Genomic DNA, 72089 nt, shown 5'->3' on the forward strand with positions numbered 1-72089 from the left:
CTCCGGGCAGCCGTGCATCAGTGCATCCCATGCTGGTTGTGTAAAAGAGGAGAAATGTACAGTGGCAACCTTATCAAGGCCCTGCATGAGTCCAGTGAGGGATCAGGTATGCAGAATACCACGGGCCAGCCATACCTCTGACACTGCCACATATCCATGTGTGTGCCCACGTGCCTGCTGAACTAGTTTACTGCCCGTGGTACTGTGGCTGCCGGGCGTTTGTCCTAACCGCATAATAGAGCACCATACTGTGCTGCTGGGTATTACAGTAGCAGCGCAGCGCCAGTCTCATGTGGGCTGACTGGAGTGGTGTGCAGGCATGGACAGCATGAGGATCCAACATTGTCACCTTCCTGCGCAATTTGTACTCATGGTAAAGGAATAACATGCCCAGCAGCGCAGGCATGGCTAACAATCTGGTTCACAGGTAAAAACGATCCAGTCTGAGAGGGAGAGGCACATTGTGCATGCACAATGTTGTTGCGAGTTTTGGGACTGCAAGTGATTAACAGTTAAAATAACAAAGTTGTTGAAACACTGCATCCTGTTCAAGCTGACTCTCAAACAACCTGTTCCGGTGCCCAGAAATAAGTGCCCGGTGTTCAGTCCTGGCAAACACCCCAGCCAATGAATCACTGTGCTGCAAGTGCTAGTGGTTATGAAGAACTCAACCCTATGTCTTCACTGCAATGTGCCTGAATGAAGAGACTTTAATAAATGAATCCTTCAGAGCGTCTTCACTGAACAGAAAGGTCCATCTTTTTGTGCGCAGCACTTACACCTGTTTGCGAGGTTCGAGGAAATGGCACCATTTGCAAAGAGTCATGCATTTTTGGTAATGTGGCGAAGCAAGGACTTGATTTCAGATTTCCCATTTTAAAGTGGGCAAACTTGACCGATATATTAATACAAGTTCATTTTTGTAGGATTCACATTTAGAGGATTTAAAAATGCACATTCATTTTTACACAAAATTATTCTTAGGAGTGGCCTAACAACTGAGGTCGAAAAGACAGTTGAACCAGGAAAATAAACGTTGTTTGCTTTCTTATTAATAACAAAAATGTATGATAATGTCTGTTAAGATGATTTCTGAACTCTGTCCTGGAGAAGCAGAGGTTCAGAAGGCCAGCCTAGTTTCTTGGAACAGGGTAACCTCTGGACAAGCCAGACCAATCAGGGTAGCGGTGGCGGCGGTCAAGACTAGGTCTCAAGAGGGGTGAGGGTGACTGAAAGCCCGCAATGAGCACACAAAGCAAGGACATTTACAAATTACTCCAGACAGGTGTTATATTAAAAATATAGACACATTTATTACAAGGCCTTTGTAACATCGACCATAGTAAAGAATCACGGTAAAACGCCAATAAACCAACACATCACAAGCAATACAATGTATATACAAGACCAAGGGGTCTAAAGAGTTAGAAGCACGAAATATGCAGACCACCTGGATGGGGAGGAAAACAGGCAGTGCAAGTAATTGTTAGACCCAGTTCGACATCAGAGGCCACCTAACTAGAAGGAAGTCCGAGCCCTATGAAGAGTGGAGCCTTGTGCTCAAAAGTACCTGCACACGCGGGTGCCAACGGGCAAAGGATTGTCTCTTCAGGGAGATCAGGCAGTTCAGAGAGATGAACAAAACGATGATGAACAGTTCCCCGCTACTCAAGCGCAGCCTCCACTTGTGGGCAGAAGCAGGGCGCGAGTGCGGAAAAGGGTTGCTGTTTACGACAGTGGTGGAGAGCCACATTCTCCTGCGGGAGGGCGACCGGTTAGGGTATTGACTACTCACTGGTCCCATATTGCAGGCAGACGCAGGCTTCTCCGGTTCTGTTTCGGTAATGGCAGGTTCAGATGCGATCAGCAGGATGTCTCAACACCGTGTAGATTCCGCGACAGCAGGAGTCAGGGTCGAGGGTGTCCCAAATGCAGCAAACATGCACAGGTTTGTTACCACAGCAGGGCAACTCAGCGACCGCATGTATTCCGGTCTCAAAGCACCCGTCTCACTTCAGACCTGGGAATGCCAAGTGTACGAATCATGTGAGAGTGCCGAGGACACGGGATTAGCAGTAAGCCAGACGGCGGTGACAGAGCAAGTTTCCTGTGTAGGCTGGTCAGTCCACTGGATGGCCCAGGGACGCTTCCGAAAGCTTACGTACATGATTTGGTGAAGATGCCGAGAATAGGTGTTCACACTATCCTAAAGGGTTGAAGCACCAGTACAGGCCTTCTCGTTCGATCAGAGGCAGAGGGGTCTCACAGCACGACAGCAGTGCAGGGTGCCAAACCTTCAGCGGGTCACCAGCGATTCCTCGACTCAGCTTCTTAGTTGCAGGATACTTGGCTCCTTATCCTTTGTTCGTGAGAACTCAGGAGATCGACATGGTAGTGGTGTTTCCAGCCTCCTCTTATCCAGAGTTCCCTTCGCGCCAAAATGGAGACGACGCAATGGGAGATCTGCTCACCAAACACTCACACCATACGTGGACCTATCACGGACCACGGTGGTCCCAGGCATTCAAGACATTCTAGACTCTCTGGTACCCAGGACGTGTATTGGGAGCAGACATCCCAGCCCACATCCTGGAGGCACACACAAGGCATGCAGAAGCCCGCGAAAGTGTTGTGTTTCGCGGGGAAGTGCATGACCAAATAAGGACTGCCCCGGGTCGGCTCGACCTGGGGGAAGGTGAAGGGGCAAGACGGTCAGCGGACAGGACAAAGAACGTCGTGGCATGGCCATTTTGGAGGCCAGGCCACCCATTTGGGCCAAACGCGGGAAGCGCGGTTAACATGGCAAAAAGGGGTTCAAAACACAAAGAAACTATAGCTGCCACCAGTCCCGTCCGTGACACACTTGCACATTTCATGATAAGTCCAGCGGGAGTTTCTAGGGCCATTGGAATGGCTAGAGACCAAGAGCGTGGTAATGTAAGTTACGGTGCACTCTTGTTTTATGTTGCTCAAAAGCTGCAACATGAGGAAAGGACTAAGGGACACGAAGTCTCCCGGTACTGACTGTCTTAAGGGCATGTCAGTTTCCCCGTAAGAATGGAGCAAAAGCTCAGAGGAGTGGGGCGGAAGGCTGCGCTTCTCCGGCAAAGTCTAGATCAGGGTGTAAAACAACAGCAAAAAGTTTGGGGGTTGCCACATGGAAGGAAAATTACCTACAATCATGAAATCTTTCCTAACACTGTGGTACGAGCCAGTATTCAGAGTCTCCCGAAGGATGGACTTCACCCTCCAGCTCCTTGTTAGGATCTACTGTCGCTAACATGTCTATAATCAACCTACCTCTGTCCTTCTTGTAATGATGTAGCCTTTCATATTTCATAGGCCCAGCAACAACAGCTCTACTCATTGGTAGGATTCACATTCACTGAAATGAATGGCACCAACCTCTGTACTCCTTGCCAGGATTAACAGTTTATAAAGAGGCATGCCATCAACATCTTCTGACCTTCTTAGAACTAAGAATATGAGTGGCATTGATCCGATCCCCTCCTTATCAGGGGTTACAATCCCTAAGAGGCTTGTCATCAGCCCTGTGCTCCTTCCTATGATTTAGGTTTGGCATCAACCATCCAATTGTTAGGATTTGCAGTCACTAAGCTGTTTCGCAATAACCCACTGTACTGCTTTTTAGAATTTTGGAGTCTCTATGATGTTTGGTATAAACCTCGGAACCCCTTTTTATTAGCACATTAACACCATTATTGACCTCATCTCAGCCAACCAGAATGTTTTTAATGCAGTTAACTCCTGGCATTGACTTCTTTTAGACATTCTGACTTCAGAAGCACCAAGGTAAACAGCAGAAATACATTCTCTGCATTTAAGCAAGAGCAATGCAGTTTCCCAGCAAAATGTTTTGCAACAAGACACTACAACTTGATTTAATGCAAGGTGAACGCTAAAATATATGTAAAATTTTAACATTGCACCAAAAGCAAGCTCCTGCTAAAACCAGTACAACCAAGTTTGCAATTAAAATGCTTACCTTATAAAGACAACCAACTTATTTAAATATTACAAAATAAAACCCAATTTAATTGTGTGTACTTTCCTCCTTACTAACATAACATGTTTAACTATGCCACCACAATCCCAAAAATGTTACTGCTACTAGCACTATTTACTAATAGCCCTGCCGTCGTCAAGAGGGGTCATTATTGCTTGTGATAATGACCTTTTCCCAGTAACTTGGGAGGGGTTCATTATCCTGCAATAATGACTCCTCCACCAGTCTATAAGACTATAGGGCCTGATTCACAGAAGCATTTTATAATGGCGCAATACCATTGGAAACACTCTGTGAATCAGGCCCATCGTGTTTACAGTCTGAAATAGGATTAGCTTCACCCACTCTACACCTTGTTAGGATTTACGGGTTCTAAGAGGATTGGCGTAGGCTGCTGTACTGCTTGATACAAATCACAGTCTCTCAGATGTGTGGCTCCGACTTCTGTACTTCTTGTTGGGATTTACACATCTCCAAGAGGCTTAATGTCACTCCCAGCACTTCTTATTAGAATGCAACCAATGGGTCACCAGGACTTCTAATTTGTCAGGTTTCTGAAACATTAAGCTTCTCGATAAGCTTTCTTTAGTCTCTTCTGTGGCTTCTCAATAGGGACTAGTTATAAGTTTGGTTTCTGTTTCAGGATTTAATGGTGATTAGGGACAAGAGAAATGTCCAATTTAGGATATTGTGGATATTATGAAAAGCTCACTATCCCATTCAGAATTCAATGCAGACTATAGGCATGGCCAATCCTCCATTCAAGAGTCCATGTGCAAGTTAAGGCTCTCATTAAGGAGTCGAGGGATACTAGATGCAGGTTCAGTCTTCTATTCTGTATTTAATGGGGATTATATGTAGGTTTGGTCTCCTATTTGGTATTCAATGGAGACTGTGTACAGGTTCAGTCTATCATTCAGTTTTCGATGGGGGGATGGTTCCGGATTAGTCTCCCAAATGTGATTCCCCAGGTAGTTTGGGTCAGGAGATGTTCCGCTTCTGCATCCATAGATGGATAGTGATCTTCCTGATCTTAAAATAATGGTATTACTAAGTACAAATATCCCGCGCGTTTGAAACACTGTAAATGATACCGATTTAAGTTTATAAAATTATAATATTGAAAGCATAAGAGAGCATTATGGACCCATTCTCCACTCAACCTACAAACGTGTATTTTGACTCTTACACAAGGCTTTCTCAAGGAAGGCATTGGGCCTCATTACAAGTGTGGCGGTTCAGAGATAAGGGTGCCGGTAAGCTTACCAGCACCCTTGTTTCCGGACTGGCACTCTACGAGTCTGCATGCTGGAGCAGCTGCGTCCGACAGGTCTGACCGTGCTGGCACAGCTGCCCGGCAAGCAGAGTTGCCATGGAAGCACCTGCACCATCGGCAACAGTTCCTGTGCTTCCAAGTCCCCATTTCCATGTAGTCCTATGGGACACCATAGGAATGGGGACTTACATTTTCTGGTGCCTGACTTCCTGGGCCGTCGGGACTTGTAATGTCCCGCTGGTACTGGGAAGCTAGGTGCCCAAAACAGTGTTACGAGGTCAGCGGCAACTCGCGGGTCGCACCAGCGGGTTACTGCCGACCTCGTAATGATGCCCATTTTCTTTACTGGTGGGGATTTAGTTAGTACCAGTTAAATTGGCACTGCACATTTTATCAGTGCATGGATGCAATGGAACAAAATGATGTTCATTTCACAGTCACACATCAATGTATAATACATGAGGAGAGGGTATTGAAACATCTTAATAGTTCTACCAACATGTTGCATACCACAGGGGCACATTGGTGCATACGCACAATATTCACTGTTACAGTTCAAGAAATCCCTGGTAATACTGTTACATTTCCTAAACTTTCTCTCTGGGTTATGGTGTCTCTGCCCACAGCGTCTGCAGTGTTTTATAGATACCCTGCTGGGGCTGGGCACTCATAGTGGGCTTTACTTGACGTGAGCGGTACCTCTTGAATGTTGCACATTTTACTGTGTGCATCAGTGGATATAAAGGGAAAAGTTGCGCTCCTGTGTATGCTGTCCCACCCCTGAAAGTCTGCATACATTTTTTGCAAATTATACCTTTTGTGTGCCTCAAACCGCGAGTTCAACACTCCATTTTGCATTTATGTTTGTAATTATCTGCTCAGACTGTTGCTGGTGGTTGAGGTGCCAACAGAAATAAAATATGTTTGCTCAAGAGTACATTAATTTATTGATCCCTCCAAATAATCCCACTTGTGTAATTGGACTTGTGTTTTCGCCTGTTGACCTGCTTTGAGCTGTGATTCAAGTCTGTTCGACCCCGTCGACCCAACAGAACCCTGCAGAGCTGCCTTTGGCTCTAGACAATCTATGAGCTGTTGTACTGCACTCTCAAACCAATTCACTGCTACACCGCACCAGCTGAGTGCATTTTTATCACGCCTCGAACTTGAAGCTTATCTTTGCACCCACCCCCTGAAAACTTGGAACCATCAGCATCTTTATCATTGATCTTCATGGACAGTTAACCAGCCCTGGTGGCCTGATCAAACTGCGACCATCAAATGCTGCACTGGACCACACGACTCGAGCGCATCCAGTCACCATCATCTTCGCCATCAAACCAACGGTCGAGCCAACCATGGTCGCCCTAATTTGCACTTCTTTGCACCACTACAAACATAAGCTCAACCTCATCTTGACACCTGCTCCCCATTTGGAACAATGTGACTGCCGCATTTGAGCCTGATTCAAGCTGCGCAAACAGTACCAAGGAGACTGGTTCGATGTTGTCCAACCACAAAGACCAGCAAAAGGTATTGTTGACTGATAACTGCCCCTCTGGTCTATCATTAGGTCCTAGAGACTGGTTAGGTCACCTTAAATCCCTTTTTTCACAAGAACATATCCTTTTTGAGAACACAGTGCCTTATGATTGCCGTTCATCCCCTTTTCACTACCCAGAGAGCTGCATCTTTCTATTTTTGCATATTCTGTGTTCTTTCCAGACGGGTGGGTTTCGCGTAGTTTTTCTATTTAGTTAATATTGCAGATAGTGTGTAAAGTATATACATTTTTATAGAACCTTGATTGGACATTCCCTTTATTGGGGACTGTTGTACATTGCTGTTTGGGTTGCAACTGGATCACATTCACACCCCTCTTGAGAGTAAAACCTTCCCTCAGCCACAGTTACCACAAAAGGTGAAATCTGTTTCTCTTTCATGTTTATGACTTGGACCACTCTCATTTTGTAGCAGTGTGAGAGCTGAGTAGGCGCTTTAACCACTAGTTATCCTGCTACTTCTGCAGGGCACTAGTCATTTCGTCACAGAGTGAAATATTAAAAACCAGCAGAACCCCACACACAAACCTATAACAATCAAGAGTTCAAAACAAGAAGGCAAAAACTAAAAGCAAAGAACTCCAGCTGCACAGATAACATCATGATATGATAGGTTATTTATAACACGCTTAATACTCAGAGGTTTCTAAGCGCAGACCCAGGGATCGAACCTGTGTTGCTCCGTGTTATCTTACATTGCCCCTGAGCTATCCTGCTGAGACTACTAAAGGGCAAAAGGTGGCATACACACTTGTACGCCACCTTTTGCGCTTTACATTTGCAATCCGCAGTCCAAATTATGTGTCAGTTGTGACCCGCTTACATTACAGTGTAAATGTAACAGAACCCTGCACCCAAATGACACTTTTCAGGAGCCTGAGCTCTTGGTCTAAAGGGCTCATCACTCATATCTGTAAAGATGTTGACAGCCTGTACCCAATCAGTTACAGGGGAATCTGTATAGTAACCAAAGCAAACTATTTTGCAGCATCATGAACCAACAAATACGTGACTTGCTAATCAACAGTAATATCTTACATAAGAGTCAGAGAGGATTCTGATCCAATCATGGAATCGCAGACCGTATCCTAACCTCACAGAGCCTGATCAGCAAGTATCTAAAGAACAAAAACAGGGGGGAAATATTTGCGTGATTTATAGATTTCACAAAAACATTTGAATCAATCTGGCTCCCAACACAATACAGTAAATTACTGCAAGCTGAGATAAGTGGGTAGATGTATGTCATAATCTTTTTTTCTTTTTTTTATTGTGAATTTTATTCATACAAAAAATGTTCACACAATTAAAACAAGAAATATAAAATACAAGCAGTATCATAATAAGCAGTGTCAACGTTGTTATGAAAAGGAATAGTTATACGTACAAATTTTGTTTAAAATACAAGTTAAAACACAATTCATACACTATGCAAAAACTCACAGAATCAGGTAATATAATAATCCTTTTTCATTAAACCAACAAGTCCTTAAGAAATCGAAGGGTGGCTAAACCCCAACTCATGTTCCCAGATGTCACAATCTGTTGCCAAACAAATCCAGCAGATGTAATTTTAAAAGCATGTGTGAGAGTATCAAAGTGCAAAATACAACATTCGTTTAGAGACTCACACTCCAGAAGAACATGTACAATAGTTTCAACAGTTGAAGCAGATTGACAAAATCGAAAGTTCTGCGACTCCGCTCCACCCCCTGCCGAGCACCTAACATTTCTTTTGTTGGGAGTAGGTTAAGTCTCAAGCGTAATAATTGGGATCTCCAAATACAGCCCAGGAACTTAAACAGTTAAAATGGTAGGTCTCCCAGAGGTCTAACATCAACCAGAACACTGGAGAATAGTTTGGTTTTACGTACCTCCTCGATAGTTAGAATCCAATCCCACTCCCATATTTGTTTTGTTGCCAAGTTGGGGGAAGTCTGTAACAATGTCAAATTCACATCATACTTTTCGTTCTTACATTCCAGAATCCATCTGTTAAGTAAAACACAAGACTTCTCCTCCATTACCTGGTTCTTTTCCCACCACAATGTTGGGCTAGCTCCTGATGTAATTTTAAGGAAGAGGCAAAGTTGCTTCCAGTCCATATGGGCCCCAATAGACAAAAGCCCCAACTTGTAGCACAAAAACACGGCAGGATCCCAGGGGTGAAGAGACAGGTCCCTTCTCCAAAAACATCCTTCAATTCTAGTCCAAATTTTCTTACGGTAGAAGAGGAGTGCCTCTGCCCCATAGGCTACAACCGGTAGGATTTCTTCTTGGAGAATTCATCACAGGGGCCAAAAAAAATGTAAATAATACTTTAAAGGCCTTCACTGCCAAATCAGGTACCTTGGCCTTCTGTTGGAGAAGAATAGTCCTGTGATTATGACTCTCAAATAAATAAAACCCCAATTAAACTAAATTATAGAACTGTGCTATGATGGAGTTTTTCCAGGAACCACCTGAAACTGGTGTAATGATTTTGTTTCTCACCCTAAACTGAAAGACCTTGGTCTTTGCAATGTTTATCTTCATCTGTTGCATGACGTATACTCTGACAGGGCTACGAGTTGGTGCTGCAGACCAATCAGAGTATAGTCAATCAAAACAAGGTTGTCTACATATAAAAGATAATTGGTCTTGCTGGCAACTTATAATGGTGGGAAACAATGTGTTGTCTTAAAAACATCTGCTACATCAGAGATACAAAGATTTAAAAGGAGAGGGGCCAATACACAGCCTTGCTTAAGGCTGTGTGAACTCACAATCCTAATTGACATGGTACCCACGGTTTTCAATCTAACCCTCGCTGACGTATTAGTATGAAGGGTGACTATTATACTTAAAAACACCTTCGGACAACCCCGATTAAAAGGTTTCCACCAAAGAAGATTACGTTCCATGCTGTCAAAGGACATTGAAAAGTCTATAAATTAAAAAAGGATAGGCTTTGATTTTTCCCTTGCCTCTCATTTGAGGATACCCAAAACAAGCCTGCAGAAACACATTTTGTCCTTTACATTTGCAACCCATACTGCAAATTATCAAAATTTAAATTCGACTCCAGCTACCTGCTTATGTTACAGTGTAAATGTAACGGAACCTTGCCACCAAATTACACATTTCAGGAGCCTGAGCTCTTGGTCTAAAGGGCTCATCACTCATATCTAGAAAGACAGTCTTTACCCAATCAATTACAGGGGAATCTGTGTAAGTAACCAAAGCAAACTGTTTTGCAGCATCATGAACCAACAAATACTGAACTTGCTAATCAACAGCAATATCTTTTTTTTATTCGTATTTATTTATAGTGTAACTGATTAGTAAAAACCTTAAACACTTATACAAATTCATTACAAATACATTAGATTTTATAACATATAACCTATATATAATACAATACAATATGAATCAATCTAAAACAATTTAATACAAGTCTTATGCAAATTCATCCTATAAATCGATCCCATACAAATAAATCAACCTTAAAACATTAAAAGCATTAACATATTCAAACACAAAGCAAAGCAATGATGCATCCAAGCCTCTTACCTAGCTAAATTTCTGAAAATTTGGCAATTGTAATTGTCAAGAAAGACATCATTGATTAGGCCTCCATGATCTTTACAAAATTAAAATTAAATAATTTGTGCACAAGGTGGGAAAATAAAAATAGAGTAAATGAGATATCAGATCAAATTACACCCTAATATTCTATTCGAGACATGGAATAAGATATCTATTTAAAGTAAAGGGAGCCAACAAAATGTTTACTCTGGAGTAGCTGTTACTACCTCCCATTTCTTGATAATCTCCTTCCATATTAAGTAGGCCGCACTGACATACACAAGAGAAGAAGCCATATAAATACTAGACCAAAACTGATCTGTTACTATCATCCTTAGATCGCATATCAGATCCTTATAACCTCTATAATATAACTCTGATAATTTATCACAGTTCGTCAGCAAGTGTCTAGTAGTTTCCACCTTGTCTTGGCACAACCTGCAGACTCTTTTCTCTCTTGGTATGCCTGTCACGCCTCCCATATACTCAAGACATGGCAGAAGATTGAATCTAAGTAACATAATGAACCACATTCGCTACTTTAAGTAGATAGGTTTTGGGTTTGGAGGCTTCTAATCCTTGTAAACTATATTCTATAAATCATTTCTTATTTCTCAGAGAATCCAGGTTCTTGCACATATCCCACTGTATTTCTTTTCTTTCCAAAATTTTAAAAAGATGGGCTGTTTCAACAATTTCTCTACGAAGATTGAAATGAATATCTTTTAGGAAGCTTATTGAAGTGAGCAATAGATCTTTCATAAAGCTGTTATTATTCATCTTAGTCATACAGCTTCCAACCAATTTCAACAAACTATCTTCCTTTAATGATAACATTCTTATATAAAGCTTGAAACAATTAATCTTCCATAATGTAGTAAGGGAAGTAAGGCCCAATTCACATCTAATAGCAGCGATAGGGGTAGATCTGGGTAATCTCAGAGTAGGTCTCCACAATTTCCCTTCAATTTTATCCAAAGCCACCAGAAATATAGATTTTAGTGATTCCAGGGCATACAGAGCTCCTGGAACAATGCAGCTCGTATACATTTGCAGTAGGCCTTCAACTGAATCCCCTCCCTTAGTTGCAATATACGCTCTGATCACATTCCATTTCCTAGAGACTTTATTTACTATCATCTCATGATAATATTTGAGGGTAGGTTTTTCGCAAATTGACATTCCCAGATATGGCTTTGCCTTTACTATTTTGATGACTTGAGTGTCAATTTTCCATTGGTATTTCAGCTTCTTATACCTCCCCTTACTTTCCCCAAATATCATTATTTTAGTTTTCTCAGCATTTATATTTAAGTTGTTTTCTACAGCATACCGTTGAAGTTCGTCTAGTGACCTCTGCAGACCAACCGGAGTCCTGTCCATCAACATATTATCGTCTGTGTAAGACAACCAGATAATATGACACCCCTCAATCCTTGTAGGGAAGTTTTTTATATTATCAAATCTTTCCCCCATATCTGCTACATATAGGTTATACCGCACAGGCGAGGTGGCACATCCTTGTTTTAAACCCAGATTAGTTGATATAGGTAAGGATCTAGTGATGCCTTTGTTCAGGCAGATAGGTAGTGTTTCTCTGTACATTTCCCTCAAGAGGTGCAATACCAGTAGATTCATTTTCCAGGCAACTAACTTACTCCATAGCCTATCCCTAATAACACAATCAAAAGCTCTGGAGAAATCTATAAAGCAACCATAGAGACTTGAATCTTTTTTTTTTCTTGTTTCTCCAATTATACAATTCAGAGCTATCATGTTATCTAGGGTACTAAAAGCCGCTCTGAAGCCTGTTTGGTGGGGTGACAAGAGGTTATTGTCTTTGATACATCTGTTAATGATGATGAGTAAAAGTGAGCATAAGATCTTACAGTTGGAGTCGACCATCGCAAGTAATCGATAGTTGTTAGGGTAATTTCTATTTCCTTTTTTAAAAATGGAAATGACTAAAGCTTCTCTCCAGCTAGCAGGAATTTCTCTGCTTTTCCAAATTTGTGTGAACAAATGTAACAATATCTAAGCCCATTTGAAGGGGTTTTGCTTAATAACTATGTTAGCTAGTTTATCCGGGCCAGGGGCCCTTGACGCTTTCATCTTGTTAATAATTGCCAAGATGTAATGCAAATTGAACCGAAAGATTCTGTCCCCTCCAGATGACCCTATTTCTTGCCTAACAACCGGCCTATTTGCTACAAAATACAGATCGTTAATATACTTAATCCATATATCCAATGCTATGGTTTTTATCATCGAAATCAATTTCCTCAGTAAGATATTGCCTATAGAGATACCAAAACTTTTTCTAGTCATGGGTGCGACATAAGGACAGAATCATTTTCCAATTTGCATTTTGTATATAACTCTTATGCGCCCTGATCCAATTTTTATATTTGGTGTGCAAGTTTCTGATAGCCAACATTTTTTCAGTATTATGGGTATCAGAATCTTTCTTAATTTTATTTATATCCATCCTCAGTAACATTTTCTTACAGTCATAAAGATTCTTGTTTCTCTTTGATTTATTTCCCTTTAATTGCGAAAGTGTAATTCTACTATTTGTCTTCATCACCATGGTTAGCAGATCTCCAATCACCTTAAGGCCATTTAGAGTTATCTCCTGTCCCGCTATAGGTAAGTAACTGAACAGCTCATCAAAAATATTGAGATTTTTTTTTCCGGCCAGCATATCTGATTAGCAGCCCTATTGATTTGAATATTCAAACTTTCGCCTGCATAAAACTCATTTTAGCACACTATGATCACTTAAGAGACTAGGGACATGCTCAAACCTTTTCATTCTACTTTCCAAACCATGGTCTATGAACATGTAGTCAAGTCTGTAGCTCACAGATCCATTACTCCATGTAATATTTTACATAAGAGTCAGAGAGGATTCTGTTGCAATCACGGAATCGCAGACTATATCCTAACCTGACAGTGCCTGATCAGCAAGTATCTAAAGAACAAAAACAGGAGGGAAATATTTGCATGATTTATAGATTTCCCAAGAACATTTGAATCAATCTGGCTCCCAACACAATACCTTAAATTACTGCAAGCTGAAATAAGGGGGGGAGATGTATTTCATAATATAATCCATGTGAAACTCAATCAGCTGTAAGGTGAACATTAACCATATACGAAAACTGGGTTCTTTACACAGGAACCCGGAGGTTAAGGTTGCATTGGAGAGGTTTCTTGGTGGGTGCCAAGGAAGCACAAGTGTAAGACAAGAGTGCACCCACCTCAGTCAACCATGTTCCATCTCTGTTTCAATGACCTCCATACATTCCTTCCAAACAGCGTTTCGTCTGCAACGGAATGGCTCAGACATAAATGCCTGCTATATCCATGCTGACACCCAGCAAGAAAGAACTCCAATACACTCTTAACCACCCCCGATAATGCTGCAAGGGTTGGCCATAGAGGTTAACCTAAAACGCCCAAAACCAGGGCATTCCAGAATAAAGAAAAGAACAACAGCAACAAATTCGACCTATTCCTTAATGGCACAGAAGTTCAGCACGTTACAGACTATACTTAGCTAGAACTCAGCAAAAGTGCCTCTGGTAATTATGAACGGGCAATAACAAACACTTCAAGAAAAATGTGTCCATGCATTCTACGCCATGATAAAGCAACTATCGTGCTTCAACCCACCTGTAAAATGAATGCTAAAGCTTTTAACAGCACCACTAACTCTATCCCACTTCACTGGAGTGAAGTATGTTTTCCAACACAATAGAATAACAGAGTATGCAGAATGGGACAAATTTCCCAAGGGAATTCTCCACCTCCAGCCAAACATTCCCTTTAGCAATGTATTAAAGAAACGTGGTCGTTCAGCAGCCGTGCCCCACAGTTTGACAAATTAGAGAGAGAAAGGACTTAGAACAGGCATTAAAGAAGCAATATACAATGTACTGGAGAGCAAAACTTTGTCAGCACACCAAGCTAGAATGCTACCGGTCATTGGGGCAAAATTATAAACATACAAATTACCTAATCTTTGCAAAAAAAACAAAAGCATGTGCACAAACTCACTGAGAGGTTCGGGGAGTACAGAATCACACTTTCTCCTGTGATGTCCTGCAAACTCACACATGTATTGCACCACATTTTGCGTGACTAGTGAATTTTTTACTGGTAAAACTGGACAAGAACCTCTCGGCTCCATCCTAGGACAAACGACAGAATCGGCGGCTAGAAAAGGAAAAACACACGTATGCCTGCCCCCAGAGAAGACAACATACAAAACGGAATGGAAAAAAAAGCTGAAGAGAAAAATTCTCATGACTGAAGAGAATGTAATATGTATGCATCCCATGTATTTACCTTGGAAAGATGTGTCTAAATGTCATGCCAGAAAAGTACCTTGCATTGCATTGTATTGTCGACTCTGGGTCAAGCAAAGGGGTTTGCAGGTGCCAGATGCTGGATGGAGGTGCCAGGAGCAGGAGGGATGTTGCAGTGTGCAGGGATGAAGGGGCACAACATGTGTGGTTGCAAAAGGGGTTCACAAGGGTCAAACAGGAGTTGTCACTTGTTCAGGGAGGTGTTACTTGTCTTGCAGGGGGGTCAAGTGCCAAACATGGCGTGTCACATGCCCAGAGAGGGTCAAGGCCCCAAGAGGGGATGTCACATTTCCTGAGAGGTTTTCAGAGGCTCGACAGGAAGTGTCACTTGTCCAGCGAGGTGTCGGGGGCCAAACAGGGGGTGTTGAATGTCCAGAGAGTGTGAACGGAACAACAGGGAGTGTAACTTGTCTAAGGAGGTGTCAGGAGCAAAATAGGGAATACCACATGCCCACGGCCTCTCAGGAGCCAAACAGGGGGTGTCTCTTATCCAGGGGCATCAGGTGTCATTGGGGAAGGGGCTGGCTGAAGTCAGGGGTGGCAACCGTAGTCAGGGTGGCAGCAGTAGCGGGAGGAAGAGGAGAGGAAGCAGCCGAGGTCAAGGTGACAAGGGCCAACAGTTATCAGAGGCAGGCTGTTAAGTATTTTGTTTTGGGGGATATCAGGAATGAAACGATGCTCACAATACTTTGTCCTACTGTGGGCTCTGCTGTGAGGACCCAAAGCAGTTGTTTTAAGGGCCTTCACTTCTGGCACCACTCCTGTACTGACCTTCGGCCTTGGAAACCTGCATAAGGTGTACATTGTTGAATGGTATACAGAGGCGTTGCTAAGGGTGCGGGGGGCTGAGGGGGCTATAGCCGCGGGTCTTTTGGTTGTAGCCCTGGATAGAAGCTCAGGGGCTACACCCAAAAAGGCTAGCCAGCCCTGAGTCCTGACAGTCCCGACATTAGCTTAGCCCCAGATCTTTTCCGGACCTAGAAACACCACTGATGTTATGCCGGCGTAAGCGTAAATGCCAGTCTGGGCATATTTCTCGGCAGGATGCCCATACGCTCCAATGCCTTTTAGATGATCCAACATTAATGGCTTTGTCAATGCTTGCTTTCCATGAAACAGGAGTGAGTGAAAAGGCCGAGGGATGGACAGAGGGATGGAAGAAGCCAGGGATGAACGAGGAGGCACGGGGCGAGACAGACGGATGCATGAGAAGAACAGTTACAAAGGATTGCCATATCAGCACTGAACCTCTCTCACAAGTCCTTGCCTTGTATAGTACTTGCTTATTTCAGTTCATCAGGGATTCACTTTCAATATAGTACACTGCTGCTTTGCCAGAGCGGCAGCAGGAAGTAGAGCTAAGACTAATAAACAGAATGCCAGCAAGCGATGACGGATGCTGCTAGGTGACAAACATCCTACAACGCCTTCTTCGTTGTCTCGCCAATGAAAAATGTATTATATACTCTCTAATTGGAGCTTAGCTTTCCCGCGTGCCTGGGGAGACATTGCCTAGTGCTGATCATCTCTGTAGTGTATTTTCTTATGAGGACCATGTCTGGAGCTGGGAAATCTGAAATGTCGCCTTTGATTGATAATCCCACTATGGGTTATCAAGCCTCTGACAGCCTGATGATGCATTGCTCAATAACCGGGAACATTTCCTTTCCCCGTGCAAGCATGTTTTCTGCACTCAGTTGATGCAAGTTGTTTTTACAACCATCATATCAATTCAGCGGTTTCCTGCAGGAACGCTAGTTGCCTGGCGCAGAGACAGATGGGTCTGACAGTTCCCGGATAAGAAATTCAAAAGTCTAATTTCCTCCACATAACGGCGGTGTCGGTGCACACGCTTTCAATGGATACCCTTAATGATTTAATGCTTAAACTACATAGCAGTAACAGCCCACACGTATCCCCTGTGGCCCTATCCCCCACTAGCACCTCACAACTATCATCCGAGCTCGCGCCCTAGGAGCTTGCAACCCACCTCCCCCATTTGTGCCTTATAATTAGGGTGACCAGATTTTCAAAATAAAAACCCAGGACAGGACAGGCCACCGACATAGAAGTAGGACTACAATTTCGCGGGTCACTGACACAAAAGTAGGACTACATATCGTAGCACTGATAAAGACAAAAAAGGGACTACAAACATAGCACTTATGACAGTGAAGTTTGGGGGCAGCCACAGCAGATCAAATGCTGGATTAATGTATACATATCTGTGAAGCCACTATGTGGCACGGTTTTCTGTTTTTAGAGTGAATTCTTGGGGATCCACCTGTACAGGTAGAGCACTGCAGTGGACTGGGGTTATTGTCAACCCAACAATATTTCGCTGTGAGATTAAAGCAAGCATTTTCACAATTGTACACACTTTATGAAGACTGCTGGCCCCCTTGCATCATAGAATGGCACAAAAGTAATGCACCCCACATGCGTATGGCAAACTTTATTGTGGAATTATTTCACCCGAAAAGGTTTTTGGGGATGAAAAGAACTATGCCTTTATTGCAAAGAATGAAAACAGTGAAGATAAAAAGCAAGAGAATTGCTGTACACGTTTTATTACTATTATGAGTACTTTGCTGATGAATGTATTCTTTGTAGCACCGATTTGTCTTTCTGTAGCCTGCTATGGAAGTCAGAGCAGCTCAGGCTGAAATTAACCCTAGTAACCAATATGGATTTCAAAGTCTCAATGTCCATTCGGTTTCGTTCATCGGTCCATGTATTGTTCATAATTGAAAAGATTCTTTCCACTGGCGCATTTGTGCCGGGCAAGCACAAGACAAACTGGACCATCATGCTCATGTTTTTCATTGTTATGTTCTGCTGTGAAAAATAGGTGAAAACCTCCACCCACCGTTCATCTGCAGACTTTTTTTGCTCGTTCCACTGGGCCAGCCTGCAAGCTGTGTAATTACGCACACAGCTCAGCTCATCAAAAAGCTCTGTGTCATCGAGTTTGAGCCTTCCTGATGTAGACTGCACAAATTGTAGGGAGCCCTCTACATCTCCCCAAACAGGGACACTGTTTAGGAGGACCCAGGAAAAAACGTTCAGTTCTGTGAAGTGAGCGCCCCATTCTTCTAGGTACTTTACACAGCAGTCATAAAAAGAGTACACATATTCGTTGAATTGGGTTTCATTTAGTTGCCCTTGTTCACGGAGGTCATTTAGGAGGCCTTTTACTTTGTTACTCAGAAAACATGCATCACGCCGCCCTATCATTTTCTCCTTCAGCCTCATCAACCTTTGGCCAACATCAATAGCATTTGAGTTTTGCTTTTCAAGAACCTTAATCGTATCATTAAACAGGACTAGCTGGTTCTGCAGGAAACAGAGCCACGCCTCACCAATAGGGTTCTGCAAAAACTTGGTAATGGCTGTAGGGGTTTTTTCCTGTGAGAAAAAGTATGACTTCAGGGCTGGGTACAGTTGGAGCACCCTGTCAAGAGCTGGCAATAGGGAAAGCCAGCGTGTGTTACTGGTGCCAAGAAGGCTCTGGTAGTCTATCTCCACAAATTCACAAAATTCCTTTAACTGTTCTGTTCTAACAGTATAGATGTGGAAGTATTTATACACTTTCAATATGAAGGATTCTATATCCAAGGGGAGCCCATCAGCAGCAGTTTGCACTGCATTATGCACAATGTGTGCTGCACACCCCACACCAATTAGTTTATTTTCAGGGATTGCCTCCTTCAACTTCAAAAAACATTGTTTTTCCCTGCTCTTGCTTTCCCACCAAAGTTTGTGTTTGTGTTATCCGCACAAAAGGCTATTACCTTTTCCCTTAGATTGTTTTTCTCCAGGGCTTGAAGCAGTTCCCCAAATAATATTAATGAGGTTTCCCCAGGGACCGAGGTGAACTCCAAAATCTTAACTTTCACCCCCTCAAGGTCCTGGAAATATCTGATTACAATTGGGATGAGCTTCACCTCTTTCCTGTTCGAAGCATCAACCGAAACTGATAGACAGGTAACATTACTCAAATCACGCTGGAGATCCTCCATAGCTAAAGGCGCCAGCACTTTGGATACTAATGCTTCTGCTTTTGTACGGGCACAGGTACATTTCTCATCATACAATTTCCTTATCAATGAGGATGTGCAGTCCATTGATCTAAAGCTGTGGTTGTGCTTTGCAAGGTGATAGGCAAAAGTGCCCTCAGCAGCAGCCCTACTGAGGTCTGTGTCCCCAGGAACAGCCTTCCCAAAAAACTGTGTGATATTGCTGCTGCTGGCTGCAGATAACCAAAATTTGTGCTTTTTGGTTTGCACGTGCTCCTTAATATCTCCTTTTCCACCATGGGCAATAGAAAAAGAGCATCTGCAGTGCTTGCAATACACTTCACTGTCACTCCTTGCAACCTTACTCAGGAAAGGGAATGACGTTTGCATCTCCTCAGTGGCGGTACATCTCCTCTTGGGCATCTTTGGTAGCTACCTAGCTAGTGTTTCTAGATAAAGCTTGAAGAAAAAAGTAATGTCAGTCATCGTGATATGGTGAACTACGTCTCACGCAACAACAACAAAAATATCTTGATGACTGAACTACGGTTGTAGTAGTATACCTGGAAAGTCAATAAATCCTCAAATGTGTTTGTGAAAGATACAGGTGCAACAAAGGGCACAGCATTGGCATTTGCCAAAAAAACAAAATGAGAGTAGAGTGGTGCCTGAATTGCAGGAGGGATCTGGGCAAGCATTTACAGGCAAGCATAAAGCCTACACAGGCTCTCTTCATAAACAAAAAATGTTGAGGACAGAAGGCAGGGGGTTTGTTCTGTCCCAGAGGCAGGAGCGGCTGAGTTTAGAAATAAAAGCCACGCCACCATTGAAAACATGTCCTTGCTGGCTGCACAATGCCCTCTGCCCCCCATATAAGAACACTCAGGTTGTAGTTGCCTCCTAACACCAGTAAAATGTTACATGTCAAGGAAAGCTTGCCTTGTGGGTTGCACAAATGCAACCCATGTAAGAACATTAATCATGTTGCCTTTGACACCTGTAAACAAATGTCATATGCCCCCCTCTGAGAACACACATGTTGGCTTTACTCTTAATGCGAGCACAACATTCCATGCCATAGTACAACCCAGCCAGCCCCATTGTAGTGCCCTCCATGTAATAACACTCAGCACATTGGCTTGCATAACAATTACATCACAGGTGTGCAAGTAACAGCGCTGCAATGGCCAAGGCCTGTCTGCGCGCTGTACAAATGTAAAAATAAATCATACAAATAAATAAGTAGGGTTGGCAAGTATTCTTAAAGAACATGTACAGAGGAACTGCTCCGCTACCAGATGGATGCAAAATGAGTAACCTGCAAGTCACATTTCATTTCCTTACCTGTTGGATATTGCAGGACGATGTGGGTGTGCTGCAGCAGGGATGAGGGTCACAAACGAGCTGGATGCAAGAGGATCGACTGATGTTAAGCTGGTGGCGTGAAGGGATGCGCTGCAGGCTGGAGCAGGAAGCAGGTCCACGAGAATAATGCTCTTCGAACGCTCAGGCGATGGAATCCAGACAGCAGCAGCAGTCACGAAGGAAAAGAAAACGAATGCTGCTAGAAACTCCAAGCCCCACTCACGGAAGAAGATGGAAGAATGATGCTGCGACAGCCACGGAAGAAAAAGAATGAACCGTTCGTGCCCGTGGTCGAGGCTTTTATGTGTTGCCAGCCAGGGGTCCCATAACTTCCCCCAAACACGTCGCAAGTCGCGCTTCCTGCAACGTCACAAGCTGACATTGCAGGAAGTCTCCAGGTCCTGGAGGGCGTCTATAGGCTGTGTGGCTGTGTTTCCGGCTTGGGCGGGGGCTTGGGCGCAGAGAAAGTGAAAGTATGAGCCTGCGCACTGCAGCGCAGGCTCATACTGCAGCGTCGGAGCGGTGTCGTCCGAAAATCGGGACACCAGACACCCGCGCAGCAAAACCCCGGACGGGGTTTGGAAAAAAAAAAAACCCGGGACCCCGGGACAGGGGGTGATTTCCCCGGACCTGTCCCGGGAAAACCGGGACGTCTGGTCACCCTACTTATAATGCAATCAATAACAGGACAGACACCATTTGTGTGGGTAGGAAAGGCTGCAGTTGCTTTATTAGGCAGGAGGTAACTTACTTGTTTCCCAACCACTCAAGGTTACTAATTTGTATTTTCCCAGCCCCTCTGACCTCCTCCAACCCAAACTTCCCTCCCCATGCCCTTTCCTTCATTTTCTAGATTGCATGCCCTCTTCTCCAATTTGTTTTCCCTGTTGTTCAACCCCAGGCCCAACAATAATCCTTGTTTTACCTTGCTTTGTTTGCCCCCCACCTTCCTCTAGGGGCCAGAGGGTGGGGAAGTATGGCGAGTTTAATAGCTTGGTGCCCATTATGTAAGTTATTTATTTCCTTCGCCCTGACCTCTTTCCTCTTCTATTCTTTTACCAGGCTCATTTACCTCCCATGCCGTTGTTTTCCCCGGTCCTTTTGCTCATCCGCAGTTACTTAAATTGACCTTCCTGTTCCACATTACCTTACACTTATTTATCCTCAGGCGGTTATTTACACTTCTTACCCCAGGTGACTTGACCACACCTCTTCTCCTTACTCCTGGATATTATCTCTCCATGTGACAGTCATGATCCTCCTATGCCTAGCGAACATTGAGCCCTTGATGTGCGTGACCTGCTTGTCCCAAGCCAAACCCCCTTGCAGTGGCGTTCCCATCAATCATTCCTAACTCCTTGCCCCATTTTGCATTACTCATGTCTCCTGACCTCATTCCCCTCTTAATCATGTGCCAGGTCTCATTGACCTTTAACACCATTCTCCGCTTCCCAGGTGCTTTGTCCCCTTACACATTTTCTAGGTTGCTTGACCTCTTAAACAATTACAGGTTCCTTCACCTCTTACACCATTCCTTGTTTCCCTGGTGCTTTGTTCCCTTACAAATTTCCCATGTGCTTTGACCCATTGCACATTTCCCAGGTCTCTTGACCTCTTGCACATTTCCCATGTCTCTTCACCTCTTACACTGTTCCACCTTTCCCAGGTGCTTTGCCCTGTTACACAGTTATTCAATTCCCCCAATTACCTTGACCTCTTACTCCTTTCATCATTTCCCGGGCCCTTACTTCTTACAACATTCCCTTCTCCCCAGTCGTTTGACCGCTTGCTCGGTCCCTTATTACCCACTCTTTCAGTTCCCTGTTTGCCCCAACCCGACCACCCCTGTGATGGCATTCCTTCAGTACATTTCTGTTACTGTGCCATTGAGTCTGTAATCAGCACCTTGTTAGCCTGTTACTCCATTTATTTCATCCATCTAATCCTCTGCTCTTAGGAGAACATTGTGCATTTCGTGCGGCCTACCTGCTTACTCTAGCCGTGCTGAGCTGTTTGCCCCAAACCGACTACCCCTGTGATGGCGTTCCTCAGATCATTTGTTCCACATAACAGATGGAGACCATCCTTATCCCTTCTTAGCACATAATCCGCTTTTTGCCATATCTCTGATTCTCTGCTCTTTGGCGAACAGTGGGCATCTTGTCGGCCATACCTGCTTACCCCAGGCAGCCAACCTGTTTGCCCCAAGCCGACCACCCCTGTGATGGCATCCCTTCAGATCATTTGTTTTTCATAATGCCTGGAGTCCATAATTACCCCCTTGTTACCCTCTTTACCCATTTTTGTCATCCTTCTGACACTATGCTCTTAGGAGAATGTCGGGCAACTAGTGTGCCCTACCTGCTTTCCCCGAGCTGCCTCCACCATGTGGTGGTGAACCCTCCTATCCTTACTTGTTTCACTTCCACCAGAAAGTCCCTAATATCGTTGGGAAGCCAACACTGCTTCCTTGCATGGTCGTGTACTATTGACTATCCTACTCCCCCCCCACTTTTGTTTATCTTCCCTCCCATCCTCTCTACTTTCTGACCCACTACAAACCCTTGCGCTGCTAACCTTGCTAATTCTCGTATTTCCCTCCTGCCTGCCCCTGCCCACCCTAGTTGCACCGGCCAGAGCACACCTTTCCCCCGCAAATACTTGCCTTGCGGAGAAAGGGATCCAACTTGCGCGCCTTACACTAAACATTGTATACCCAGACATATTGGGCCTCATTACGAGGTGGGCGGTAAGGGTTAACCAGCACCGGTAAGGAGACCAGTGCCGGTAAACCCTTACCGCTCTATTCTGGGGTCCCTTAGCGGGTCCCGCTAAGGGCGCCTGGTTTTACCAGGCGCCCTTAGCGGGAGCCGCTAAGGGACCAGGGAGCTAATAACGGGCCCGCTATTAGCGGGCCCGTTATTAGCTCCATCCCCATTCCCATTGAGCCCTATGGGGGCTCGAATGGGAATGGGGAATGGTTCTCAGAATCGGGACTTACCGGGTCCTCCAAGGTTGGAATGAACCGGTAAATCCCTATTTCGAGAACCTGGACCCGGAATGCGGTAAGGGGGTAGCCATGGTGCTAGTAGCACCATGGCTACCTCCTACCTCGTTATGAGGCCCATTTTATTTTATTGGGCATTGCATGAGGTGGCAAACATGCTTACTGCCTTATCTGCTCGGGTGCAATAAACAGCCACAGTAAATACACGATCCATTGGGTGGGCACTTCCGCTAAGTCATCTGTACTGCAACCGCTTTGAAAACGATGGACTTTCTTACATGCACTTTTTTTTTTTTTGCTCGACTGTCGTAAATAGAATCTCAACCTGACCAGGACCCCAAACTTTGGCTCCCATTGTTGGATTTTAAGGTCCACTTGCCACCTTCCCGCTTGCTCACCCGCGTGGAGTTGCCTTCATCGCCATTGTTCCCCTGAACAGTTGTCCTTCTCTATGCATTCCTTGCGTCTGTACCTCTCACATGAGCCTTGAGTTCTACCCTCTCTTCCCTCTTCCTGCGGCCTCTCTGGGTTTCCCCCTGAGTCTCCCTCCCTCGCATCCCCCTTTCCCTGTTCCCTTTGTTTCCAACCTCTATGGCCTCTACCACCTCCCCCTGCTGACAAACCCTTTACAGTGCCTTTGAAACCTGCCCCTTCCCAAACTAATTTGTTTCCTTGTACACTCCTACCCTTTTGATTGCTGGACCCTTCTGCTCCCTGCCCTAATCCCACCACTGTACCTTTCTGCTTATTTCCCTCTACATCCCTTTGACTTCCCTTTCACTTCCACTTCCCATTACTTTCACTTTCCTTCACATTACTCCACATTACTTTGCTTTACTTTCACTTCACTTTTCAATTTACTTTTCACTTTATTTGCACTTTACTTTTCACTTTCACTTTACGTTTCACTTTACTTTCACCTTCCTTTTCCCTTTCCATTTCCACTTTACTTTTCACTTTCACTTTCCTTTTCACATTACTTTACTTTCTACGTTACGTTTAATTATACTTGCATCTTACTTTTCACTTTATTTTCACTTTACTTTTCACTTTACCTTACTTTTCACCCTACCTTTCACTTTACTGTTTTTTTATGACCTACCACCCACCACTTTTCCCATGGCAGCAGAGAGGTTATGCCCAATCCGTCATTACATGTTAGTGGCTGCACAGTCGCTTGTGGTTTCTGATAGTCCTTCCAGCCTGAATGGGTGCTTTGTGTTGCTCACCTTACCATCACATATTTGCAAGGTATTTGGTGTTTGAGAGAGTCTTGACAGTAACCGCTAAATACGGAAGTGCATTCTCAGGCTTCTATGCCAAGCGGCAAATTAGACAGACTGGACGTTCTATCCTTCATAGGCGCTGCACGGGTCACTGGAATTAATACATTACACCATGTTACCTGAAAACGAATATGTACCCAGAATTTTCGCAAAATGTCCATCAATATCCCAAAAATGTTCTGCTAGGTATTTACCATAGGGTGGGAGGGGCGGGTGTAGGATCACAAACTTTTGCTGAACAGTGAAGGGGATTCTGATCCACTCTTCAAATGTGATCCCCTACCTTCCAAGCTTTACTTGGTACAAATAGTTTGGAATTCAAGGCCTACAGTAATAATGTCTTACAGAGTTCACTTATAAGAGCAGACAGTGCACAACGAAGCTGCATGACCATCCACAAAATCCCTGCTGCTCCATGCCAAGCCAAAAGAATCACACCATGGCACCAACCATCACATCCCGAATGGCAAACTACAAGTCCCAGAATTCACCGTAATGCCAACCATGACATTTTACTTAAGCCCCTGCACTTCCAGCGGTTCAAAGCATGCACAAAAGAAGCTGTGCAATAATCTCAGATAGACACAGGGATTCTGCTCCCTTGCCAAGCACTGCATACAAAAGGCTACGCCCTTGCAATTTACATGCGATTTGCACCGAGACCCAGGCCCTCCGCCTCTAATATTCTCCATTCACAAACTTAAACTGTCCAAATTAGCGTGTCTGGTTACAAACATTTTAATGTTAGAGTGAGTATTGTGCACCGTGATGTGAGCATCAACCCGTGCATCGGTTTTGAATTTAGAGATCCATACACACAATGGCCCTCATTACGACCCTGGCGGAAAGTGACTGACCGGACCGCCACAGCGTAAATAGCCTTTCCGCCATTGCACGATGGAGCAAAGTGCGGCCCATTCCGACCCATCGGGCACCAGCACCACGCCATGGCGGAAGTGCAAAGTCCGCGATGGCGGAAATGACCCCAAAACGGCCCACACCGCCGCCGTACGGCGCCCTAGGTGCAATACCGCCACCCATCACAGCGGACACCGCAGTGTGCGCCTACCGGAAAGTACGGTGACCGTAAATATACGGAAACGGAAGTAAAAACATGGGCCCGGAACGGGAAACATCCCGCCGTACACCTATAAAACCACAAAAACCACACAACCACTAAAAACACTACCCTGAGACACACCCCAACCCGTCATCCACCCTAGCGAAACCAAGAAAAATGGGAAAAGTAGCGAAGAAAGCGTGCGACCGCAAGCGGCAGGTCCACTTCTCCCGTGAGGAACTCACCGTGCTAACAGAGACCCTCCAGGAGAATGCTGCCGTCGTCTTCTCCACGCAAATGACCAGGACGGCACTTGCGAACAAGAAGGCCATATGGGCTCTGGTGGCACAGCGGGTAAGTGCGGTGGGGACCGCACCCCGCAACCCACAGCAATGCAGAAAGCGATGGGACGACCTGCGGATACGCGTCCGCAGCATACTCTCTGCCAACCGCAACATTGCCACAGCCACCGGGGGAGGTCCTGAATCACCCATCAAGTTGACCCCCTGGGAAGAAATCTGTGCCTCCACCATCGGAATGGAGAGCATAGAGGGAGTCGGAGGGATGGAGAAAGGAGTGCAGACATCCGAAGATTCAGGTAGGTGGGCCAGATAAAACAATGCTAAATCCACAATGTCCAATCATGTGAAGTACCATGTGTCCACATAGTGCAACAGAAACACATGTCCAGGAGAACGTCCACACACATCGGCCTGATAGCGCACTTTAAAACTCACAATAAATACATAAATAATTAAAAACCCCTAAAACACCCACTACACGTGCAGCAGGCACACCCTAACTGCAGGCTGCCAAACAACTGCACCCTCACTCCACACACAAATGAAAGCACCTCCAAGGCCCCGACCCAAATCACCCTCAGGTACCACCCCAATGCATGTGATACAATGCCATTCCAATACCCACAGACCCATTAATAACCCTCGCCCTCCTTTACTCCACCACAGGGTCCGATCCAAACGACGAGCATCAGGACACCCCTACCAGCACACCTGCAAAGAGGGTCAAGACCAACGGCCAAAGAACCTCCACCTCAGCTGCACGCATCAAGACACGGCAGCAGCACAAATCAGGTGGCAGCACAGAGGAGGGAACATCAACAGGCACCCCAGCAGCCAGCATGCCCACAACACCACCACCACAGGTCCCCCCAACGGATGCCACAGAAGGCACTGCCTCTGGTGGCAGCAGCACCATAGGTGACACCCCATTGATGGCAGCATGCTCCGACACAGAAGACGGGGATGTCGAAGTCAGATCCATCCATGACCTGTCCCAATCCCCCTGTCTGTCCCATCCCGTACAACATGAGGATACCACGCAGGGGCACCCACAAGACGACGACTGGCCATCCCCCACAAGCCCTGTGGCAAGGAAACATGAGGTCAACAGCCCCTCTGTGACACCCCCGCAAATGGCCATGGCCCAGCAGAGGCAACAGTCCCTCGACCAGTTAATCGTGCAACAGCAGCAACTGGCCACGCTCCTCAAGGACCATGCCGATGAATGTGGGGGCACTAAGGCAGACATAGAAACATCAACTGAGACACTTAGGGCAGAAATGGAGAGAAGTACAGAGACACTAAGGGCACAAATGGAGAGTAGCACCGAGAGCCTGAGAGTCCAAATGGAGAGTAGCACCGAGAGCCTGAGAGTCCAAATGGAGAGTAGCACCGAGAGCCTGAGAGTCCAAATGGAGAGAAGCACCGAGAGCCTGAGGGGGGAACTGCATGCGACGTCCAAAGACGTATGTGCCGAACTTGCCGCAGTGCGCCGTGTGCTCACTGAGCTCTCACAAACCCTTAGGGACATGCATGGACGTGAGCAGGCAGAGACATCATCCGTTGCAAGTTCCGTCCAGGGCAGCCCCCAACGTAGATCTGGGAGGAACCTGCGCTCCACAGGCAGGGGTGCCCCTGATACCCGCAGAGGGGGCTTGCAATAGCGACAGCCCACTGACAATGAGCATCTTTGGACACTGGTGTTCGGGGGGGAGGTAGGAGGGTGGAGGGGGTGTGTTGGGCTCACTTGGGTGGCGGGTCGATAGGGTGTTCAACATGATATCACATATGCCATAAACAGTGCACGATCAACCAATGAGATGTGTGGACAATGATCTTTGTGTACTAGGCCATCATAGGCGTACAGTCCATATTGTGCATGTACCAGACACACACAGTGCCACGAGTCCCGTGTCCATGTATCAGCCACCAGGCGTGAGTGCTAGAAGCATGCATCAATGAGATGCTGACGAATGTCACGGCCCTCCGGTGCCTCGCAGACTCCTTGAGGTGCTGCCACATCCCCACCCGTCAGGGGGCATGGGCACATTTCTACGTACGCACATGTTGTGGAGCATGACACATGCCATGACCATCTTTGCAACCTTCTCATGGCGGTACAGGAGTGCCCCGCCAGACCTGCTGAGGCAGCGGAAACGAGTCTTCAGTAGGCCGAATGCCTGTTCAATGACTACACGGGTACGTGAGTGGGCATGGTTGTAGTCCTCCTCATGCTGGTCCCGTGGGTTCCGGACTGGTGTGAGGAGCCATCTCTTCAGTGGATACCCAGCATCACCTGTATGTGGACGATAAACGTATGATGTGGAATGCCATTGCTACGTACGCACACCCCCCCCCCCCTTCCTGCCAGGTCATTGCCGCATCACATACCCCACATCATCATGCATGAAATGAGACTCACCGAGTAGCCAGGATCTGTTCCCTGCGTGTCGCTCCATGTAGCGTGGTATAGTAGAGTTCCTCAAGACCATAGAATCATGGGTTGATCCAGGGAATCTGGCACAACAATGTGTAATGATCCTGTTGGAGTCACACACCATTTGTACATTCAGGGAATGAAATTGTTTTCGGTTGCGGTACTGGGCCTCCATGGCATGTGGGACGACCAATTCCACATGGGTGCAGTCGATGGCACCAATGCAACCCGGTATGCCGGCAAGTGCATGGAATCCCACTTTTGTGTTGGTAATATCCTGCTCCGAGCGTGGTAGAGAGATGTAGTCGTCTGCGTGCTGCAGGAGGGCATCGAGCACTTGCAATAGTGTCCGTGAGAACAGTGGCTGAGAAATGCCATGCAACTGTCCGACTGTGTGCTGGTAGGTGCCTGTGGCCAGGAAGTGGAGTACAGACACCACCTTCAGTAGGGGTGGGATGGCGGTTGGGCTATCTATCATGCTGACAAGGTCAGCCTGTGTCATGTCCACAATGGCGGCTATGGTGTCCCGGTCCAAACGGTAGAGGGTGTGGATCTGCTCATCAGTGAGGTTGAACGGATGTGCTCGGAGGCGTGGGATTGCGGGCTGCCTGCATGGTGGTAGTGGCTGTGCTGGCGGCCCTTGCTGGCCCTGCCTTGGCCTCCTCCTCCTCCTGCGTCTCCTCCGTGCGGCCGGTTGTAGTTGGTGTTCGTCTTCTTCTTGGAGTTGGAGTACTTGCAGTGCTATCAGGTCCCCCAGGGCCAACATCGCGAGTCCTGCCGGTAGCATTTCGGAGTGGGTGTGGTTGTGGGAGGAGACTGGGTGTGCAATTTATGTGTTTTCAGGCTGTATGGCCTCCACCTGTGGTGATTCATTCCACCTGTGCAAGCTGCTCTCCCCTTTGGCCGAGCACGTCCCGCACACAACGCTGCAATTCGAGGAATGGCATCTTGCTATTGCAATCATGTATTTGTACCCGATGGCCGTGTAACATTTGTTGATATGTACATTCGGCTATGGTCCCATTGTTTCACATACAATCTTTGCAGTCGCGAACAGACTTGTGATGGGTCAGTGGAACGTAGTACTCGAGTAACGGTGGGCCCTCATGCATCACTGTACCGAGTTGCACCGACGGGCGGGGCGTCCCATTTGTGGGTGAAGGCAGTTGCCATTGTCACACACAGCCGCACTAGATGGATTAATTTGTGATTTCAAACGGCCACAGATGCCTTTTCGACGTGATGTTGCAAATGAGGAATTCGAAGGGCGGCGCTTTCGGTTTCCAGCTAGCGGCGAGGAGATGCCCACAGGTCTGACTGCAAATATAACGTTCTATTGTTCAATGTCCTTGAGACAGGGGCCATGGCGAGGATGCAATGATTGATATGAATAGTTTGGGATGCGCAATAGCGACGTGGGCGATGAGGCCGGACGTTCCCAAATACATGTTACTTCACAACACTGGAATTACGGGCTGGGGCACTGTGGATTTTGCAGGCTGCATAACGCACAGACTCAATGGATATTTCTAATGTAATGTGAGTAAATATTCAGGCGTTTTTATACCGGGATGAGGGAATGATGAATGGATGCATGGGCAGGTGATTTGATACAGAGTTTGCCATGTACAGGGCTTCTTGGAATCTATCCGCCTCCCCTGCGCTATGTGATGCAGGGCTGCCATAGTGGGACCATCGTCTATCTGGCCTTGTTGAGCCCTCCCTGTCTCGACGCGCCTTCAGACACTTGTGTCCATGCACGTTAACATTCCCATCTGATGGATTCTGTTTTGACAGACGCATGCACAGGTACACTCGTTTGTGATGGTGTTTACACCTCGATATAGATGGTTATGAGTCGCAAGTGGTTTTGGGGTGGTGATGATCCTTTGGAGTGGGCTAGCATGCATATGGCTGTGGATTTAGTGTGATCATTGAAGTGAGTTGTTCGAATGTAGTTCTGATGGCCATTCTGTTCTTTTTCTTTTCTTTTGGTTGACAGGTATCTCCTCCCCTTTTGCCACTCCCATCTGTATGCCACTCCTGCAGATGGCTTTTACTCCCGACACCTGCTGCTTCGTGTTAATCAGTGGAGCAGCATTACGATCTTATGGGACGATCGCCAATGGGCCACATGCCCTTACGCAGTACTAGTGGCTCGGAGCAACATTTCGGCCTTTCAGCTGGACTAGTGCCTCCCCATTGGGACGGCCCTGCGGTTCTGTGCGCTTCCATGTTGCCTTTTCGTACGTGAATGTGGCTCTGTGTACCATGATGGAACAGGGCGTCACACAAGTAGTAGCTGGTCATTTCTTGCGGATGCAGCCCACAATGGTGATATGTGTTTTGGAGTTCATGGCCTAATGGCTGTATGGGCTTGGTGATTTTGTTGTGCATTAAATTTCTATTCTGATATGGGCCGTGTAGCGTTCTTCTTTGCGAGTGATGTGGCATATTCCTATTTGGGGAGCGATGTATTGTGAGGAGATCTGCATTGGGTTCCAGCTTCGGAGTTTAGTTGCGTGGTACTGTGCTGGGCGCGTTTGCCTACGAAGCCCAGTGAGGTCAGGGATGGAGGCTGCCAATATGACTGTTTGAATGTTGTCATGCTCAGGGGCGGGGGATTGGGTTTTGTGTAACAGATGCCGGTCAGCCAGGTGGACTGGTGGAATGATGTGATTTTCGGAATATTGCTGGTCACAGGTGCCTGTGTTTGCGTGCGTTTCTGGGGGGGGGGACTGTGGTCATGTCCATTGGAATGGCTTCTGTATTCGTGCCATCTGTGCCCTGCAGCTCCCATTGGCCCCTCTTGTGATTCTTTTGTTCGTTGGCATGCATGGGTGACTTGTACATTTCACTGGTTGCATTGTGACTTCATTGCACCTACGGGGAGTTGTACTTTGTGGGCAGGGAGCGGTGTACAGGCATTCAGTGGGGCCGTTTACGGTTGATTCGCGATGCCGTACTTCTCACCATGGCGGAATGGTACTTTCCGCCATGCTTGATGGCGTTAGGTACATGTCCGCTAGGGTCGGAATTCGCGTACCCTTGCGCCATGGTGGTATTTACGGTTTGGCATGGCGCGCGCGTACTTGGTGCAGTTAGCGTTGGCGTTCACTACGGTGTCGCTAATGGCTTCGTACTTTGCGGTGACGGGTCATAGTCGCACCGAGCGCTATTCGATGGCGGTATTGCATTTCCGCCATCGTTTTTCGATTTCCGCCAGGGTCGTAATGAGGCCCAATCCCTTTAGCCCAGACTTGTTTATCACATGTAGCGATCTCTGCTCACTGTTATAGTCCTGACATGTTCTGGAATTTAATACCAAGCATTCAGGAATCCTCATTGGTGATAGTTGTCCCATTCCCACTCTCGTGAGGCTTCGTTGAAAGAGTACAATTCGAGTGTGCCAGACTGTACATCTTGGAATAATAGCCGTCTCTCAGAAAATAATTCATATGGTTAGTCTAGTATTGCCCCGTGTGAAATACAAGAGAGGTGGTATGAACAAAACCCTTGCAACACCGGGCCATTGGTCAGTGGGCCCTGCGACCCCGGAGGGCTGGTCACACCGCAGTGTGCCAGTACAGCCAGTTTGAGACTGCCTTCAGGCAAGGCTTTCCATAAGAGCAGATGTCAGAAAACCATTTACGTGAGCAGCAACAGATGTGCTTTCACATTAGAATTCTTCTGTAAATTACTTTCATTACAATTTAATGAAACCAGCTTCATTTATATAGCAAATATTTATTCGTATTGAGGATGAATTTTGTTGCAAGACACTGAGGTGTAGTTTGGGAATGACGTGTGCCAGTCCGGGGTAGGGGATGCATTCTGATGTTTCGCCAAGTGGGCACTAAGTTGGCTAGGAACTGCCCTGAGTGAGGCTATGCATCTGTACTCGTCCTCAGTCTATGCTTCCCTCCTGCTAAATACAACGTATGCCCCCGGCTCTTCCGAACAAGCTGCAGTCATTACCCTGTTCCTGTCACACCTCTCACATACATGAACGAGTACACCAAGTTTTGAAAACCTTACGGTTTTGCCTGTAATGTGTGCCGCCCAGCATTCAAATGAAACACACCCACACGCTTTGTGCAGATGAGGGCACACTCATGAAACTGACCTACGCGCCCACGCTACATACACACAATCACGCAGTAATAATCACACAGTGGCTCACGTATTCTGTGCACGTCTGTGAAATATCACAAAACAAAGCCCCACCCACATGTACTCGCAAACATTCTGTCAAAGAAACAACCCTCCTTTATGTATATGCACACGGAACTCCAACGAAACAAACCTAAATGCACATATTCTAACGTTACGGCAATATCGCTGTTCAGACGCGTTACCACTCTACTTCACCACCGCCGCTGGGATCCAACCTTAACATACTTCCATATTTTTAGCTGTGAGGATCTGGGACACCACAGATAGGCCCGGGATCACACAGTGATGAAGCCGTAGAGTGAAGAAAACACAGAGGGGATGACTTGCGCCAGGGACGTCATTTGGGGGTCGCCAGAGGTCGCAACTGCGACCTCTGGCGATTCCCTTATGACCTCTGCGATCTTTTTGCGACCTCTGATTAAGGCCATTGCATAATTGCATAATTGCAGAGGTCATGGAGCTTGCCTTGCGGGATACCATACGCGCGAGTCAACCTGCCAGTGCTTTCAACCTCTGATTATTTTAAAAAGAATTATGAGGCTCCATGATGCCTGCTAGGGGGCGGGGCGCGGCTCCACTAGGTCTGGACTCGGCTGGCACTCGAGGTCATGGTTGCCTGCCAACCATGAACTTAGTCCGACCTCACCTCCGCTATGTTTCCTGCATTGCAGAGATGAGGTCATGGAGCTTGCTTAGCGGGTTGCCATGCGCGCAAATCATACTGCCAGTGCCTTTGAACCTCGGATTATTTGAAAAAGAATTATGAGGCAAGTCACTGGCGGGTTAAATTGCGTGCACTGCGACTTGCAGGGCAGGCTCCATGATGCCTGCCTGGGGGCAGATGCGGCTCCTGGGGCTGAGCTGCATCGCCCGGGCCGAGGAGAAGATGCTGCTGCAAGTACTGCTGCATGGCAATGGGGTCTGCCAGAACCACACTGCCGCCGAGCAAGGTGAGGGCTGCATGCAGTGCGCACGGCTGGGGCCACGGTTACTGTGGCACATCGTAGCAGGCATGAGGCACAAGCAGTGCTTAAGTGCTATACATTAAAACATCATTATTGTTTGGCCTTGGACATCTGCTTGCAATCACAGTGATTTCGTAATATGGGCCAATACACACTGATATTAATGATACATATGGTGATCCATTCTTGTATTAAAAATGTACATCAATTTACAGGGTTATCGTGACCATATTGTTCGTAGTGTATTAGAAACAATGCTATGTGATTCCACAGTAATTGCAATGGACTAAGTGGCGTGTGGGCCAAGACATGCCACTTAGGATGTAAGCCAGCTCAAGCCCAGAGGCCCCAACAAACCGCAGAGCACCCTCCCCCATATGGCCCTGCAGGGAGGTAAGTGAGGGGGGGGGCGGGTTGCACAAAGTGCACTAGGATCCGTGCACTACAAGTAACCAGTCTGTTCCCATCCCCTCCCCCACACTTACCTCCCTGCTGCAACATGTTAATTCCTCGCAGCCTCACACCTGTGAAAAGAGGATCAGTTGCTAACTTGCTGCAGTGACCCCTATATAAGCCCTCCTTAGCCCTGCCCTTTCCGTGTCACATCCCATTTCCTGCCCTGCGGGTCCACCCCTTCCCCCATCCCTCCCTTGCAAACCCAGGATGTTGGCCCCCAGGGGTGGTGTGCGTCACTGCTAACGCGGCGTGCGTCGGGTTGCAAGTAAAGCGAGTGCTGCCAACTTGGCGGCCCACATGTCTTCTGCAAATGAGAATGGTTGCCAGCACGTGGACATACACGTCCAAAGTGTTTATCCATTAACACCACCTTCCATTTCTCTCTACCTATCTGTAAATTTGTCTCAGTGCAAAAACAGGCTTTTAGAGCAGGTTTTGTACTTGTCTTTCCACTAGCGAGGGTTTTGAATGATTTGGCAGGCAGAATCGTGAAACGGAAATGGCTTATCATACAGGGTTCAAGTCCTCAAGAAAAGCGGGGGGTACTCTGGAGTATGCAGCGGGGAGTGATATCCATGCATTACCTGTAAATTGAAAGACATTTCCATATTTCATTTTGAAGATGTCTTTCCCAACTCACATGACAAATAAGCTTCTCCTAAAAGAATATGATTTCTTAAAGCATCGCTTGTGAAATTGAAATGGTGTGCAACTTTTATATCTTATAATGTGCATGAAGACGTGTCCTGTGCACCGGAAAGTCAACATGACTGTTTCATAGCAATCTGCTCAGAGATTCTTGTGGATTTATGGTTACGTTTATTGTCTCATAGTCGTAACCCTGGGTTTGTATCCCGCACTAGGATTTGTGGGGTCAAGTGCAGCAAATTAATTTGCAATCTAATGACATCACATTAAGTGACATCACAGGAAGTGACATCACAAGATAATGACCACTACATACGTAGGTAACAATGAAAACATGGTAACAAATGTATATATATATATATATATATATATATATATATATATATATATATATATATATATATATATATAAATAATCAGAAGGACTACACTAGCAGAGTATAAAAGGTGCCCACCTTTTAAGCCCAACAATTTATAATGGAATATTCCAAAGAAAACAAAATACAAACATGAGACGTGCACTTAAAGTGTTCTTGTGGGTAAGCATCTACATGGGAAACATGACAACCTGGTGTGAAATCCTAGTAGCTGAACACTGAGCAAGCAACGTTTTTTAAAAGTTGGGCTCAAAAACACACAACCAGGATTGCGTCCACTTGTTGAAAAAAGTGGGTGGACATTGTCCACCCACATGTATTAACTTCTGCCCTGAAAATCAGTACAGGGCCAGAACCAGAATCAGAAAGATATCCCCTCCAGTCTCCAGGATGACAACCTCTCTTGTCACATTCTTGCTAAATATTTATGGCTCACTTGCATGCGTCATATATAATGGGAGGAAAATGTTACATTGTATTTAAACGCTTTTTGGCTTGGTAAATATGGACATGTGGAAATAAGACATATAGCTAAAACGGGTTTGTGCAATATGTTTAATTGTGCTGGAGGAAGACACAGATTTTAGGCAGTGGTCGAAGTGGGCAGGAGCGGTGCTCCTCTACTTCTTTTAATTAAGTTTTACAGTTCCTATACTTTTATTTTAAAAAGAAACCGTTTCGGAATGGTTTCGTTTTAAAATAAAAGTGTAGGAAGAAGTTGAAGCTTTCATTTTCAGTGCACTGCACTGAGCGTTCCCCTAAACAGCAGGAGCATGTGTTTTGGGGTTTGTATTGTGCGTCGGAGGGGGGTGGCGATTTGGTTTGTGGGGAGCTGTGCAGGCTGGTAGGGAACATAGTTCCACTACTTCTTTTCGTACACTTCGAACGCTGATTTTAAGCAGCTAACTGCTGCTTAGCATGTGCTTTCAAAATAAAAATGCACCTTTGCAGTTCTTAACACATTGAAACACCTTGTCCACAGCAATGGTCTCTTGAATAGGCCATCACTAGTAAGTTGCACCTATTTAAAATGGGCTGCTTTAAGAAATAAAGTGTTCCGCAGCTGTTACGATGCCTGCAGCGCCTATTGGGCCGCTGGGGATGCGGGGGTGTTTGTCTCTCCAGAGTCACAGCAGAAGGTTGACAGGCAACAAGTTGCCTCATCAGAACAAAAGGGGGCTATACCTCGAGGGAGAACATTTACTTTTGAAAAAGATATTTTGGCAAGCTTCCTCATCATCATGCAAGAGGGAGTCAAAGGCACCCGCGGCACGGGGCCCTCGGAGCGCGGGGCCAAGTGTAGCTGCACATGCTGCATATGCCTAGAGCCAGCCCTGCGCACATGCTCTGTATTATCAAGTTGAAGTCACACTTTTTTATCAATTGAAAAGACACAGGGGGAAAAGACACAGGGGGACAGCGTCCTCTCCCTGAAAAAAGTGGGCAGACGCCGTCCACCTGCGTATTCCTTCGACTTGAGCTCTGCAAATCAGCCTTCTTTGCCTGCTCTGCTAGCCATCTGCGTCTGGTTTTACGCCAGCGTAACATTTTCATGCTGGCACAAAACCAATGGATTCCTATAGAATCGCCCTGTTTTGGCACCTACTAAAAGCAGGCGGATTCTATAGGAACCCATTGGAAATATCTCTCACATTTGTTAATTGCAGGAGACCATTGCAGTTTTTCTGGACGCATAGAGGGTTATTTTCAACCTGTGGATTGCAAAAGTAAAGCGCAAAAGCAAGCTATTTTACTCACCAGGGCATTTTAGTGTCATTTGGAGGAGGAGAAGAAGCACAAGATAAAAGAAATAGTATGCTTTTTTTCTCCAACATCAAAGAGCACATAGCTTAGCTCCCTACAGGGGTAAAACCAATGGATTCCAAAGGAATCCGCCTTCTTATGGCACATGGTAAAAGCAGGCAGATTCCATAGGAATCCATTATAAATGCAATCTGCACAGCATAGTTTGGAGGCAGCATTTACATTTTTTACAAAACGAAAAGTAAAAGTGAAGAGTAAGAGCCTCATATTCCCCTCCGCATTGTGAACATTATAAAATCGCTTGCAAACGTTGGGGGTCCTATGCATGCAATTGCATCTTTTGTCAAATCTTTTCTAAAATATGGCTGCAAAGTTGATTTCGCCTGATTTTACTTTCCACTTTTAACTACTTTTAACCTTCGTTTTGTAAGCATTACAAATTATATGAAGGGGACCAACAGAACAAAAGTGCTAGCGTTGGTGGTCCCCTGCATGTATTTAACATTTTGTCAAATTAACCATCTGGAGGATCATTTTACAAGAGAAGGAGTCGTAAAGCAAGGCACACAGTCAAAGTGTAAAAATGGCTAATGCCTTACTTTACCGCTCCGTGAGATGTTCTTAATTTTTTTTAAGGCAAAACAGGGGCGTGAATGAAAATCATGTGTGCTAGAATGTATTTTGATGTTTCATCAAACTGATTTAAAGCGCTTTTTCCCACTTTTTATCTTTCATTTTCCACTTTGCTTTGTAAAAGTTGATAATTGCATGCAAGAGACCTAGCAGCAGGTAAGTGCCAAAGTTGGTGGTCCCCTGCTTGCAATTACCACTTTTAACAAAATATCTCAGTATGCTTTTGCAGTCGGTTTTGCAAATGTGGAAAACCACATGGAGGTGGCCCAACTGCACGTATGGGTCCCCTCCATGCAATTACCATTTCTTATAAAAGGACTCAAGTGACGTGACCTTTGGCTACAGAGCAGGGAGTTATTTCCTTCCGCTTGATTGCATGACTAGTAGATGGAATGCACACATATTATGAGGGTTGGAAAATACAGTATTTAATAGTCAGTTGAGTCTGTTTGCTTGAAATGCCTTTATTTCAGGCTTCTCCAGCTAACGGTGACTTTATTTTATGGTTCACACAAGTCTTGTTATTTGCTCAAGTATAAACACACGTGATGTACAGTAACTCCTCCAAACTCTGGATTTTGTCCTTGATGGTTGCTGTTGGGGAGGGGCACTGATGAGTCAACAAATCCTTTATATGTTATGTTTATTTTGGCAAAGCATTCAGCCTTCCACACACTGTGTCGCCTGCACATGAATATCAAGTGGTGGCAAGTGGTTTGTGTAAAATCACTTCTTACCAGCCATGGAGGTCTCCTTGCATGCCAGGTAGTGGTAGGCATTTAAAAACATAGTTTTGGCTAATATACAAAATATGTTTCCTGTGGGTACCTAATTGAGCCTTTCAAAGGTCACTCCCTTTATTTTTCTTATTTGCATTGCAAGTATTGAGAAAGAATATGTGCTTCAAAGAGAAACAATTACAAAGCAACAAAGCAGAGCCAGGGCAATCCAGGGCAACACCATAGGAACAATTAAGAGAAATGAAGACTGCCTCAGATGTAAATTGAAGAGGCAACAGAATAATGCATTGCTTCATTCATGATTTGTGCTTCTCCCCAGCTATCGTGAAAAGAGAGCACCTATGGGTTGCAGGTAGTTACCTGCTTCCCAGAGAGACAGCACCCTGCAAATGGCATAGAGTTTCAGACACCCCAGAAATATTCCTTGAACTGACCCAGGGAATGGGTTTTAATCAACTTTAAATGTTACAACAAGAAATGCTGAAAGCCCCAGTTCAAAAGGAAACTCCTTACATTCATGAATAATGGTGCACCACATCTGCACGGAAACAATATATATTACCAGAATGTTCAAACGGGAAAGGTTGTTGAAGCACAGATCAGCATTGTATCACACCATTCCTTATAAATCATAGAACTTCATATCTAAAAATATGAAAAGGCCCAATGTGTCAGTGTACCTGTGATGTCATCATTGTAGTCATAGGCTGTGCAACAGGGGGCACTAAGTTAAGGTGCCTTTACCCGAATTTCAAGGGTTTTGTTGCATTAAGTTCTCACCTTAAAGTCCCTGCAACTTAAGTTTTTTCTGTGAATTTCAAAGGTTTTGTTACAATGTATTGCTCACCTTAACTTCCCTGCAACTAAAAATTTTTCCTTGAATTTCAAGGGTTTTGTTATTCCATAAACAATTGACATTAATACTGCAGCCAATTTTACTGCAGTCAATTTGGCTAATGAAAACAATGGCTCATACATGAGCATAAAGTAATATGAAAAGACATTTCCAATGATTCTTTAAAAAGAGCGTTTCCGGTGCAACAGGTGTTTGAAAACTCTGGCTGTTGCTGGCAGCACCTTTAATGGCTGGAGCTTGATCCTGCACAACCACTGCTCATAGATACAATAGACATAGAATGCCACAGATAAGCCAAAAAAGGACCCAGCCAAGTATGGGCCAGGCTATATTGTGCAATTTCCAATACGCATCATCCCAGGAAACATGCACCAAATGATTTATCATAATTGATGTTCCCAACCTTTCTGATGGGACATTAGACGGACCACGCCTTAGTGTTTTCTTGCACAATGTTAGACATATTCAAATTTCCAACTGGTGGCAAAAATATAAAATAGCAATAATGACAACTCTAAAAAGACAATGCCACAAAAAATGAAGCTCTCTGAACCTCTCGAGGATTTCTAATAACTCTTCAAATAGAGTAATATGCTGCAGATGTTTGAAGACTCTGGCTGTTGCTAGAAGCGCCTTTAATGGGTGGAGATTGATTCTGCACAATCACCGCTCACAGCTACAGTGAATCTATAAGGCCACATGTAAACCAAAAAATTCTGCAGCCCACTATGGTGCAGACCGTCTCATGCAATTTCCAATACGCATCATCCACATCATCATAGGAAACTCTCACCAAATGATTTATTATAATTCATGTTCCTGAGCTGTATATCCCATTCCATGGCAGACATCTTTTTCTTCTTTTCTTTTTTCAGTTGCAAAAAGTATCTTCAACTGAATAAAGACACTATTACTACCACAGGATGCAGTGGATGAAGACTTCCGGCAGATGCACTGCATCAGAAAGAAAAGATTATGGGAAGGCCTCTCGCTCATCCAAGTGATACTGCTGGAGATAGGAGCAGCACATCTGTAGACACTTCATGCAATGACTCCTCTCTGAACCTCTCTACCATTTCTAATGACTCTTCAAATAGAGTGTTCCAGTGCTACCAGTGTTTGATGACTCTGGCTGTTGCTAGCAGCACCTTTTATGGTTGGAGGTTGATTATGCACAACCACAGCTCACAGCTAGGGTGAATATATAAGACCACATATAAGCTACAAAAGGCTGCAGCTAAGTATGGGCCGGACCATCCTCTGCCATTTCCAATATGCATCATCCACATCATTCCAGAACATTTGCACCATATGATTTATCATGATTGATATTCCCAAGGTTTCTGACAGGACAGTAGAAAAGCCATATCTTAGTATTTTCTTGAACAATGTTAAACATGTTCAAATGTCCAACTGGTGAGCAAAACATAAAATAAAAATGACAACTCAAAAAAGGCAATGCCACAAAAATGACGCCTCCTCTCAGGGGGGCCGATTCATGGAACAAACGTGCGCCGAAAATCTACGCGCAAGTAGGCGCAAGCAGGCGCAAGCAGGCGCAAGCGGAAAAAAACAGGCGCACGCGCACGCGTGCGATTCATGGAAGTCCCTGCGCGTGTTCACCGCGGGATGTGCGCCAAACCCGTGCATGGCGCACAAGTCACTGCAACATCGCGAAAGGCGTGCGCGACGGTGCGCGACGCGCACAGTGAAAGCGCACAACCTCAGCGCACACAGCAGAAAGTGGGCGGAACATGGGGCGTAACGAGCGGAATGGGGAACAACACGCGAAAATAAGGGCGTAACTGGGGATGCACTGCACGGAAGCAGAGGTAACGCCCACACGCACACAAACCACACGTATTCATGGAATGGAATAGGGCAAACCCACGCACAGCCAAAGCCGCGCACAAGCTGAAACACGTCCGCCACACGAAGGCAGGCGGTAGAGTCCCAGCGCATCAAAAAAGTGGCGCCGCGCGAAGTAAAATACGCGATTGAGCGGGGTACGTGTATTCCGGGTGTGCGCGGGAAGTTCCACACGCGATTGAGCGGGGTACGTGTATTTCGGGGGTGCGCGGGAAGTGACACACGCGATTTGGCCGGGTACGTGGATTTCAGGGGTGCGCGGGAAGTGACACACGCGATAGAGCGGGGTACGTGTATTCCGGGGGTGCGCGGGAAGTCCCACACTCGATTTGGCCGGGTACGTGGATTCCAGGGGTGCGCGGGAAGTTCCACACGCGATTTGGCCGTGTACGTGGATTCCAGGGGTGCGCGGGAAGTTCCACACGCGATTGAGCGGGGTACGTGTATTTCGGGGGTGCGCGGGAAGTTCCACACGCGATTTGGCCGGGCACGTGGATTCCAGGGGTGCGCGGGAAGTTCCACACGCGATTTGGCCGGGTACGTGGATTCCAGGGGTGCGCGGGAAGTTCCACACGCGATTTGGCCGTGTACGTGGATTCCAGGGGTGCGCGGGAAGTTCCACACGCGATTGAGCGGGGTACGTGTATTACGGGGGTGCGCGGGAAGTTCCACACGCGATTTGGCCGGGTACGTGGATTCCAGGGGTGCGCGGGAAGTTCCACACGCGATTTGGCCGGGTACGTGGATTTCAGGGGTGCGCGGGAAGTTCCACACGCGATTGAGCGGGGTACGTGTATTTCAGGGGTGCGCGGGAAGTTCCACACGCGATTTGGCCGGGTACGTGGATTTCAGGGGTGCGCGGGAAGTGACACACGCGATAGAGCGGGGTACGTGTATTCCGGGGGTGCGCGGGAAGTCCCACACGCGATTTGGCCGGGTACGTGGATTCCAGGGGTGCGCGGGAAGTTCCACACGCGATTTGGCCGTGTACGTGGATTCCAGGGGTGCGCGGGAAGTTCCACACGCAATTGAGCGGGGTACGTGTATTTCGGGGGTGCGCGGGAAGTTCCACACGCGATTTGGCCGGGCACGTGGATTCCAGGGGTGCGCGGGAAGTTCCACACGCGATTTGGCCGGGTACGTGGATTCCAGGGGTGCGCGGGAAGTTCCACACGCGATTTGGCCGTGTACGTGGATTCCAGGGGTGCGCGGGAAGTTCCACACGCGATTGAGCGGGGTACGTGTATTTCGGGGGTGCGCGGGAAGTGACACACGCGAATGAGCGGGGTACGTGTATTACGGGGGTGCGCGGGAAGTTCCACACGCGATTTGGCCGGGTACGTGGATTCCAGGGGTGCGCGGGAAGTTCCACACGCGATTTGGCCGGGTACGTGGATTTCAGGGGTGCGCGGGAAGTTCCACACGCGATTGAGCGGGGTACGTGTATTTCGGGGGTGCGCGGGAAGTTCCACACGCGATTTGGCCGGGTACGTGGATTTCAGGGGTGCGCGGGAAGTGACACACGCGATAGAGCGGGGTACGTGTATTCCGGGGGTGCGCGGGAAGTTCCACACGCGATTTGGCCGGGCACGTGGATTCCAGGGGTGCGCGGGAAGTTCCACACGCGATTTGGCCGGGTACGTGGATTCCAGGGGTGCGCGGGAAGTTCCACACGCGATTTGGCCGTGTACGTGGATTCCAGGGGTGCGCGGGAAGTTCCACACGCGATTTGGCCGGGTACGTGGATTCCAGGGGTGCGCGGGAAGTTCCACACGCGATTGAGCGGGGTACGTGTATTCCGGGGGTGCGCGGGGAACAGCACACGTGAATTGCACGTGTGGGTCCTCCCAGGTGTACCCTCTACACCCTCCACGGCCCCTGCAGGTGGCTCACACCTGCAGGCACCCCATCCACCATGGCCATGCCCACCAGCCAACCCACATATCAACTAGCACTACTGCCCACCAACGCATGTCCCCCTGCACCCCCAGCCACCAGGGGCAGCCTCCAGCAGGCCCCCACCCATGTCTCCCCCCACCCCCACCCCCCCAGCAGTGCAGGGGCAGCCTCAAACAGGCCCCCACTCATGTCCCCCTGCACCCCCACCCCCTAGCATCCAGGGGCACCCTCCACCAGGCCCCCACACATGTCTCCCACCACCCCCACCCCCCAGCAGTGCAGGGGCACCCTCCACCAGGCCCCCACACATGTCCCCCTGCACCCTCACCCCCCAGCATCCAGGGGCACCCTCCAGCAGGCCCCCACCCATGTCCAACTCATGTTCCCCACCCAACATGTCATCACAGTCCAGATCCCTGGTCTCTATGGTCAGCCCCCAAATGCAAAACACCCACCCGAGTATTGCATCCACCCACTCATATTCTGCAATTACATCACAGAACACCAATTGCAAGTTCCAAAACAAACACATGTCCCTCACATACACCCAATGGGTGTCAGTGATTCTCAAAACACATAACATGAAATGCATGAAAACAATGAGACACCACACATTGAAGTGCAACAAATAAATAATGTATTAAAGGAAAGATGAATAGAAACAAAAATGAATAAACAGAAATGTGAATGGAAAAAAATGAAAAGAAGCATGTCCGTTCAAAATAAAAAAACAATTAAAGAATATAGAAATCCAAAGTAATGTAGTACAAAGTCAAAGTCCACCAAACAAAATCCAATGTGAAAAAAAAATTATAAGCCATTGATCCATGGATAATGTTAAAAAAGAAAGTATGTACAAGTCCACAGCTATGTACAATCCAAGAAGCCAGGGTCCATCATCCCAACAAAATAAAGGAAACCTAACTAACTACACTAACTAATAAAAAAAACTATATACAAAAATGTGGCCAATGTCCAAAAGGTCCAAATGAAATAAAAACAAAAATGAAACTTAACACTACCTACATAACTATGTACAAGGGCAGCGGGCTAGTTCCACGGCTCACTTCTGGATGTGCCGGGCCAGGGCATCATCAAACTCCTCCTCAATGTCCCGGAGGCGGTCCTCCTCCATGGCCCCGAGGGTCCGCAGGGCCGTCGACGTGTCCACCTCCAAAGCCCTGCGGATTGCCTCGAGGCACTCGACCCGCCTCAGGGCCCTCTGCATGGAGTTCTCTGCCCTGACCATTGAGAGCCGTGCCTCTTCCGCCCGCTGCCGCTCCGCATCTATGGCGTGGCCCAACCGCTGCCACACGGAAGACACTTTTTGTCCTGGGTCCTCCTGCCCTCCGGCCGATGCCTGCCCCTCCGATGTCGAAGGCCCCGAGCCTTCATGGCTCCCACCATGGTGCTGCTGCTGCTGTGCCTCTGCCCCTGCACTGCCTCCTGCTGCCTGCACATCCTCCGCCGGCTGGGGTGCAGTCGTTGACGTGGCCACCCCTGCTGGACGTCCGACTCCCGACTGTGGCAGGGATGCCTCCTCCACCAGCCTGGCCGCACCGTCAGAGGCAGCTCCACAGGGCACCCAGGTGACTGATGGGTGGGAAGATGGCACAGAGGACGACTGGCGCGTAGGGGGTCCAGCTGAGGAGGGGGTCGTGGCAAGCCCCATCAGACGGAGGAATCCGGCCTGGGTGACCTGTCCCAGCAGGCTGACGTGGTCAACGAGCCATTCGAGATGACCTGCAGTCTCTTCATGAAAAGACTGCAGGTCACCTCGCATGGCCCGTTGACGCAACGCCACTCCAGCCAGGACAGGCTCAACCCGGGCCTGGATAGCCACGTCCGCAGGCAGAGGAAGGCCAGTTGACGTCAGCTCATCCCCTGCCTGAAAACTGGTCTGGACATGGGCATCCCTGCTGGTGCAAGATGATGCAGGGACAGGATCAGGGACAGGATTGCACACAGGCACCTCCGCGGCGGCCTGTGCTGCCTCCTGTCCCTGGTCCTGCACTGCACCACTAGCACCAGTGGGATCCCCACCCCCAGACCCCGTCTCCGGTGCTTGCAGGGCCTCCTCCTCCACCAAACCCCCCACCAACCTGGATGACTCTGTGCCATCTTCCCCCGTTGGGCCCTGTGGGGTCCCAGCTGCCCCTTCTGCTGCCGAGGAGTCCAACTGCAACCTCCGCCTCTTGGACCTCCCCCCGGCAGCTGCGGCCTGGGACGCGGCACCGGACTCCTCACTCCCCGACGAGATGACAACCTGGGAGGGGAGCCGGGCCTTGCGTCTCCGGCTGGCGGTGGGATCCCCGCCGCTGTGCTCCACTGCACCTTCTCCGCCCTCTTCATCAGTTGACGCTGCAGACAGGGAGAAACAAAACACAGGCATCAGGGCACTGTACAATGTACACATACACACATGACAGTTGTACATGAGTGGCATTGGCAAACCTCTGACATGTCATCACAATCCCCAACACACATGTCATTACAACTTGCACACATGAGCCATACCACAGCCATGTTGCAACTGCCAACACCATCCATACACATACAACAGCATCAGCAGCCAAAGGTGAGCCAGACATCACATGCAACACAGGAAGTGCACCACACATGTACACACACCACCACACTTGCATGCATGTGTACACCTCTGCTAAGTGTCGCAGTGTTCAGACGGGCATCCATGTCACATCTGCCCATCAGGCTTCCACATACCGCTGTCACATGCATCCATGTTGCATCACTGTTGCACCCTTGTCAAATACACACACATGCACATGTACACAGCGCTGATACAATCAGCTGAAAACAACATACATGCGTGACATCACGGACATGTCTACTCACATACACATTCATACAAACTTGTGTGCCCACACAACTGCATTTGGCATGCAAGCCCACACACACAGGCACCATCCATGTCTCACACATTACAGCCCTCGCATGTGTCAGCCCCACGGCCCTGTACACCCGCACCCATACTCGACCCCATACAAACAGATGTGCAACCTGCACACTACTGAACAATCACCACACGCACTGCTCACAATCAGGATGCATGTACACTCACCGCTCGACTCCAGACGGGTCTGCCTCTCAAGGACCTGGACGTGGAGCGCTGGGGATATGTGTTCCAGGACCCTCATCTGTTCTTCCGACAAGTGGCCCCGGCGCCCCTTGGCATCCGCTGCCTTCAAGAGGCGCCGGGCCTTGGTCAGGGTCCTGGACCTGAAGTCCTCCCAGCGCTTCTTGACATGTTGGAAGTCGCGGACTGCCACCCCCTCCGCGTTGATGGCAGTCACGATGTCAGTCCAGATCCGAGTCCGTCCTTCCTTGTCGGCGCGGCAACTTCCGAAGAGGGCATCATACTGCCCCAGGACTTGCTCCACCAGGACACCAACTTCGGTGGCACTGAAGCTGGTGCCCCTCTGCCTCTCTGGCCGGGGGTTGTCAGTGGTCACAGATGGAGTTTGCCCCGACATGACAACCCCAGAGGCAGGAGTGGGTGGGCAACTGGGTCCTGGGGCTGGGCTGTGGAGCGATGGAATCCCAGTCGGGAGTCTTTGGTTCCAGCAGGGGTGGTCACACCAACAGCACCCCTGGCTGATGTGCAGGCAGCAAATGGCAGGGCACGTGGGCAGCAGGCAGTCAGGCAGCAGCAGATGGCAGGTGGGAGCGTGCTCGGGGCTCTGGGGGGCAGTAGTTCGGCCTTCTGGGCAGGAGCGTGGTCTTCCGTGTGCTTACGCGTGGCCAGCTTGATACGGAGTGATTTGGCACGTGAAAATTCTGCACGTCAGCGTGTAATTCGAGGAAAGGCCCTTAGCGCGTAAGCGCGTCTGCACGCATACGCATTTTCATTGGACCAAAGGCCCTCAGCGCGTGAGCGCGTCTGTGACGTGACGTGCGAGGGAGTATCCCTCATTGCACGTGATGACAGTACACACGTGGATCCCAACCAATCGCGTGTGAAAGTTCACGGGACCCCGAAACACACGTACCCTGGCCAATCGCGTGTGGAACTACCCGCGCACCCCGAAACACACGTACCCAGGCCAATCGCGTGTGGAACTACCCGCGCACCCCGAAACACACGTACCCAGGCCAATCGCGTGTGGAACTTCCCGCGCACCCCGAAACACACGTACCCAGGCCAATCGCGTGTGGAACTACCCGCGCACCCCGAAACACACGTACCCAGGGCAATCGCGTGTGGAACTTCCCGCGCACCCCGAAACACACGTACCCAGGCCAATCGCGTGTGGAACTACTCGCGCACCCCGAAACACACGTACCCAGGGCAATCGCGTGTGGAACTTCCCGCGCACCCCGAAACACACGTACCCAGGCCAATCGCGTGTGGAACTACCCGCGCACCCCGAAACACACGTACCCAGGCCAATCGCGTGTACGCTCGCTCCCCTCCGATCACACGCGATGACACCCGAATACGGGAAACCAACGAGTCCGCCCACACGGAGGCGTCCCGCGCCCGCGCACAGCATAAAAGTGCGCGCAAACAACAAACGCGTATATACAGCGACGATGAATGCCCCATTTGTTGCTGCAGTGATTGTGGGACACCGCAGGAGGAGGAGAATAGCCAGGGCACGCATTTTTGCACCACGGACAGGCCTTTTTGGGATGCCTGACGACCAGGTCTATGGCAGGTATAGGTTTCCACCCCATATCATCCTAGACCTGGTCAGGGAGTGGGAAGATGACCTCACATCCCCCACCCTTTGCTCCCAAGCATTGAGCCCCTTGGAGGAGCTGCTCAATGTCTTGCATTTCTTGGCCACTGGGTCGTTTCAGCGGACCACTGCCATAGTGGGGGGGGTCTCACAGGCCACGCAGTCACGCTGCCTACACCAGGTACTGGCAATCATGACAGCGCGCCCCTCAGTCCGCAGGCACATATACATGCCCAGAACACCCGCAGAAAGGCAGGCCGTTGTCCTGGATTTTTTCAGGGTGGCACACTTCCCCAAAGTGCTCGGTGCCATAGATTGCACCCATGTGGCCCTACGTCCACCTAGGGCCACTGAGCACATCTACCGAAACCGCAAGCACTGGCATTCCATCAATGTACAGGTGGTATGCGATGCAAAGGGAATCATCACCTCTGTGTATGCAAACTACCCTGGCTCCACCCATGACAGTTTCATATACAGAATGTCCGCCCTGAGCCGGGCCCTGGAAGCTGGGCAGCATGGCGACACATGGCTCCTAGGTGAGTACAAATGCCCTTGCACATGCATGCAAGTCACACACAGACAAATATACCAACCCTAATAATCTGAACAATTATCACCTCCCCAGGGGACAGTGCCTACCCTCTGAGCAACCACATGATGACGCCAATCCGGAACCCCACCACACCACCCCAGGTAAGATACAACGCTGCCCATATTGCAACCAGGGGCATAGTGGAGCGCACATTCGGAGTGCTCAAGTCACGTTTCCGCTCCCTTGACCGCTCTGGTGGGCAACTACTCTATGCACCAGCAGTTGTGTGCAGGATCATTGTGGCAGCATGTGTCCTGCACAATGTTGCAACACGGCAGGGCGTCCCGGTGGACATGGTGGTGCCCCCACATCCCCAACCACAGGCACAGGCGCTGCCCATGGGAGGGGACAGGGCACGTGGCGAGGTAGCCCGGACCCAGCTTGTGGCCACATTTTTCACCTAAACTCCAACCCCTGCGGAGTGCACACAGGCCTGGCACATACCAGGTGACAATCGATGATGACAAAGTGACAGTCAACTGTCACAACCCTACCACCCTGAGATAGTTGCCATGGAAGTGCCACATCGTCTGCATCCCTAGCTACTTAAACACAAGCTATCCTGTGGAACCAAAATGCACACATGACATGTGACATGACATGAGCCATACACAAGTATTACAAGGCACAATGAGGCAGGGGGGGGGGGAACAAGGGAACACAGAGAACGGTACTACTAGGCCAGGTGTCATTGTGATTGTGCAAGTGCAGGGGTAGGGGGAAGGGAAAAGTGCAAGGGTGGGGGGGAGTCCAGTACAGGGGAAGTAGGCCAAAAAATTATACATAGGTCGCCTGGTGGCAACTGCTAAGGTAAGTGCAGACGAGTGCTGGGAAGGGAGGGCTGTAGGGATAGAGAGACAGTACTGCAGTGCAGGGGTTGCCAGGGAGGCAGCGAAAGTGGACAGTGGCTGGGCCAGGGACCGAGGTTGGTGAGAGTGGCCCAGTTGCAGCTCCTGTGCAGTTCCAGTGAACAATTCTGCAAGGGAGAGGCAGAGAGTAAGCAGAAGCAAAGAGGAAGGTCTTGAGGTGCTTCCAGAACTGGAGATGGTTCCCCTCAAGTTCAAGTCAGGAAGTCTGTTCGAGGGGGAGGGCCCTGCTGCGGAGAGAAACCTACCCCCAGCTAGTTGCTCTGAGAAGCGGATGACCTGGACATGCAAGGTGTGCATCACACACACCTGCAAAACAGGCCATGGCCATCACTGTCATGTCAGTCAAACCCTCCCAAACATCAACATGACATGGCAAGCAATACCCATACACCGACCCAGTAACGATAAGGTACACATTTCCATGTCCTAAATGTACAGTGGCATCGGACAATGATGCCTGACCCGGAATCCGATGAAATGACAGACCAACAAAATGTCCCACCAAAAATAAGTCGATTCCTAATGCATTACAACAGTCGTAGACGTAACATCACAATGAATGCCTGGCTATATGCACATGATGCATTGCAAAATGAACACTGCAGCTCATGTGTGCAATGTCCTACTCCTGCATCACACTGCTCAGCGCACAGCACAGTGAACAGCCATTGCATGTGATGCACACCCTGAGCATCACATCTAAGTGACAGACTACATCAAAAATCAAATTAGGCATGTACTCGAACCATAATCGGTCACAGAACATGTGCTGGCGGGACACAGTGGGCACCAGAAGGCAAACAGTGTACACGTGGATATGCAAGGGTGGGAGGACATGGAGTGCATCCGAGTGCAAGTGTGTGGTTCTGCAAGGACATGCACTCCACATATGCATGTGCACTCAAGTGACCATCAGTGTTCCCTACACATCACATGTGAACATCCACCATGTGTACACCCCAGCATGTCAAACCACTACTATCCCCTCGCACCTGAAAGGAAAACACAACACATGAACAGGCATTGATCAGCAGAACACAACATGTACATAGGACAACAACATTACAATGTCAGAGTTCCCATCACACTGCAGGGCAACGCAACTATCAACAACAACCCCCCCCCCTCGCAAATGACCATGACCCACTGAACAACTGCACCTGGGTCATGGAGCCTCCAACCCTCATTCCCACCTGGCCACAGGATCACCTTTACCCTTCGTGTCCATCTCCCACCTTGTGTGTAAAGAGATGCCTGAACCCTCAGAATCCACACTCATTTCCAAAATCACAAAATCCAAGGCATGAAAAGGAACCCAAACACCCTCCAGTAGATGACTTGACATAGCAGTACGTCTCAAAGGCCAAGTACTACCACTATGATGCAACAACCAAGGTAGCACAGCAAAACAATGTCACGACAGGATGTGAGACATGTGTGGTACATGACATAGGATGATGCACCATGAATGGATGTGTACTGTCACAGATCCCCTGTACAGGCGCTGGAGTCTCATGAAACAACCACCCACACCATGTCCCGGGTGCCTGCAAGGTCAAACTCACACAGGCCCCTGAGATCCTGGTGGGGAAAGAGGTTCAGGGATATGCAGTCGGGACAGGTGTAGACACACTGGATGACTGGAATGCGTGGCAGGTGAGGGGAGTAGGAATGACACATGAAACCAGGGAATGCACGAAAATGTACAACCTGCATGAACACATGCACAATCCAAAAAAACTTGGACATCATTGTCATGGCCTTCTGTAGTCCAGGCTCAGGAGTGGTACGAACCAACCACCCCCTCTAGGGTTTTGGCGCCTGCAAGTTCGGGGCTTACACAGGCATCCGCAACCCCAGTGGGCAAAGAGGGTCAGGGAACATTGCTTGGATAGGCATGGGAAGCAGGAACACCGGGTAGAGGGTACAGGTTTCGAAATTGCATAGGATCACGGGTGATTAGGGTAAAAAACATACCAAATAGGACCACACATACATCCATGCATCAGTACACTCCCCAGCAAGCCTATGCAGGGCAGTTTGTAAGAAAATACAACAAGACACTTAGCTCTGGTTTTGAGTGCTGGCCTCCTGCCTGCGCACTCTCAGGTCCGGTTACAGGAGCACTGCAATGCTGCAAAGAGAGACACAGTCAGCAACCTGTACGTGCCAATTACACAAAAACACAACACAAAACATGCCCCATAACAACATACAACTCTACAAACAGACAATCTGTGCTCCATGCTTCGTACCCATATATAACATCACCCCTGTGACGGGTCATTCACAGTTAATGCAGTAAGTCAGCCGCTGGTGGGTGCGTGGCAAATGGAACACCAATGTGTCACAATTCACACAACATGCAATGTTCCCTGGGTAAGCAGACAGACCCATATGGCAAGCCATGACTACAGAGCAAGTTGCGTACCACCATGACCAAAACAAAGTTGCCAGTGCATTTATCATGAAGTACGTGGAATAGACATGCACTGCACCCGAGTATGTCCCTTGCTGTATGTCCCTGTGAGCTGCCCCTTTCCATGTCTTGGAAGGCTACATGGTTGATACAAGTGCCTCAATGAACCTTGGTGTACCGCAGGGTATGTGCCACTGCCCCCGCATGTGTCCCAGACAACCCTACTATCAACAGCCATCAGTCCACAAACACATCTGAGCTGCATTGTGTGCTTCAACACCAATATTTGTCTAAGCTCACCCTCAGTGCTGTGACTAAGCCTGCACGTGCAACTCGCCTGGTGCAAGCTTTGCTGTCTAGTGGCCCCCCTGTGATGCTCACCTTGCCTGGAGTTCCTTGGAACATGTCAGCAGTTCTAGGATGTGGGTCTGCAATCACTGTGGCTATGCATGTGCACACATGTGCATGTGGGCACCAACAAACGGGTCAGGAATTACGTTGTCCAATGGGCCATGTCTGCTGGCAAAGGTGCTCTGGTGCCTCATCCCCCTGCAGAAAGTGCATGAAACACATGATTAATGCATCAAAGTGATCTGTGTGTGTCTCATCATGCATCTCATTACTTGACCATGTCAGAGAGTCACATCACAAATCACACCATCAGTCCGTCTTTCACCTCCAAAATGTGGAACACTATCTACAGCATGATTTGCAACAAGCACGTGTACAGGAAAGATATGAAACATAATACACAATGCATAGCAATCAATGTCCACATTAATCATGACACGCCCCATCTAGCAAAAGCTGAACAGTGGACAATTACACCTAAATCATCCCCACTAGGGGTGTCAACACAAGTCAAAAAGCACCAGACATGCCACAGATATGACAGTCCAAAGCCCTTGTGTAAAATGCTGTTACACCGAACCATCCTTGCGAGCCCATGGATAAGGGAGGCAGGAGTGGCATATGTGAGTCAAGGAACCCAAGCAGCAAACACATACACAAGACAACCATGAAGGGCCCAGCTGGAACAGACAGTGGATGCCTTCAAAAACCACAAGGCACCGCACTGTCACATGTAAGCACAATAGACAACAAATTTTAAACTAACTAAACTATTAACTAATTACACTAACTATGGAAAACCTACATTACCTATTTAAACTAACTATCAAACAGAAACTTAACTAACTAAACTAAAAGAAAAATCAAAAATGGCCACATACGACCCGGGGGGGAGGGGAGGCACCCAGGAGGGGGGAGGTACAGGGTGCTGCTCAACATCCACATGCGATGATGCTGAGCCAAAAAAAAATACCTCCATGGGCTCAACGCCTGCACAGCACGACCTATGTGGGAGATAGATGGTCGTCCGAGTCTGGCTCATCCTGATAAGGAGGACGTGGCACAGTAGCCTGGCCACGCCTAGCCGCAGCTTGCCCCTCGTCGGCAGCAAGTCTGCCGGACAGGTGAGCCTGGTTCTGTGTGGCGATGTTACATAGGTCTGCATGCAGGACCTCACGTGATACACGTGCTTCCTCTTGCAAGGTAGCACGTGTAACACTGAGTTCCTCCTGCAAGGCCTGGCTGGACAACCGCTGCACCTCCCGGCAAGCCTGTAGCTCAGCCGAGATGGTGCGCTCAAGCTGTGCAAACCTCTCCTCTGCCTGCTGCCTCTGGGACATCATAAGGACACCCACAGTGGATCTGAGGGAGGCATACTCCTCCCTCAGGGCATCCATGTGCGCCTCTGCGTGAGCAGCAATTGCTTGACGCAGAGACGACATTTCAGCCTGGCGTGCCCTGTCTGAGGCCGCCATGCCCAGCCTGAGTGAGCGGGCCGTGGACCGTGCCGCCTGCTGCTGGAGAAGCACCTGCCTAGCAGGGGGGAGCACAGATCGGGCCACACGCTCCATGCTGTCAGCGATGTTCTCCATTGCTGCCCCCTGCCGTTCTGAATTGGCAGTCATGTCTTGCTCCCACTCAGTATACAGCGGTTGCGCGCGGCGACCGCGTTGCCGGGCTTGACCCCTGCGGGACCCAAGGACCGGGGGTCCTCGCTGTGTTGGCACCGCCTGCGGCTGCACGACTACATGCCCCCGTCTACGTAATGTCCCAGGCACATCAGTGACTGGTGTGGAGGGTGACCCTGCGTCCCGATCCACCACGGGCGGAGGAACCAAGACTGTCTGATCCCTCAGTGCAGGGGTCGCAGACAGAGGAGTGTCCACATCAGAATCACTCACCCCTGACACATGGACTTGTGGTCATCCAACTCAACATGGACGTCAGAGTCATCATCAAGGCTGGACTCATAGGCAGCCAGAGACAGGATGGACTGCAGCACTTGGGGGTTTTCGTGGCCTACCACCCCACGACCCCCACTAGTGCCGGGTTGATGTGGTCTTACCAACCCTGTATCTGGCATGACAACACCATCCTCTGCATCCATTGCGTCATCACCTGAAAAATAGAGAGGAAAAGGTCAGTACACATGTCAGAAGCACACAACACACACACACGCACCGACAGCAAAGGCATCTGGCAGACATGTGACACACAACATATGACCTTGCATGCATGCTGGGTCTACTTAGAATAGCTTCTGTGATCAGACCTGTTGGAAGGTGGCAGTTTGCATGGAAGTGGGTCTAAGCAGTGCAGAAAATGTGTACGCCACTCACTACCTACATGTACAAGCACTCCATGGTGTGTGCCAGGAAATGTGAAGGCAGTGCAATTTCAAAATCAGACATCACGTGCATTGTGTATTCAATGTGTACCATGTCTAGAAGGCAAGCACCCCTCCACCCCAGTACCAAAGCAGGGATGCCTAGCATGGTATCAAAAGGCTGACCATACACCTGTGTATTGACAAGCAGTGTTGACTGGCATCAACAGCTTAATGTGATTTCAATTACAACACTGCAAATGATGCTGGGACAGTGGGCAGGACACATGATGGAAGATCCGGAGGCCGGCCACGTGTGAAGTAGACACGACAAGAGTTGGACAGAGTCATTGGCCATTGAACAGGCTGAGGCCTGTGAGCCACACAGATTGTCAGAGCCTAAACATGTGTGCAACGCAGGACTGAGCCACAGTTGACATGGGGAGGCCGATGATATGGCAGGCAATGTATGTAACCAAGGACTCATATTACAGTTATCATCCAGTCAAGGACACATAGGGGCATGTGTGCAATGCACATGGAGCATGAAGGGGCACTCATGTCCCTGCGGGACATCTGACCCATGCACAGTACAAGTGGGATGCCCTGCATCGAGTACTAAGGCTGTACCACACGGCATATGTCTGGCAGTTTCTAAGCTGGATGTTAGCATCTACACAGGACACATGAACATGAAACTACACATTGGCAAGAATGTAGCAGACCAGTGCAAAGGTGGAACTGGGGTGCAGAGTGGCGGAGGGGGGGCAAGGGAGCATGGCCACATGGAGTCCCGCATGCAGGCAGAGGAGACACGCATGACGGTGGCATTGCATTACTTACACATCAGAACCATGTACAGGTCACATGTAGCAGCAATCATGCACAACACATCCCACAAGTGAAACACACACGTCCTCAACAACTACGCATCAACACTCACTGGACTGGGCATCAAAGTCCAGCATCTCTCCCACACCTTCGACCAATTCTGGTGGTATGAACTCCGCAACGAGAGCCTCATGCGGAGTGAGTTCTTCCTCCTCTGGTGCAGGCCCACCGCCAGTCACCAGAGTCAAGTTGTAATTTGAGGCACGCTTGGCCTTAGTGCTGCGCTTGATGTCATTCCAGCGCTTTTTGCACTCCTGCGCCGTGCGCACCTCATGGCCGAATGAACTGACATGTTCCGCCACATGCTTCCAGTGGGTGTCACGTTGGGCAGCCGTAGTCTGACTATTGGCACCCACTAGCATGTCACGGCTGTGTCCCCGCACGTAGTCCATGAGGAAGTCCAGTTCCTGCTTACAGAAAGGCTTCTTCCTCGACGTGCAGGAGGTCGTGGCTGTGTGTGGGGTCCCAGCCTGTGCTGCAGATGCAACCTTCCTCCTCTTGGACTGTGGCGCAGACCCTGGCTGGCTAATGCCGCCCTGACCAGTATGGCCAGTGGGTTGGGTGGATTGAGCCGAGGGAGTGGCAGGTGGAGGGATGACCAAAGGCCTGACTTGTGTCAGTGGCAGCTGGGTGCCCACTAATGGACCCTGCGCAGCAACATCAGCTGTGGCAGGGTCATTGACCGCAACGGTCCTGGTTGGCAGGCTCACAACCGGGGTGCTGTTGGGTGCATCTGCCCCTGCACTTGCCAACACCCGGCTGTTCGGGGCAGTAGATGACATGACTGCCCCAGGGACACGTGTCTTGGTCTGAGCAGCCCGGCCTGCCCCAATGGTTTCCCCCCTGGCCTGTTGGAGATCTACCAAGGGCTCTTCAAGTGCCAACGCAGCCTGCGCTGGCAGACCCTGAGCCTGGGTGGCGGTGTCCACAACTGCACCTGCAGCTACCGCTACCCTTGGGCCCGTGGCAGTCGATGAAACGGACTGCCGGGTCATACGGGTGCCAGTGCCAGATGCAGGAGCTGCATCCCCCTGAACCACAGGGGGTGGTGGCATGACTGCACCAACACATGGCACAACATTGTGCTCAAGTGGCGCACCCCTGCCTCTTCCCCCTCTGTGGCTGCCCTGGACACCCTGGAGTCCCCCTACTCCCTGGTCACCACGGCCACGTCCCCGACCACGCCCGCCACGAGGAGGACGCCCAGCTGAGGCGCCCCTCACCTTTGGTAGCCTCCCTACCATGGCACAGATGTAATAGTGCTGGCACAGATGGAGTGGTGCCAATGGGAGGTGTACAGCACAATTGACCTGGGCAATTGGGGTGAAGGGGGTGGGAAGCAAGATGTTAACAGCCCCCCTGCACCTGCAAGGCTGTATGTGACCCCGGTGATGTGTTGACGGGTCACGCAACGCTCAGGCACCCCAAAACTGCAGTAAAACCGTGCACGCAACCCTGCAGCCTACGTGCGTGGATTAAACCTCCCGCAGTACGCGGTGGCACCCAGTAACACGTATAACGCGTACGCGTGGGACACGCAGGCTACGATGACATCGAAAATGGGTGCGATACACAGGGGCACCCGCAGTGGGAAAAGGAGCGTTTGCGACTCACCGTCTGACTAGCGCGATGCAGAAAAACACGCGTAGCCAATACCCCCGCCAAAAGAAGAGATACGTCCTTGAGAGCTGTGAAGTAGATGGCGCGCGAAACGACTGGAAGCAGCAACACACGTAGGTCTCCACGAAAGGCACGTACAGCGAACTGCTGGGCCCGCTCACCTTTAACCCGTGCTGAGGGAAACGCACGCGCGCGTCACGTCACATGCGGACGTGCACTTTTTCACGTTTGATTACGCGCATTACACGCGGACATGCAGTTTTTCACGCGCGCACGCTTATGCATGGACCCTTTCCTCCTATTACACGCGGACGTGCAGTTTTTCACGCGCGCTTACGCGCATTACACGCAGCGTGCAGATTTTCACGCGCGCACGCTTATGCATGGACCCTTTCCTCCTATTACACGCGGACGTGCAGTTTTTCACGCGCGCTTACGCGCATTACACGCAGCGTGCAGATTTTTCACGTGCCTATTCACTCCGTATGAAGCTGGCCACGCGAAAACACACGGAAGACCACGCTCCTGCCCAGAAGGCCAATTCACTGGCCCCCAGTGCCCCAAGCAGCCTCCCACATGCCATCTGCTGCTGCCTGCCTGCCTGCCTGCTGCCACCGTGCCCTGCCATTTGGTGCCTGCACATCAGCCATCTGCAGGGCTCCAGTTGCTGTGTCCACCCCTGCTGGTACAGAAGAGTCCTGACTCAAATGACATCGCTCCACAGCCCAGCCCCAGGACCCAGTTGGTCACCCACTCCTGCCCCTGGGGTTGCCATGTCGAGCACATCCACATCTGACACCAGTGGCAACCCCCGGCCAGAGGGGCAGAGGGGCACCAGCTTCACTGCCACCGAAGTTGGTGTCCTGGTGGAGCATGTCCTGGGGCAGTATGATGCCCTCTTCGGATCGTCCCGCGCCAACAGGGAAGGACGGGAGAGGACGCGGAGGGGGTGGCAACCCGCACCATCCAGAAGGTCAAGAAGCGCTGGGAGGACTTGAGGTCCAGGACCCTCATGAAGGCCCGGCGCCTTGTGGAGGGGGGCCGGGGCCGCATGAGTTCCATCCAGTTGAGGGTCCTGGAACGCGCACACCCAGCGCTCCACAGCCAGGTCCTTGAGAGGGAGACCCGTCTGGAGTTGAGCGGTAAGTGGCCAAGCATTGCTGTGTGAGACAGGGCATGTTGCAGTGTGCTGGTTGTCTGATACTTGCCTGCATGTGTGACATAGGCCATGTACGCATGTATGTGTGCAGGGACATCATGGTAATGCATGTGCGACCTGTAATGTGTGAACCGCATGGTTGTTGCATGTGTTTGAATGTGACATGGGGAGCCCTGTGCAGATTGCACACATGACAGCATGGAAGTCTCTGTTCCTGGACATGGGTGGGGGCCTGGTGGAGGGTGCCCCTGGTGGCGGGGGGGTGGGGGTGCTGGGAGACATGGGTGGGGGCCTGGTGGAGGCTGCCCCTGGTGGCTGGGGGGTGGGGGTGCTGGGAGACATGGGTGGGGGCCTGGTGGAGGCTGCCCCTGGTGGCTGGTGGGTGGGGGTGCTGGGAGACATGGGTGGGGGCCTGGTGGAGGGTGCCCCTGGTGGCGGGGGGGTGGGGGTGCTGGGAGACATGGGTGGGGGCCTGGTGGAGGCTGCCCCTGGTGGCTGGGGGGTGGGGGTGCTGGGTGACATGGGTGGGGGCCTGGTGGAGGCTGCCCCTGGTGGCTGGGGGGGTGGGGGTGCTGGGAGACATGGGTGGGGGCCTGGTGGAGGCTGCCCCTGGTAACTGGGGGGGTGGGGGTGCTGGGAGACATGAGTCGGACATGGGTGGGGGCCTGGTGGAGGCTGCCCCTGGTGGCTGGGGGGTGGGGGTGCTGGGAGACATGGGTGGGGGCCTGGTGGAGGCTGCCCCTGGTGGCTGGGGGTGTGGGGGTGCTGGGAGACATGAGTCGGACATGGGTGGGGGCCTGGTGGAGGCTGCCCCTGGTGGCTGGGGGGTGGGGGTGCTGGGAGACATGGGTGGGGGCCTGGTGGAGGCTGCCCCTGGTGGCTGGGGGGTGGGGGTGCTGGGTGACATGGGTGGGGGCCTGGTGGAGGCTGCCCCTGGTGGCTGAGGGGGTGGGGGTGCTGGGAGACATGGGTGGGGGCCTGGTGGAGGCTGCCCCTGGTGGCTGGGGGGTGGGGGTGCTGGGAGACATGAGTCGGACATGGGTGGGGGCCTGGTGGAGGCTGCCCCTGGTGGCTGGGGGGTGGGGGTGCTGGGAGACATGGGTGGGGGCCTGGTGGAGGCTGCCCCTGGTGGCTGGTGGGTGGGGGTGCTGGGAGACATGGGTGGGGGCCTGGTGGAGGGTGCCCCTGGTGGCGGGGAGGTGGGGGTGCTGGGAGACATGGGTGGGGGCCTGGTGGAGGGTGCCCCTGGTGGCTGGGGGGTGGGGGTGCTGGGTGACATGGGTGGGGGCCTGGTGGAGGCTGCCCCTGGTGGCTGGGGGGGTGGGGGTGCTGGGAGACATGGGTGGGGGCCTGGTGGAGGCTGCCCCTGGTGGCTGGGGGGGTGGGGGTGCTGGGAGACATGAGTCGGACATGGGTGGGGGCCTGGTGGAGGCTGCCCCTGGTGGCTGGGGGGTGGGGATGCTGGGAGACATGGGTGGGGGCCTGGTGGAGGCTGCCCCTGGTGGCTGGGGGGGTGGGGGTGCTGGGAGACATGAGTCGGACATGGGTGGGGGCCTGGTGGAGGCTGCCCCTGGTGGCTGGGGGGTGGGGGTGCTGGGAGACATGGGTGGGGGCCTGGTGGAGGCTGCCCCTGGTGGCTGGGGGGTGGGGGTGCTGGGTGACATGGGTGGGGGCCTGGTGGAGGCTGCCCCTGGTGGCTGGGGGGGTGGGGTGCTGGGAGACATGAGTCGGACATGGGTGGGGGCCTGGTGGAGGCTGCCCCTGGTGGCTGGGGGGTGGGGGTGCTGGGAGACATGGGTGGGGGCCTGGTGGAGGCTGCCCCTGGTGGCTGGGGGGGTGGGGGTGCTGGGAGACATGAGTCGGACATGGGTGGGGGCCTGGTGGAGGCTGCCCCTGGTGGCTGGGGGGTGGGGGTGCTGGGAGACATGGGTGGGGGCCTGGTGGAGGCTGCCCCTGGTGGCTGGGGGGTGGGGGTGCTGGGAGACATGAGTCGGACATGGGTGGGGCCTGGTGGAGGCTGCCCCTGCACTGCTGGGGGGTGGGGGTGCTGGGAGACATGGGTGGGGGCCTGGTGGAGGCTGCCCCTGGTGGCTGGGGGGGTGGGGGTGCTGGGAGACATGAGTCGGACATGGGTGGGGGCCTGGTGGAGGCTGCCCCTGGTGGCTGGGGGGTGGGGGTGCTGGGAGACATGGGTGGGGGCCTGGTGGAGGCTGCCCCTGGTGGCTGGGGGGGTGGGGGTGCTGGGAGACATGAGTCGGACATGGGTGGGGGCCTGGTGGAGGCTGCCCCTGGTGGCTGGGGGGTGGGGGTGCTGGGAGACATGGGTGGGGGCCTGGTGGAGGCTGCCCCTGGTGGCTGGGGGGGTGGGGGTGCTGGGAGACATGAGTCGGACATGGGTGGGGGCCTGGTGGAGGCTGCCCCTGGTGGCTGGGGGGTGGGGGTGCTGGGAGACATGGGTGGGGGCCTGGTGGAGGCTGCCCCTGGTGGCTGGGGGGTGGGGGTGCTGGGAGACATGAGTCGGACATGGGTGGGGGCCTGGTGGAGGCTGCCCCTGGTGGCTGGGGGGTGGGGGTGCTGGGAGACATGGGTGGGGGCCTGGTGGAGGCTGCCCCTGGTGGCTGGGGGGTGGGGGTGCTGGGAGACATGGGTGGGGGCCTGGTGGAGGGTGCCCCTGGTGGCTGGGGGGTGGGGGTGCTGGGAGACATGGGTGGGGGCCTGGTGGAGGGTGCCCCTGGTGGCTGGGGGGGTGGGGGTGCTGGGAGACATGGGTGGGGGCCTGGTGGAGGGTGCCCCTGGTGGCTGTGGGGTGGGGGTGCTGGGAGACATGGGTGGGGGCCTGGTGGAGGGTGCCCCTGGTGGCTGGGGGGGTGGGGGTGCTGGGAGACATGGGTGGGGGCCTGGTGGAGGCTGCCCCTGGTGGCTGGGGGGTGGGGGTGCTGGGATACATGGGTGGGGGCCTGGTGGAGGCTGCCCCTGGTGGCTGGGGGGTGGGGGTGCTGGGAGACATGGGTGGGGGCCTGGTGGAGGGTGCCCCTGGTGGCTGGGGGGGTGGGGGTGCTGGGAGACATGAGTCGGACATGGGTGGGGGCCTGGTGGAGGCTGCCCCTGGTGGCTGGGGGGTGGGGGTGCTGGGAGACATGGGTGGGGGCCTGGTGGAGGCTGCCCCTGGTGGCTGGGGGGTGGGGGTGCTGGGAGACATGAGTCGGACATGGGTGGGGGCCTGGTGGAGGCTGCCCCTGGTGGCTGGGGGGTGGGGGTGCTGGGAGACATGGGTGGGGGCCTGGTGGAGGGTGCCCCTGGTGGCTGGGGGGGTGGGGGTGCTGGGAGACATGGGTGGGGGCCTGGTGGAGGGTGCCCCTGGTGGCTGGGGGGTGGGGGTGCTGGGAGACATGGCTGGGGGCCTGGTGGAGGCTGCCCCTGGTGGCTGGGGGGGTGGGGGTGCTGGGAGACATGGGTGGGGGCCTGGTGGAGGCTGCCCCTGGTGGCTGGGGGGTGGGGGTGGTGGGAGACATGGGTGGGGGCCTGGTGGAGGCTGCCCCTGGTGGCTGGGGGGTGGGGGTGGTGGGAGACATGGGTGGGGGCCTGGTGGAGGGTGCCCCTGGTGGCTGGGGGGTGGGGGTGCTGGGAGACATGGGTGGGGGCCTGCTGGCAGGTGCCCCACAGTGCTGGGGGGTGGGGGTGCAAGGGGACATGTGGCTTGGCTGGGGGGCATGGCCATGGTGGATGGGCTGCCTGTGGGACATGACATGGGGTGCAGGGTAGTCCCCTGTGGTGTGGGATGCCTGCAGAGGTCGTGGAGGGGGTAGAGGGGAGACCTGGGAGGACCCACACTGCCAATTCACGTCTTGAACTTCCCGCACACCCACCACCCGCGCACCCCTGAAATCCACGTACCCAGGCCAATCGCGTGTAGACTTTCTCGCGCACCCCTGAAATCCACGTACCCAGGCCAATCGCGTGTAGACTTTCTCGCGCACCCCTGTAATCCACGTACCCAGGCCAATCGCGTGTAGACTTTCTCGCGCACCCCTGAAATCCACGTACCCAGGCCAATCGCCTGTAGTCTTTCTCGCGCACCCCTGAAATCCACGTACCCAGGCCAATCGTGTGTAGACTTTCTCGCGCACCCCTGAAATCCACGTACCCAGGCCAATCGCGTGTAGACTTTCTCGCGCACCCCTGAAATCCACGCACCCAGGCCAATCGCGTGTAGTCTTTCTCGCGCACCCCTGAAATCCACGTACCCAGGCCAATCGCGTGTAGTCTTTCTCGCGCACCCCTGAAATCCACGTACCCAGGCCAATCGTGTGTAGACTTTCTCGCGCACCCCTGAAATCCACGTACCCAGGCCAATCGCGTGTAGACTTTCTCGCGCAACCCTGAAATCCACGTACCCATGGCCAATCGCGTGTAGTCTTTCTCGCGCACCCCTGAAATCCACGTACCCAGGCCAATCGTGTGTAGACTTTCTCGCGCACCCCTGAAATCCACGTACCCAGGCCAATCGCGTGTAGTCTTTCTCGCGCACCCCTGAAATCCACGTACCCAGGCCAATCGCGTGTAGACTTTCTCGCGCACCCCTGAAATCCACGTACCCAGGCCAATCGCGTGTAGACTTTCTCGCGCACCCCTGTAATCCACGTACCCAGGCCAATCGCGTGTAGTCTTTCTCGCGCACCCCTGAAATCCACGTACCCAGGCCAATCTGTGTAGACTTTCTCGCGCACCCCTGAAATCCACGTACCCAGGCCAATCGCGTGTAGTCTTTCTCGCGCACCCCTGTAATCCACGTACCCAGGCCAATCGCGTGTAGACTTTCTCGCGCACCCCTGAAATCCACGTACCCAGGCCAATCGCGTGTAGACTTTCTCGCGCACCCCTGAAATACACGTACCCAGCCCAGCCGCGTATGGAAACACCCGCACACCCCTGGAATACACGCTCCCAGCTCTGCGTTTGCTGCTGCCCTTTGCGCTGGGTTGGGGATTTTGATGGCTTTTCCCTGCGCGAGAGGCGTTCTTGGAGGCGTAACTGGCGCTGCTGCAGGGTCGCTGCGCAACTGTGCGCCACGGCTGGTTTTGGTGGCTGGGATCCATGAATACGCTGTGCGCGGAAATGGATTTTAGCGCACGCGGCTGGCGCAGGGATTCGCACGCGCACACTGTGCGCCAGCCGCGTGCGCCACTTGTGCGCTGAATTCTATGAATCGGCCCCAGGATCTCTTTAGCATTTCTAATAACTCTTCAAATAGAGTGTTCCAATGCTGCAGATGTTTTAAGACTCTGGCTGTTGCTAGCAGCATCTTTAATGGGTGGAGGTTGATTATGCAAAACCCCAGCTCACAGCTACACTGAATATACAAGACCACATGTAAGAGAAAAAAGGCTGCCGCCCGGTATGGCCCAGACCATCTTGTGTAGTTTCCAATACACATCATCCCAGAATACTTGCACCAGATGATTTATCATAATTGATGTTCTCAAGATTTCTGATGGAACATTAGAAGGGCCACATCTTAGTGTTTTCTTGCACAATGTTATACATACTCAAATGTCCAACTGGTGACAAAAATATAAAATAACAAAAAAAGACAACTATAAAAAGACTATGCCACAAAAAACGAAGATGCCTATCTGAACCTCTGTAGCATTTCTAATAAATCTTCAAATAGAGTGTTCCAATGCTGCAGCTATTTGTAACAAAACATTACAAGGGCCATGTATTACTGTTTTCTTGCATGATATGCACTGAACATCATCTGCCCCCCTTTTAAAGCATGGCCTATAATATGTGCACATTAATCTACTGTAAAAAAGAATCACTACTGCTGCTGTTCTCCAACCAACTAAAGACACTATTACTACTCCAGTATAATGAGCCAGAGTCATAATAGCAATAAGCCCAAAGCCCACGGGGCCTTCCTGCATCAGATAATGCCAACAGTCTATATTAACACCCTCACATTTGTCGGACCTGTAACTATGAGCATGCTAAATATTCACCTTAACTCCATGGAAGAACCAATGTGCCCAGTAAACTGGCATTCAGAGCTGTTACTATTTCTGTATCAAGTAGCAGTAGTGTAACCATACAATTAAAAGAAAATCAGTGGGTTTCCTATTTTTAACTGTTGCACATGGAAACTTGTAATAAACCATCCCAAAATGCTACAACCTCTAATTTGTGATTGCTAAAGTTTGATTGCTAAGCTCATACTGCACCTGCATTTATTAGGGAAATTTGCACCAGAAAATCTATTCCATTTCTATTTTACATAATAATAATAATTTATTAATGTGATACAGTTTTATACATAAGTAGAAAACTTTACACATATCAACAAAAAAAAGGAAAATACTAAGTCATAAACTGAGCTGAACATTTCCTAATACATATTCATAGGTTTTGCAACAGTATAAAAGTATAAAACTCCTTTTCAGCTCTAAATACTCTGTACCAGAAAACAAGTAGAGTGAGATAAATAAGAAAAAAAGGAAGAATAGAATTCAGAACCCCGAACACATATAGGATAAGATAATAAAAAGAGTAGCAATGAATATAACAAATAACAAATAATATCAGGAATAAAAATCATACAAACTTCTTACTTAATATGTACATTTCTATTTTACATAATAGCAGTTTGCACAACTAATATAATTCCTATTTTCTTTATAAATATATATTTAAAAATAAAACCAATCACGCATATTTTTCATGAAAATAAACTCTAAGTTTCACAAAACAATAAACAAAGAAGACAATGCATTGTCTCTTATAGCTAACCATACATTTACACCAAATATTTTTTAAAGCACACACACTTTCAAATCACCCCACAACAGCAAAAAAAAATATTTTTAAAACAAACACATTTTTATATCATCCCGAAAAAGCACTTTAAAACACACCATGAGTGATTAGCAAAGCATTGTAGATAAAACAACATATCTACTGCTCTGTGATCATTTTTTTTATTTTGAGTGCAGGAAGTACGCTTAATGATGCTATATCATGCACCTCACTGAAATTCATTTCCTTTCATAATAAACAACTTCCAGTATTTATTCCCACCCATTTTCTACATATGCAACAGGACTACTTCATTGTTAACAAATACAATAATAACATAAACAAATCAAGAGCCCCATTATCAACATATGATCAAATAAAACATTCAACAAAACAATGACAAACAACTGATTAATGCCAATCATATTTTATCACAGGTAACGTGAACTGCACAGTGTGAGTTCTACAGTAAAAATGAGAAAAGTAGACAAAGTGGGCAGTTTCATACTTTCCAAAATCAAAACCATATAAAGAGGACTATATTCTAAGAAAACTAATAAAATGGCTGACACATATTCACTGCAACCTATCACAAAGAAGTACACATTTACAACATTAACACCAGCCAATTACAAACACTGAAACGCAAACAAAAGCCTGCCTGCAACACTAGTAGCCGCAGATATTCAACATGGCTACAAAGCTTACTTGTAGCCACGTACAATTTCTACAAACTAAAAACCAAACTAAGCCAAGCTTCAAAACTTCAAAAAAGACAATACAACACCTAAGCACACACAGATAAAATTCTGGGCTATATCATCCACATAACAATATGATTACTGAAGAGAAAATGTATGTTTATATACGCAGCTATAAATATAACCCCGCCTACGAACACAACCAATAAAAATACGAAAAGCGTTGACACGCCTACGCATGTGCTTTTTTATAGACACAGTTATAGAAAAACAAGTGCTTGAGCGTTTGCTGATAGCCACAGCGATTTGCAAAAACTCTGACTTAAATCTTTTTTATTTCCACTTCCCCAAACTCTAAAACTATAAAATAAGTGTCCCTAACACACATACCAGATCCCATCTGCTCCCCATGGGCCTCCTCCATTCCCCTGGTCTCTCCCAACCCCCCAAAACACTCAATGCATATATGATGCTGCACCACCCAAAATGTCAGTTACCCGCGGCTACCACATGTCCACATACACACAACGTGCCATTTGCCACAATATAGCCGCCGCTGCACAGGTTACCACATCTACCTGCGGGTAGCAACGCCACACATTGAGAGCCTGCTGGATAGCCACAGATAATTACAACAGTACCATCAACATATTACAAACTCAAAAACACACACATCATACATACCCTGCTCATACAAACTACTAGAAATTCAAACTAGGAATAATTTTCCTGGAAACAGAGAAAGACTGCAGACATCATGGCTGGTTTGAAAACTGTGTAGCTGATCGAAGACAGTTGGCTATTTTGGTTGCTGTCTTTTGTAATAAATGTATACATAATAGATCATTTTAGAAGGGGCTATTTTGGGTACAAACAGTGTACTTTTTTGCACATTGAGGCCTATAGCCGTGGGTATGGTCCAACATCCCAGGAGCTATGACCCTCCTCAGTTCTTTCTGTGTTAACCACACATTCAATATTCAACAGCACATTGGGCTACACCGTAGCTTTGGTTATTCATCTATGTTTAAAAAAAGATAATATCCTTCTATCTGAAAAAAAGAAAACATAATCAGTTAGAAAACACACACACACTTAAAGAAACACAATTTAATACACACTTTTTTTATGACCCCCATATCTTGTATGCAGTGCATCACATGCACTAAACAAGATACAACATTTGTGCATACAACGTGGTTGTTCTCTTTCACATACTAATTATTGGGCCATGGTGAAATAAAATCCAACTTGGATTAAAAAAAACATTAAAAGGTAGGTGTGAGCAGTGTTTGTGCATAATCAAACTCCACACATTAAAGGTGCTGCCACCAACAACCAGAGACTTGAAACACCTGCAGAACTCCATTTTAAGAATCATCGATCGAAAATACTGGACAAGTTAAAAAAGAAGGCTTTTCATAAAATACAGATGTGCTGCTCCCATCTCCAGCAGTACCACTATGTTTTGAATATAGGTTGATCTTTTACAGAAGTTAACTGTCCAACATCTGGTGCAAATCCACTGGGATGATGGGAACGATACAGCTAAAACACAATAAACAAATAAAAATTTACTAAAATGAACTTACAAAACACCATCAATTGTACTACCTCACAGAAAACACAAAACAGCTAAGAATACTGCGCAGCTGAAACTGCATTAAAATAACTGTGCAACATCAAGGGCAAATCCACTGGGATGATGGGGGCGATACAGCTAAAACACAATGCAAAAATAGAAAATGACTAAAATGAACTAACAAAACACCATCAATGTATTATCTCAAAGAAAACTCAAAACAGCTAATAGTACTGCATAGCTGAAATTGCATTAAAATTGCAACAAATACAATCAAATAAACCGTCAACCTCACTAACATGAATATAAAAACTAAATGCCAACATGTAAATGCCATTGATTGACAAATCTAATTGTTTTGATTCATGTTAGTGAAAGTTAAAAAAATACATAAAAATATAATTGCACACAATTAGAGTAGATGAAAAAAATGATAATAAACCCCATCTGAAAGCAGTCATTAATATAACTAATACACACAACAGTGCAAATAAAACTTAAAACATGCAAATGTTTATTAACACTTACTTTCACATCAGCCGCTCTCCTGTCATGTGCACAGGGAGAGTTCTGGAATCAAAGTGACACAGCTGCAGAAAGTGGTGGCTTTTATACTTTCCAAAATGAATACCAAAAAAGAGGACTATATACCAATATAACTATTAAAATGAATGACACATTTAAACAACAACCAATCACAAAGAACTACACACATTGAACAGTAACAACAACCAATAACAAAAAAGAACTCAAAGAAATCTATTTTTTCCCCACACAGCCTCTTTCATGGCCACGACTATTCACAGCTGCAGACCATGTTTTGTATCCGCGGCTACACGTACATTTTTCTGCAAGCATAACAGCAAACTAAATTGGCCTTCTATCCTTCAAATAAAATAAGTGAACAACTAAGTACATACAATAACACATCCAAATAAAATTCTGTACTGTACCATCCACATAAAAATATGATTATTGCATAGAAAATGAATGTTTATAGACGCAGCTTAAAATATACCTGCGGTCCCAGCCACAACTAATAAAATGCTAAATAGTATTGATGTTCCTACAAATGTGCTTTTTTAAAAGATGCGACTACAAATACACAACATCCCATTTGCCATGATATAGCTGCGGCTGCAAAATGGTGTAACATTTACCCACGGGTTACAGCGCTGTGCACAGAGTGGCTGCTGCATAGCCACGGATAAGCACAACAGTACCATCAACCAATCAAAAACATCAAAACACACACATCAAACACACCCTGCTCATACAAACTATTAGAAAATTCAAACTAGGAATTATTTTCCTGCAAACAGAGAAAGACTGCCGATATAATGGCTAGTTTGAAAACTGTGTGGCTAATTACAGACCATTGGCTGTTTTGGTTGCTGGCTTTTTGTGAGAAACTAGGTTTGAGAGATTTTACAATTCAATGGTTTGGATTGCGGGGAATGTGTTGGTTCCAAGTTTTTCCAAAATTGTTAAATCTGAGAAGTACAGGGCAGCCAAACGTCATACTAATTCAATGGCAATGATTTGGGGAATGTACAGTGTGTGTCCTTTACTTTAATGATGAAACAAGACTTGGAAAAACGAATGGAACTATTTCTTCACACCAACTTTATCTTTTCCAATCTGACTCATAGGCACAAATGGAGATGGGCCACCAGAATTAATGGTAAAATTGAGAAATCCCTGAGAAATGTTAATAAAACGTCATGACCGTGGACATGTGAGGTGCTCCCTGATTGGCTGGGGTGAAGCATGAAGTGCGTCAGATTTTTGGAGATGCCCGCCATCTTGGATTTGCGTCCTGTGTCCGCGGACATCGGACATCACGCTAAAACATATAAAAAAAACACAACATTGCACTCATCAAACTTATGTAATAATCTTTCGGGAGGTGAGGGGTGATGAGGATGGGATGGAATATGGCTACAAGAAGCAAAAAACGTGTTAAGTAAAAAACATCCGAACATGAAGAAAGCATGTAGCAGTGTAGACCACGCTCACGCATAGAAGGGTTCACATGTTATAGCGCACGTGCACAACTACATCACCCGCTCTTGACATATATCGCGCCAGTCAAAACGCACAGACAGTTTCTTTTTCAAACTTGCACGCGCGCCTCATCCGAACACGGACACGCGTTGAAGAAAACACGCAGAAATTATGACCGCGCACAACAGTTAGTGGAAAACACGTATCTGTGAAGACCGTGCACACGCGCTGTGGAAAACACATAGCTGTGAAGACCGCACACACGCGCTGTAGATAATACGTAGCTGCAAAGACCACGCACACACGTTGTAGAAAACATGTAGCTGCAAAGACCGCACCCACGCGATGTAGATAACACGTAGCTGTGAAGATCGCACACACGCACTGAGATAACAAGTAGCTGAGAAGACCGCGCACAAGCATTGAAGGAAGCACGCAGCAGTGTATCTTTTTCAAACTCACACGCGCACTCTTAACAGATGAATCTGAGCTCACACACGCCTTATCTGAACACGCACACGTATTGAAGAAAAACACACAGAAATGAGATGAATCCAAACTCACACGTGCCTCATCTGAACACGCACACATGCTGTAGAAAACACACAGCTACGAAGACCACTCACACGCTCTGTAGATAACACGTAGCTGTGAAGAGTATGCACATGTGCTGCAGAAAACACATAGCTGCGAATACCACGCACGCGCGTTGTAGAAAACACGTTGCTACGAAGACCATGCACACATGTTGTAGAAAACACGTAGCTGCGAAGACCGCACACACGCGCTGTAGATAACACGTAACTGCGAAGACCATGCACACGCACTGTAAATAACATGTAGCCGAGGAGACCGCGCACACACGTTGAATGAAGCACGTATCGGTGTATTTCTTTCAAACTCTTACACGTGCTCTTAACAGATGAATTAAAGCTCACACGCGCCTCATCCGAGCATGCACACACGTTGAAGAAAAACACACAGAAATGCTGACTGCGCACAGGCATTAACGGAAAACACCTAGCAGTGAAAACTACGCACACGCGCTGTGGAAAACATGTAGCTGGAAAGACTGCACACATGCGCTGTAGAAAACACGTAGCTGTGAAGACCGCGTGCACACGGTGTGGAAAACACATAGCTGTGAAGACCGTGTACACATGCTGTAGATAACACGTAGCTGCGAAGACCACGCACACGCGCTGTAGATAACACGTAGGTGAGAAGATCACACACACGCGTTGAATGAAGCACGTATCGGTGTATCTTTTTCAAACTCGTACGCGTGCTCTTAACAGATGAATTCAAGCTCACACGCACCTCATCCGAACACGCACACGCGCTGAAGAAAAACACGCAGAAATGATGACCGCGCACAGGCATTAACAGAAAACACATAGCAGTGAAAACTGTGCACACGCGCTGTGGATAACACGTAGCTTCAAAGACCACGCACATGCGCTGTAGAAAACACGTAGCTATGAAGACCACGTGCACGTGCTGTAGATAACACACAGCTGTGAAGATCACGCACACACGTTGTGGAAAAAACGTAGCTGCGAAGACCGTGCACACGTGTTGAAGGAAGCACGTAGCAGTGTAGACCACGCTCACACGTAGAAGAGTTCACATTGCAAAGCGCACGCGCATATGAGAAGTCTGTGCACACGGGTTGGAAGAAACACATATCAGTGAAGACCGCAGCAGAGTTAGTGACATGAGCAAACGAAAACCGCGCACGCGCACAACTACTTCACCCACTCAAAGTTTGGTGGGATTCTGTCAAGAGGGGCAAAACTAGAGGGGAGGTCCCAAAATTATGTAAAAGCTTATAAATGATGTGCCATTTGACGAATCTACATTTAATTTGGGAAACTGATAATACCTATAGATATAAATGATTTTGGAAGTTTGGTGGGATTTTGTCAAGAGGGGCAAAATTAGAGGGGGGGTGCCAAAATATTGTAAAGGCTTATTAATGTGGTGCCATTTGACAAATCTACACAAAGGTTTGCAAAAAGATTATAGCTCTAGATATAAATGTTTTTGTAAAGTCTGAATGGATTTTGTCAAGTGGGGGCTAGGTTATATGACGATTGTTTGTGCATATATTTGACAATTTGAAAAAATAAAACATGGGTGGATTTCCAACAAACTTGTGTAAGGAGCGTTGAGAAGGACCTGAGAGCATGGTTTTGCAAATGTGCCCGTGTTTTATTTTTTGACCAATGTCATAATGTAGGTACAAAAAATAGTGATATACCTTTGGTGACTGAAGTGTAGCCTGTGGCCATGGGCAGTGGCCACATTGTTCGGGTCATATAATAAGGTAATGATCTGGATAATTTGGCTGCTGGCCATGACCATGAGGGACAAAACATGGGGTTAAAGTGGCCATGTCCTCCTGGGACTGGCTTTGTGGTAAAGTTATTCGAAATTGGTATAGATTTCAAAAGGAAGAAAAATGTGCTTGTGGTAATATGGTCATAGAGTTCTCTTTTTGCCTTCTGTAGGCTGCCATGGAAAGTGAAGAAGGGCCCAGTATGGAACCCCGCCTTCCCTTTCCATGGTGGCCATCTTGGTAAAGGATTTCCTTCCTCCACCGGGACACAGCAGGCGTCCCAGTGTGGGAAGAAAAATCTTTTTTTAGCACCCCAGGTTCCCGCTTTGGGAACCTAGGGTGCTAATGCCTTCATCCATTTAAAGGGACGTTCTGGTTAAGTTGCTCTACTAAAAACCTATGAAATTCAGTAAAAAAACTTTGTTAAAGGGACGTTATGGTTAAGTTGCGCTACTAAAAACCTATGAAATTCAGTAAAAAAAACTGTGTTAAAGGGACATTATGGTTCCAAGTAAAACCGAAAACCCCCTGAAATTCGCCAGTTATGGTAAGCTAAGCAACCATAACTCGCACCACCACCGTTCACTGCTAAGACTACCACCCAGGACATCAAAGATGACATCATAAATGTCATTGATGACATCACTGATGACATCACATATCTGGCTCCCCTTTTCTCCTTTACTGACATATCTAGGCCACATGGTTTTCTTCAGTAACAGTCAGGAACTAAAAATTGAAAAGATACTATATTTGTAGACTTATCCTTCAGGTATGTTCTTACAGTAATTCCCTTAGGGTCCAGTAACATCATATGAAACATATGCATAGCGGAAGACAGAGGCTTGAAAGACAGCAATCCTTTCTGCGAATGAAGACAATCATTAGGGTTATCAGCACTTTCTGATAGTTCTGTTGTTTTTTTATTACTGTACTTTCCCTGTATATGCTCATATTTGTATACATTGTACTCACACTACTTTCCTTAGGGTCCAGTCGCATCATGTGATACATATACATAGGGTAAGTAGCAGCTTTGAAACAGAGCAATCATTTCTCTGCATAAAGA

This window comes from Ambystoma mexicanum, chromosome 4p, assembly GCF_040938575.1.
Source record: "Ambystoma mexicanum isolate Mex_15411 chromosome 4p, UKY_AmexF1_1, whole genome shotgun sequence".
Taxonomy (NCBI): Eukaryota; Metazoa; Chordata; class Amphibia; order Caudata; family Ambystomatidae; genus Ambystoma; species Ambystoma mexicanum.